Source organism: Pongo pygmaeus, chromosome X (genome assembly GCF_028885625.2).
Source record: "Pongo pygmaeus isolate AG05252 chromosome X, NHGRI_mPonPyg2-v2.0_pri, whole genome shotgun sequence".
In the NCBI taxonomy this organism is placed as follows: Eukaryota; Metazoa; Chordata; class Mammalia; order Primates; family Hominidae; genus Pongo; species Pongo pygmaeus.
The window spans coordinates 123669300-123740932 of NC_072396.2; the positions used below are offsets into that span (position 1 = coordinate 123669300).

General features: G+C 42.3%; 3 protein-coding genes across 6 annotated transcripts in view; 1 reads left to right on the plus strand and 2 right to left on the minus strand.

The window, feature by feature from the left end:
- Positions 1-11238: 11238 nt before the first annotated feature.
- STEEP1 (STING1 ER exit protein 1) lies at positions 11239-37821 on the minus strand. Of its 2 annotated transcripts, none has more exons than XM_054473253.2 (7): positions 37642-37821; positions 32660-32777; positions 17789-17830; positions 16668-16806; positions 14841-14930; positions 13682-13774; positions 11239-12143 (listed from the first exon to the last, which is right to left on the minus strand). In XM_054473253.2, exons 1-7 carry the CDS (start codon positions 37763-37765, stop codon positions 12081-12083), a joined length of 669 nt encoding a protein of 222 aa, XP_054329228.1. In that variant the 5' UTR covers positions 37766-37821; the 3' UTR covers positions 11239-12080. The 2 variants fall into 2 exon arrangements, with proteins under 2 accessions (XP_054329228.1, XP_063516938.1); XM_063660868.1 differs by lacking the exon at positions 37642-37821 and adding an exon at positions 37535-37627.
- A 7764-nt stretch (positions 37822-45585) lies between these two features.
- On the plus strand, positions 45586-57084 carry UBE2A (ubiquitin conjugating enzyme E2 A). Of its 2 annotated transcripts, XM_054473255.2 has the most exons (6): positions 45586-47412; positions 47558-47638; positions 48033-48058; positions 54166-54255; positions 55239-55327; positions 55790-57084. In XM_054473255.2, exons 1-6 carry the CDS (start codon positions 47369-47371, stop codon positions 55916-55918), a joined length of 459 nt encoding a protein of 152 aa, XP_054329230.1. In that variant the 5' UTR covers positions 45586-47368; the 3' UTR covers positions 55919-57084. The 2 variants fall into 2 exon arrangements, with proteins under 2 accessions (XP_054329230.1, XP_054329231.1); XM_054473256.2 differs by lacking the exon at positions 54166-54255.
- Positions 57085-61000: 3916 nt separating this feature from the next.
- NKRF (NFKB repressing factor) overlaps positions 61001-71633 on the minus strand; it is an 18146-nt gene continuing 7513 nt past the window's right edge. For both annotated transcript variants that reach the window (XM_054473252.2, XM_063660066.1), the window contains 2 exons: positions 65043-65173; positions 61001-63971 (listed from right to left, as the gene is read on the minus strand). In XM_054473252.2, coding sequence (XP_054329227.2) covers positions 62014-63971; positions 65043-65173 — 2089 coding nt within the window. In that variant the 3' untranslated portion in view covers positions 61001-62013. The remainder of the gene's footprint in view (positions 63972-65042; positions 65174-71633) is intronic.

A 71633-nucleotide genomic window follows, 5' to 3' on the forward strand; every position in this document is an offset into this window, starting at 1 on the left:
TTTTTTCCAAGTCTTTAAACGTTTTGTTTCCTTTTCTTCTCATTGCACTGGCTAGGATTCCCAGTACCATGGTAATAAAAGGAATCTTTGTCTCATTTCCAACTTCAGGAGGCAAGCTTTTAAGTATACTTGCTGTAGGATTTTTTAATAGATGCCATTAATCATAATTTAAAAGTTTTCTTCTATTCCTAGTTCATTTCCATGTGTATCCTTACAATTAATCCCTCTCATTTTCTAACATTCAAAAGAGCCTAATTAAAACAATGATAAATGTGTCACTTTCTTTTAAATATTAATACCTCATATATTTTTCTTAAAAAAAAAACTTTTTAAAAATAGAGACAGGGCCTCACCATGTTGCCTAGGCTGGTCTCGAACTCCTGGGCTCAAGCGATCCTCCTGCCTTGGCCTCCCAAAGTGCTAGGATTACAGGTATGAACCACACTGCCTGGCTCCAACATTTTTCTTAATTTTTAATTGACACATAATAACTGTACATATTATGGGATACAATGTGATGTTCTGATACATGTATACAATGTGTAATGATCAAATTAGGGTAATTAACATATCCATCACCTCAAATATTTATCATTTGTATGTGATAACACTCAAAATCCTTTCTTCTATTTTGAAATATACATTATTGTTAACAATAATCATCCTACTGTATAACAGAACATCAGAACTTATTCCTCCTAATTGTAACTTTGTACCTATTGACCAATCTCTGCCATCCCTCCTTCCCCCTCCCCAGGCTATAGTAACCACTGTTCTATCCTCTACTTCTATAAAATCAACTTTTTTTACATTCAATATGAGTGAGATTATGGGGTATTTCCCTTCCTGCGTCTGGCTAATTTCACTTAACATAATGTCCTCTAGGTTCATCCATGCTGTTACAAATGATGGGATTCCATTTCTTTTTATGGCTGAATAATATTCCATCGTGTATATGTATATATATGTGCGTGTGTATGTATGTGTATACACACACACACACACACACACACACATATATATATGAACTGGGATTGCTGTATCATATGGTAGTTCTATTTTTAATTTTCTGAGGAACATCCCATACTGTGTTCCATAATGGCTGTAGTAATTTACATTTCCACCAGCAGTATGTAAGGGTTCCCTTTTCTCCACATCCTCACCAACCCTTACCTTTTGTCTTTTTGATAATAGCCATTCTAACTAAAGTGAGGTGATATCTCCCTCACATCACCTCACTTTGATTTGCATTTTCCTGATTAGTGATGTTCAGCATTTTTTCATATACTTGTTGGCCATTATGTATGCCTTCTTTTCAGAAATGTCTATAAAGGTATTTTGCCCATTTAAAAATCAGATTGAGGCCAGGTGCGGTGGCTAACGCCTATAATCCCAGTGTTTTGGGAGGCTGAGGCAGACGGATCATTTGAGGTCAGGAGTTCAAGACCATCCTGGCCAACATACCCCATCTCTACTAAACATACAAAAATTAGCCGGGCAGTGGTGGTACGTGCCTGTAATCCCAGCTACTTGGGAGGCTGAGGCCTGAGAATCACTTGAGCCTGGGCGGTGCAGGTTGTGGTGAGCTGAGATCGCACCACTGCACTCCAGTCTGGGTGACAGAGTGAGACCCTGTCTCAAAAAAAAAAAAAAAAAAAAAAAAATCAGATTAAGGCCGGGCACAGTGGCTCACGCCTGTAATCCCAGGACTTTAGAAGGCCAAGGCAGGTGGATCACCTGAGCTCAGGAGTTCAAGACCAGCCTGGCCAACATGGTGAAACTCCGTCTCTACTAAAAATACAAAAATTAGCTAGGCATGGTGGCGGGCGCCTGTAATCCCAGCTACCTGGGAGGCTGAGGCAGGAGAATCGCTTGAACCTGGGAGGGTGAGGTTGCAGTGAGCCGAGACCATGCCATTGCACTCCAGCCTGGGCGACAAGAGCAAAACTCCATCTCAAAAAAAAAAAAAAAATCAGATTGAGTTTTTGCTATTGAGTTTGAATTCCTTATACAGTCTGGATATTAACCCCTTGTCAGATGTAGAATTTGCAAATATTTTCTCCCATATGTAGGTTATATCTTCACTCTGTGGACTGTTTCCTTTGGTGGATAGCTTTTTAGTTTGATGTAATCCTACTTGTCTATTTTTGCTTTTGAGTTCATATGAAAAAAACAAAAAACAAAAAAAAAACCTTGCCCAGCCCAATGTCATACAGCATTTCCCTTTTCTTCTAGCTGTTTCAGTTTCAGATCCTACATTTAAGCCTTTAATCCACTGGGTTAGTTTTTGTATATGGTGAGAGAGAGGGGTCTGGTTTTATTCTTCTGCATATAGATATGCAGTTTTCCCAGCAACATTTATTGAAGAGACTGTCCTTTCCCTAATGTGTGTTATTGGCGCTTTTGTTGAAAATCTGTTGGCTATAGATGCGTGGATTTATTTCTGGGCTCACTATTCTGTTTCATTGATCGATGCATCCCAGCAACTCGGGAGGCTGAAACATGAGAGTTTCTTCAGCCTGGGAGGCAGAGGTTACAGTGAGCTGAGATTGAGCCAATGCACTCCAGCGTGGGAGACAGAGTGCACTCTAGCGTGGGAGACAGAGTGAAACTGTCTCAAAAAAAAAAAGCACCAATTCCATCTGGTTGTTTTCAAAAGGAAAAATTAATTGTATTTATCTGAAAATGAAAATGACTGTTTTGGGAAACTCTAAGTTTACCATCCCTGGAGACTTTAAAGCAAAGGCTGGACCAATATGTGTCTAGGAGGCTACACAGGAAATTCCTGTACACAAGAGAAGGTTAGAGGGTATGACATTTAAGGTCTTTTCTAAACTTCAGTGATGAAGATCTGAGTTTCTATAAATCCTATCATTGTGCCAGGCGCAGTGGCTCATGCCTGTAATCCCAGCACTTTGGGAGGCCGAGGCAGACAAATCACCCAAGGTCAGGAGTTTGAGACCAGCCAGGCCAACATGGTGAAACCCCATCTCTACTAAAAATACAAAAATTAGCCGGGGGTGGTGGCACGCACCTGTAATCCCAGTTACTCGGGAGGGTGAGGCAGGAAAATCACTTGTACTCAGGAGGCGGAGGTTGCAGTGAGCCGAGATCACGCCACCGCACTCCAGCCTGGGTGACAGAGTGAGACTCCATCTCAAAAAAAAAAATAAATAAATAAATCCTATTATTGTACTGCTTCTGCACCAGATCCCATTCCCTCCTGCCTACTCAAGTATATTGCTTCAGTTATTTTCTCTCTCCTGCATTATCAGTTTTTACTTCTCTCTTGGATTTTTCCTTATCAGCATTCAAATATGCTGTTATTTCTCCCACCTTGAAAATACTGTTAATCTTACTTCCCCTTCCAAATACCACCCCCTTTCTCTTCTTCCCTTTCATAGCAAAACCCCCCAAAAAAGTACCTATATTCACTACCTCCAATTCTTCTTCTTTCATTGTCTCTTGAACTCAGTCCTGCTAGGCTTTCGCTTATGCCACTCCATTCAAACAGCTTGTAAAAGTCACCAGTGACCTCCCCATTGCTAAATGCAGTGGTCATTTCCAAGTCCTCATCTTGTCTGTGGCATTTGGTGGATGATCATTTCCTCCTCCTTTAAACAGGCTGGTCATTTGTCTATTTGCTCTCAGACTCATTCCCCGCTTCTCAGACTCCTGACCTCAAGTGATCCACTTGCCTCAGCCTCCCAAAGTTGCTGGGATTACAGGCGTGAGCCACCGTGCCTGGCCCCATTCCACTCTTCCCCTGCTCTGCTATGTGCAGCAGACAACATTTCCCAGGCTCCTTTCCCTCCTGACTTCCTGAGAGGTTTGGCCTGTGGATGGGAATCTTTGGCAGAAGACTGGAAAGCAAGAGAAGGGAAGAAGCCAGGGTATTTCTTCCCTTTCTCTCTGTTTTGAGCGTCATCTTCAGCACGGACTGTTATCCCTTCTGTGGTTCCCACTGGATAGTCACTCCCTCCATGGACCAAGCTCCTGCTGGGCTGGTGTTCCTGCTTCTGCTGGGTGGTACCTGATCCCGGACTTGGGTAATACCACCTTCTGCTTTTGTCCCTCCAGCCCTAGAGGTGAAGTAGCTTCCTGCTGTTGCTAAATCTCTGGATCAATTCATCATCCCTTCCTGGGATTCTAAGGTCTTCTATCCCCTGAGTACCAGTTCCTCATGTTAAATTCTGTTTACAATTCTGAATATGTTTTGTTTTCTTTTTTTTCTTTTTTAAAACAGTTGTTCGCTCTTGTTGCCCAGGCTGGAGCGCAATGGTGTGATCTCAGCTCACCACAACCTCCGCCTCCCGGGTTCAAGCAATTCTCCTGCCTCATCCTCCCGAATAGCTGGGATCACAAGCATGCGCCACCACGCCCAGCTAATTTTGTATTTTTAGTAGAGACAGGGTTTCTCCATGTTGGTCAGGCTGGTCTTGAACTCCCGACCTCAGGTGATCCACCTGCCTTGGCCTCCCAAAGTGTCTTCTGTTTTCTTAACTGGACCTCGAGTCATATAAAACACTTGCTTCTCTTCACTCTCAGTTTTACTCTGTCTTCATCCAGCCTTAGTAGCCATTCCTTTGCAGTCTTTTTTGCTGATTTCTCCTCCTCTCTTGACCATTAAATGATGCCCCAGGACTCAATCCTTGGACTTATTCCCTTTGCTATCTGTATTTAGATCTTTGGCAATTTCATCCTGTCTCATGGCTTTAAGTAACATCTATATACTGACAACTCCCAAATTTATATTTCTAGCTAGACCTTCCCAGTTGAGCTGACTACATATCCAACTGCCTACCTGACAACTCCACTTAGTCAATAGACATTTCAAACATAACATGTTCAAAATGGTGCTTGGCTTTCCCTTGAAAGCTGTTCTTCCCCATCTCAGTAAATGACACTTCAATTTGCCCAGTTATTCTAGCCACAATGGAGGAGTTACCCTTGATTCCCTTCTTCCCCTCACTTCTCACACCAAATCTATCACCCAGTCCTGATAGGAAAACCTCCAAAACACATCTCAAATCCATTCACTTTCTCCTATTCTTCTTTTACTACCCTGGTGCAACCACTCTCACCTCTCACCTGGACTACTGCCATGGTCTCCTAATTGGTCTCTCTGCTTCCATTCTGCCTCCCAAAAAGCCACTCTCCATGTAGCAGCTAGAATGGCTTTTTTTTTTTTTTTTTTTTTTTTGAGACAGAGCCTTGCTCTGTTGCCCAGGCTGGAGTGCAGTGGCACAATGTCGGCTCACTGCAGCCTCTGCCTCCTGGGTTCAAGCGATTCTCATGCCTCAGCCCCGGAGTGGGTGGGACGACATACAGGTGTGTGCCACCACACCCGGCTAATTTTTTTATTTTTAGTAGAGGTGGGGTTTCACCATGTTGCCCAGGCTGGTCTTGAACTCCTGACCTCAAGTGATCTGCCTGCCTCAACCTCCCAAAGTGCTGGGATTATAAGCGTGAGCCACTGCACCCAGCCTAGAATGACTTTAAAACATAAATTGGCTGGGCACAGTGGCATATGTCTGTAATCCAGCACTTTGAGAGGCCAAGGCAGGAGGATCACTTGAGCCCAGGAGTTCAAGACCAGCCAGGGCAACCCAGTGAGAAAAAAAAGACAGGACAGGACAGGACACGACAGGAAAAAGGGAAGGACAGGAAAAAGAAAAAGGAAAGGAAAGGAGGAATTTCTTTCTACAAAAAAATAGAAAAAATTAGCCAGGCGTGGAAGCACGTGCCTGTAGTCCCAGCTACTACTTGGGAGGCTGAGGTAGGAGGATTGCTTGAGCCCAGGAAGTTGGGGCTACAGTGAGCTATGATGGTGCCACTGCACTCCAGCCTGGGCAACAGAGACCCTGTCTCAAAAAAAAAGAAAAAAAAAACCCATAAATCATATCGTGTTACTCCTCTGCTTAAAAGCCTTCAATCAATAACTTCTCACTGTATTTTTAAGAACCAAAATCCTTATTCAGGCCTGCAAGGCCCTACATGGCCTGGTTTCTGCTTACTCCTCTGACCTCACCTCCTTCGACTTGCTTGCTTTCTCTTACTCACTACAACCTAGTCACACTGGCCTTATTTCTGTTCCTCCAACATGTAAACTTATTCCTTTTGTAGGGCCTTTGTCCTTTCTAATGCCATCATCACCTGGAATGCTTTCCCCTGATCCTTATATGGCTGGCTCATTCAGATCCTTCAGGTCTTATGTGGCTCATGTGTCCCCTCCTCAGAGCCCATCCTTGATTACTCATCACTCGCTATCATATCACACTATTTTCATGAATAATTTTCTTGTTCACTTGTTCATCTGTCACCCCTGCCCTCAGAATGTGAGCTGCTTTGTTCTCTACTATGCCCCCAGCTCCTAGTGCAATATCTGGCATATAATAGGTACTCAATGTATACTAGTTGAATGACTAAAAGTAGATCAGCCTTAAGTAGGAAGAGGGGGATCTCTTCCTCTGAGATTAGAAAGAGAAAAAGATGGAGGCAGACACAACTAAGTGTGCCCTTAAGTTGTTGGTGCTTTGGAGATCCCTCTCTGGTCATCTACCAAGAGAGAGAGCTTGCAGGGAGAGGCTTGAAGAAAGCAGCTGTAAGCTGTTCCTTAGGGAAACAGGAGAGTTGCTGACTCAAAACATACAGAAGGATTGACTAGCTGTGGTAAGAACCCATCTGACATTGGAACCATAAATTCACAGTGCCAAATATCCACTCATTGACAAGATATGAACACTCAACTATTTGGGTAAGAGATCAGACAAAATATATTGTAGGACTGATTCTAAATTGAGAGTTTGTAGGACAGATGTTATAGTTTTAAAAGAAGGTAAGATTTACAATAGCACCGGAAAAATGAAGTACTTAGGTATAAATTTAAACAAAATATCTGCAGGACCTATACATGAAAAAAATAACAAAACACTGATGAAAAAAATCAAAGATCTAAACAAATGGAAAGTGGAAAGATACACTTTGCTCATGAGTTGGAAGATGTAATATTATTAAGATGTCAATTCTCCCCAACGTGATTTTTCGATTTTACACAATCCCAATTAAAATCCCAGAAAGAAAACTGGAGATACCAACAAGCCAATTCTAAAATGTATACTGGAGGCCGGGAGCAGTGGCTCACACCTGTAATCCCAGCACTTTGGGAGGCTGAGGTGGGTGGATCACTTGAGGTCAATTCGAGACCAGCCTGGCCAACATGGTGAAACTCCGTCTCTACTAAAAATACAAAAATTAGCCAGGCATGGTAGCATACACCTGTAGTCCCAGCTACTCAGGAGGCTGAGGCAGGAGAATCTCTTGAACCTGGCAGGTGGAGGTTGCAGTGAGCCGATATCATGCCACTGCACTCCAGCCTGTACAACAGAGCAAGACTCTGTCTCAAAAAAAAAAAAAAAAAAAAATTAACAACCACACAAAAAAAATCAAATAATCCAATTTTAAAATGATCAAAAGAACTTGAATAGACATTTCTCTAAAGATATACAAATGGCCAACAAGCATATGACAAAATGCTCAACAGCGCTCATCATTAGAGAAATGAAAAAAAAAAAAAAAAACCTACAATGAGATATCACCTCACATCCATTAGGATGATTACTATTGAAAAAATAAATATAAAAAAAAACAAGTGTTGGTGAGGATGTGGAGAAATTAGAGCCTTGGTGTATTGTTGATAACACTGTAAAATGTGGCCGGGCGCAGTGACTCACGCCTGTAATCCCAGCATTCTGGGAGGCTGAGGCGGGCAGATCACTTGAGGTCAGGAGTTTGAGATCAGCCTGGCCAACATGGTGAAGCTCCATCTCTACTAAAAATACAAAAATGAGCTGGGCATGGTGGCACACACCTGTAATCCCAGCTACTTGGGAGGCTGAGGTGAGAGAATCACTTGAGCCCAGGAGGCAGAGGTTGCAGTGAGCTGAGATTGCACCACTGCATTCCAGCCTGGGTGACAGAGTGAGACTCTGTCTCAAAAACAAACAAAAAAAGATTGTAAAATGGTACAAGTGCTGTGGAAAACAGTACGTATGGAGGTGCCTCAAAAAATTAAAAATAGAACTACCAGCAATTTCACTTTTGGGTATATATCAGAATTGAAAGCAGGGTCTCAGAGATATTTGCACACTCATGTTCATTGTGCTACTATTCCACAATAGCAAGGGGTGGAAGCAACCCAAATGTCCATTGACGGATGAATGGATAAACAAAATGTGGTATACACATACAAGGGAACATTACTCAGCCTTAGAAAGGAAGGTGTTCTTGTTACATACAACATGATTTAACATTGAGGACATTATGCTAAGTGAAATAAGCCAGTCACAAAAAGTTAAATGTATCATTCCCCTTGTATGAGATATCTAAAGTAGTCAAATTCATAAAAACACAAAGTAGAATGGTGGTTACCAGGGGTTGTGGGGAGAGAGAAAGGGGGAGTTGTTACTTAATAGGTATAGAGTTTCAGATTTACAACATGAAAAAGTTCTGGAAATCTGTATCACAACAATTCAAATATACTTAACACTATTGAACTACACAATTAAAAATGGTTTAGATGGGCCGGGCACGGTGGCTCACGCCTGTAATCCTAGCACTTTGGGAGGCCGAGGAGGGCAAATCACAAGGTCAGGAGTTCGAGACCAGCCTGGCCAACATGGAGAAACCTCATCTCTACTAAAAATACAAAAACTAGCCGGGCATAGTGGCAGGCGCCTGTAATTCCAGCTACTTGAGAGGCTGAGGCAGGAGAATCGCTTGAACCTGGGAGGCAGAGGTTGCAGTGAGCCGAGATCACGCCATTGCACTCCAGCCTGGGCTATGACAGCAAAACTCCGTCTCAAAAAAAAAAAAGAAAAAAAAGAAAGGTTAAGATGGTAAACTTTATGTGTTTTTTAACCACAGTTTAAAAAAAAAAAAAAGGAAAACAATATGTTCCACACCATCTGCCATTAGGGAAACGCAAATTAAAATTACAAGATACCATGAAGAAACTGTTGCAAATTAGAGACCAAGGAGACATGGGCAGAGTGACACGGAACCTAAAATGGCTCACGCAACCTAGTTTTTTAAAAAGCTTTTCAATTTATCTTAAAAAATAAAGTGACATTTCCAAATGTCACTAATTAACAGAGAACATTTTGCAACATTTTAATGTTTTGTCATACTTGATAATTTGCAAAAACAAAAACAAAAATATGATAGGACTCTCCAAAATGTCAACATGGCTCTTCATACCAACAGTAAAACGCTGTATTTCCTGTTAAAATACAAGTTAATAAAGAAAATAGAGAAACTAAATACTAACATATCATGTTATTTTAATAACTATTTAAATATGAAAGAGTAAAACATAATGAAAAGCATATGCTTGCTTGCTGCTAATGACATTTCACAGTCTTATAGATGAAGCAACATGCGTAATTTCAACCAGATGTTGAAATGGTTTAGGATTAGTATCTAAAGACAAGTATTTCAGAAAATATGTAGAAAGGTAACCACACACTTGCTACAGGGGGTCCTCTATGCAACTGTCTTGACTTTGCACTTTATTTTTCAAAATGAAATTATAATCTGTTCTGAATAATGTATATGTTTTAAATTCATAGAGGGAGTTCAGCATAGTTAAGAGCTCAGGTTTTAGAGTCAGATTTTTGGCTTTATTGCTTACTGGCTATGGGATCTTGAGAAACTTAAACTCTCTGAGCCTCCGAGTGCTCATTTCTAAAACAAGGATGTTAACAGTTAATCCTGTCCTGTAGGATGTCGTGTTGTTTAGATTAAGATAATACCTGTAAAGTGCTTTCCATGGCATCCAACACATAGTAAGTACTCAATAAAAGGCAGCTAGTATTATTGTTGCTATTCTTACTACTATTTTTTCATTATTACTGTTAATAAAATAATCACCCTTTAAATCTAAAAACAAAATAAAATAGGTTTAGGGGAAGTGAGCACATGAGATTAGCAAGGATAGGTTGTGGTCAGAGAGCAGAGCACTGGATTTCAGAGGCGGAGTGGATGACATCCAGGCTGTGGCATGGGAGTTTGTGGCTAAAGTGCAGGAAAGGTAAAGGTCACTGTCTGCAGTTGAGGTTAAGGAACTGTAAGGAGGTTATGGTTTGTCATCCACATGACGGTTAATTATCTCTCAGAATGAGGATGGGAAACAAGGTGGAGAGGAAGAATTGGTTGCAAAGACTTCATTGGATACAGGAAAATAACCGGGAAGATGGTAACACAGCCCCATCCTGGGCCTTCCTGGGACCCCCACCCCTCTTTTTCCCAGTTCTTGCTAGCTCACATCAAACCTACTTTGCCTTGCAAATAAGCAGATCAGAAAAAAAGCAAAACAAACAAACCAAACAAAAACAAAAACATACAAACAAAAAAAAAAACCTGCCCTATTATCCTACTATCATCTCCCAGTAGCACCTCACGAACCTGCCTTGGACACCTACTAAGTGCAACTTTTTGTAGATAATACAAGAAGGTTAACTCCTGTCCCAACACCTTTTAATACAGTTGAATGGATAAAAACATGGATACAAACACATGGATATAGGTATCACTGAAGCAGTGTGACATAAAATAACATCTATATATACAACACTCCTCTGCAAATAGCAAATGTAAAGTAAAAGATACCCAACAAATCATTTTATCTTGCTATCATTTCTTAATCTATAACGTCTCCCTCCCATGTATCCATGCAAGGAAGCAGTATTAGCTGCCCGACTAGAGGGTAGCTCCCTCCCTTGGGTTACATTTTTTTTTTTTTGGAGAGACAGAGTCTCACTCTGTCGCCCAGGCTGGAGTGCTGGAGTACAGTGGTGCAATCTCAGCTCACTGCAACCTCCACCTCCCGAGTTCAAGCAATTCTCCTGCCTCAGCCTCCCAAGTAGCCGCGACTACAGGGGTATGCCACCACACCTGGCTAATTTCTTTTGTATTTTAGTAGAGACAGGGTTTCACCATGTTGCCCAGGCTGGTCTCGAACTCCTGAGCTCAAGCAATCTGCCCACCTCTGCCTCCCAAAGTGCTAGGATTACAGGTGTGAGCCACCGCACCCGGCTACCCTTGGGTTACTTGAGACCCTACTTTCATTCGGATCTGAGCTGTCCTACCCGCTCACTGCAATCTGGCTTTTCCTTCTTTGAGTATAAAGTCGATACGGGATGGCTCGCCTACAGCTTCAGTGTTTGAAGTAAAGAAAGCTTTATGCAGATTCTGGCTTTTAATGGGTCTCCTCTGACAGTAGAAAGATTCAAACCACAGCCAATTCCAAGAACCCTTCTAAGAACAGAGACAGAGTCACTTCAAAGGATCTGACTTGCTATACCTAAATATAATTCATGGTGCTTTTTCTATGACACGCCATAATATTTTGTCCAAAAATCTTGCAACATGTTATTAACTTTGAAGAAAGAATAAAAGCAGCCACTTTAGAGACTGGAGACACTCAAGCACTGATCTATTCATAAAGTTTCTACACAGCTGAAGAAGTTTGCATCAAGTGGACAAAAAATAGTACAGAAAACCTAAATACAGAAAACTACATCTCCTAGAAAGCAGGGCAAGGCTGGGCACGGTGGCTCACTCCTGTAATCCCAGCACTTTGGGAGGCCAAGGTGGGTGGATCATTTGAGGTCAGGAGTTCGAGACCAGCCTGGCCAACATGGTGAAACCCGTCTCTACTAAAAATACAAAAATTAGCCAGGCGTGGTGGCACACGCCTGTAATCCCAGCTACTCAGGAGGCTGAGGCAGGAGAACTGCTTGAACCCGGGAGGCGGAGGTTGCAGTGAGCCGAGATCGCGCCATTGCACTCCATCCTGGGCGAAAAGAGCAAGACTCTGTCTCAAAAAAAAAAAAAAAAAAAAAAGAAAGCAAGTTAAATGGGCTCAGTTAAAGACCTCACTGAATGTAGGAGAATCAATGGGAAACAACATAAAGCCTTCTGCTACGGCATAAATAGGAGTCCGTCTATGTAATCAAGAAATTACTTTGCTTCCTGATCTAAATGCTTGCCTCTAGTCTAGGGTTCAGAAAAAGGCCTGTTTATTTGAACTGGTTGTCAATCAAGGTCCCCTTCATTTTCGCTTTCTTGGCTTCCAATTCAGCCTAGAAAGAAAAAAAAAGCATATGTCTTGATACATGACACGAAATTATTTTCCTTCCTTATTCTAACCAACCCAAACACTCTCCCTTAATGTTCATTTAGTGTACAAACTAGAATCATGGTTCCCAAATCATTATATACCTCTAACATCTACTTTCCAACCTTTCTGATGTTATAGCACATACACAAAAAATGCTATTTGTAGGCAAAATGGGCAAAAAGACAAGGCTGTGGCCATAGGAAATCAGCGCAGGGATTCCAGCAGCCCCAGTGCCCCCCAGGGGCTGAGGGAACCAATACTGTGGCATACCAGTATGCTATTCTTGGCAGAACAGGAAGAACATCATTCTAGAACAGTGCTACTTAAAGTTATATGGTCTATGAACTATTTGTTATTGGTCCACACAAAATATGTACAAAAATGGATAGTAAGCATTTAGAAGCTTTTATAGCAATTTGACACAATAGTAATTTTTAAAATCTGATAAAAATTGAGACAATTCATTTTTATTGTATTTTATAAATTATAAATCTGTTCATGGAAATTTGAAAAAAGGAAAGCACTGGTCTTTCTGCCTTTGAAAGGTTGAGAAGCACTGTTCTAAACGACTATGGCAAGGTAAAGCAGCTCCCAGGACCCACCACTTCTGTCACCAAAAACTCACTACAGACACGAAGAGACTGGTATACCTTTGGATGAGACACCAACATAGTGATATCTGATTTTGATGAAATATTTTAAGTAATTGTCAAAAAAAAATATATAGGCACCATCATACACAGATCCATATGCTCTAAGATGAGCCCACGAATAGTGCAAAAAATCACCAGTGCTTTAAGAAGCAATGACCAGCCCCAGTCCTGGTACTACCAAGGTAGCCCTATCATGTGCCATTACATCCTGGGACAACATCCAGAAACCCTGACCTTTAACTCCTGACCTTGGACCACAAGAAGCAGATTAAAATATCATCCTGGCCTGGCGTGGTGGCTCACGCCTGAAATCCTAGCACTTTGGGAGCCCGAGGCGGGCGGATCACCTGAGGTCAGGAGTTCGAGACCAGCCTGGCCAACATGGCGAAACCCCATCTCTACTAAAAATACAAAAATTAGCCAGGCATGGTGGCACGTGCCTGTAGTCCCAGCTACTGGGGAGGCTGAGGCAGGAGAATCCCTTGAACCTGGGAGGCGGAGGTTGCAGCGAGCTGAGACCACGCCACAGCACTCCAACCTAGGCGACAAAGTGAGATTCCATCTCCAAAATAAATAAATAAATAAAATAAAAATAAAATACAGAAAATAAAATATCATCCTAGTTAGGGCTATAACAAGTATCATGATTTAAGGCCTAGATCCTGGGGTCACTACTACAGAGTAGGGTATACTGACAGTCATAGACCAGGGTTATAAAACTGGCAGCCAACTACTCTAAAAACGCCCAACGGATTTCCTAAAAGATTTCCCTGCCTGCTGAAAGGTCTTTCAGACCAAGACATCCAAATGACAGAGCCCCAGCACCTTGCTACCCCTTGCTACTCACCAGCTCTTGCAGTCGCCTCTTACTCATGCCTTTGCGCTCCAGCTGTTTTTCAATCACTTTGGCATTCTGTGCATATGAGTCAGCAACTTCCCTCTGAAGGAAAAAAGGAGCATCCTTAAACCGGAAGTCTCACCAAGGAATAACAACAAAGACGTTAAGTCATAATGTATATTACTCAAATCATGAAATCATGACTAAAATGGCAGGACTCTGTTCCTTTTCCATTCTCCATCTTTTCAGTAATCCAGGAGCATTTAGGGTATTTTGTTTGTTTGTTTGTTTTGAGACAGAGACTGACTCTGCTGCCCAGGCTGGAGTGCAGTAGCACAATCTTGGCTCACTGCAACCTCCACCTCCCGGGTTCAAGTGATTCTTCGGTAGCATTTACGTTTTAACCAAAACATTTGTAAAACAGCAGACGACATCTTGCCATCAATATCATTATACTGAAGAAACATAAAGGTAATTGCTACTACTACTGAGGACAGACTCACAAACCATGAGTTGGGCTGGAAGGAAACTGAAATCTTTCAGTCCAGTAGTTTCTCAAATTAAGAGAGATGAGGACTTTGCCCTCTAAGGCATCTCTAAAAATAGCATGGGGGAAAAAAATCACTGATCTCATCCAACTCCTTCGTTTTCATTTTACAGATGTCCCTGAGATTCAAGGAAACAGGAACTGGCTCACTGTCAGAGTTTCTTTTCTTTTCTTTTCTTTTTTTTTTTTTTTTTTTTTTTTTTGAGACAGAGACCCGCTCTGTCCCCAGGCTGGAGTGCAGTGGCGCAATCTCGGCTCACTGAAGCCTCCACCTCCCGGTTCAAGCGATTCTCATGCCTCAGCCTCCCGAGTAGCTGGGATTACAGGCGCGCACCAACACGCCCGGCTAATTTTTTCTATTTTTAGTAGAAACGGGGTTTTACCATGTTGGCCAGGCTGGTCTTGATCTCCTGACCTTATGATCTGCCCGTCTCGGCCTCCCAAACTGCTGGGATTACAGGCGTGAGCCACCACGCCCGGCCCATAGTTTCTTATCAGCAGAGCAGGGTTTAAAAGTGAAGTCTCTAATATTTCCACTACTCCAAGGCTCCCGCTCTAAAGTCCCCTTTCCTCGTACCCTTCTCCCCAAATTCCAGTTTCCTTAAGACCAGAGACACTTACAGCCTCAATCTCCTCTTCCTCTTCATCAATGGTAGACACAGTGACAGAACTGAACTTGCCCATGTCTTTGGTCCGTTTGGTCATCATCACCTGGAGTGGCAGGCAAGAAGAAGTCAGTCCGGTTCACCAAAACAGGATCCGTGAGCTGTGAGTGTGTGCGCACACGCCTGTGTGAGGGGCTGTGGGTATTGGGGGAAACACTACCTCTTCGGGACAGGATGACCTATTTAAAAGTGCCAATGTTTTTATTTACATATTTTTCTAACATTTGCCATCAAAGGCTCTTATTTTTTTTTTATTTACTTTATTTTTTTGAAATAGGGTCTCACTCTGTTGCCCAGGCTGGAATACAGTGGCACAATCATAGCTCACTGCAACCTCAAACTCCTGGGCTCTAGTGATCTTCCTGCCTCAACCTCCCACGTAGCTAGGATTACAGGCATATGCCACCACGCCTGGCTAATTTACATTTTTGTAGAGACTGGGTCTCGCAAAAAAAAAAAAAAAAAGGACGGAAGGTATAAAAAAGCATCCTTAACGCTTAATGTCTCAGGCTTGTATCCAACTCCTGGCCTCAGGCAATCCTCCTGCCTCGGCCTCCCAAAGTGCTAGGATTACAGGTGAGAGACAATATGCATGGTCCATCACGGGTTCTTAAAATTTATTTTTAATTACTTTTTTTTTTTTTGAGATGGAGTCTCACTCTTGTTGCCCAGCCTGAAGTGCAATGGTGCGATCTCGGCTCCGTAACCTCCGCCTCCTGGGTTCAAGTGATTCTCCTGCCTCAGCCTCCTGAGTAGCTGGGATTACAGGCATGCACCACCATGCCCAGCTAATTTTGTATTTTTAGTAGAGACGGGGTTTCTCCATGTTTGTCTCGAACTCCTGACCTCAGGTGATCCGCCCACCTCGGCCTCCCAAAGTGCTGGGATTACAGGAGTGAGCCACTGTACCCGGCCAATTAATTTTTTTTAAGAGACAGGGTCTTACTGTCACCCAGGCTGGAGTGCAGTGGCACAATCATAACTGACTGTAACCTCAAACTCCTGGGCTAAAGTGATCCTCCCGCCTCAGTCTCCTGAGTAGCTAGAACTATAGGTGAACACCATCACACCCAGCCAATTTACTTTTTTTTGTAGAGATAGGGTCTCGCCATGCTGCCCAGGCTGGTCTCAAACTCCTGGCCTCAAGTGATCCTCCCACTTCTGCCTCCCAAAGTGCTGGGATTACAGGCATGAGCCACCATGCCCAGCTTGGAATATATTTTTTAATTAGCCTAATTCATTGTTTTTAATTGGTCAAAAAAACCATTTGTAAAATAACACATGACATCTCTCCATAAAAAGAGGAAAATTTGAAGGAAATTAATGTGAGTAAAAACCATACAATTTCTAACCTTACTCATGAGGCAACTGTAGGAAAGAGAGAACACATAACAGGTGTTACAATTATGTAGCATCTGTTTATACACAAAAATGGCACCCGATTAATAAAGAACGCATCCATATACATGCTCGAGGGGATGAATACCCCATTTTCCATGATGTGATTACACACTGCATACCTGTATCAAAATATCTCACGTATCCCATAAATACGTGCATCTATATACCCCCAAATTGTTTTTAACTTTTAAAAAATAAAAATAAAGTATAAGAATATATCCATAAAGAAAAAAGAAAAATAAAAATAAGAAAAAGACAAAAAAGAAAAAGAAATAAAAAGAATACATCCATAAACAGCAGTTTCTCATCACTATAATCTTATTTCAAAACATGAGCTAAATCTAGAGCTATATTAAGCAGTCTCTCCTTCAATGGTAATTACCTTCTTAGGAGGCTCTTGTTTCTGAGTATATATGTTCGTTTTCCCAAAGCCCTGGCCAAACTTGACTACTGCTCCATCCACAATGAAGGTAACAGGAGCATTCTTTGGCTGGGATTGGTAGAAGAGCGGCAGTCCACACCTGCAATGACACAGTGAATTTCTGCGAGGTCTCATAATCCAAATTCCCAAAACAGCAATTTGCAAAGTGTGCTTAGACTCTGGGACTATTTCTGTTTGTGGCATAAACTAATGACTGGCTCTTCTCAGTGTTTCCCAAAACTACCTCTACCTGATAAGAATCACTTAGGCCGGGCGTGGTGGCTCACGCCTGTCATCTCAGCACTTTGGGAGGCCAAGGCGGGTGGATCACCTGAGATCAGGAGTTCGAGACCAGCCTGGCCAACATGGCAAGACCCCATCTCTACTCAAAATACAAAAATTAGCCAGGCATGGTGGCAGGTGCCTGTAATCCCAGCTACTCGGGAGGTTGACACAGGAGAATTGCTTGAAGCCGGGAGGTGGAGTTTGCAGTGAGTGGAGATCACGCCACTGCACTCTAGCCTGGGCAACAAGAGCAAGACTCTGTCTCAAAAAAAAAATTCATTTTTCTGGCCAGCTGGTCAAAGATACAACTTTGACTAGCCTCTATGGGGAACATATTGGTATTTGTGCATAGTTGAAGTCTGAAGGCAGTTGAGATTACAAGGATAAAGACATAATGGGGGTCGGGCGAGGTGGCTCAGGCCTGTAATCCCAGCAGTTTTGGAGGCTGAGGTGGGCGGATGAACTCAGGTCAGGAGTTCGAGACCAGCCTAACCAACAAGTCGAAACCCTGTCTCTACTAAAAATACAAAAATTAGCCAGGCATGGTGGCATGTGCCTGTAATCCCAGCTACTAGAGAGACTGAGGCAGGAGAATCGCTTAAACCCAGGAGGCAGAGGTTGCGGTGACCTGAGATTGCACCACTGCACTCCAGCCTGGGCGACAGAGCAAGACTGTCTCAAAAAAAAAAAAAAAAAAAAAAAGACATAATGGAGAGTTGTATCCAAATAATTATTTTCCTAACACATTATGCCTCTACTTGCCTATGCTTGGAGAAACCCACATTGTTAATACTTACTTTGCACATTTCTTCCTGTACTGTCGTTCAATGCCTTCAGGTCTGCACAGAAAATGGAAGTTAAAAAATAAAAAGATATGAACAAATCTCATTATGTATCAACCTTTCTATCCCATTTCTTCAAACGCTAAGAGGCCCTTTCAAAAGTTTTCATTTGGGGGCCGGGTGCGGTGGCTCACGCCTGTAATCCCAGCACTTTGGGAGGCTGAGGCAGGCGGATCACCTGAGGTCAGGATTTCGAGACCAGCCTCAACATGGGAAAACCCCGTCTCTACTAAAAATACAAAATTAGCCGGGCGCAGTGGTGCATGCCTATAATCTCAGCTACTCAGGAGGCTGAGGCAGGAAAATTGCTTGAACCTGGGAGGCGGAGGTTGCGGTGAGCCGAGATCGAGCCACTGCACTCCAACCTGGGCAACAAGAGCGAAACTCCATCTCAAAAAAAAAAAAAAAAAAAAAAAGTTTTCATTTCATAGGTCAACTCATTGGTTCAACATTCCTCCCTTCCTGCAACAAACATTTATGGAGCCCCTGATACAGGTCAGGTATCTCCCTGACAAAGGAAGAGGAAGAGGAGGAGCAGTGTAGTCATAATCATAGGTAGCAATAGTAGTTGTAGTAATAACAACAATAAACAATAATAGCGGCAACCACTTATAAACCCTTTACTATGTGCCAAGAGCTATTCTAAAGTATACATGTATTAACTTGGCTGGGCACGGTGGCTCACGCCTGCAATCCTAGCACTTTGGGAGGCCCAGGTGGGTGGATCATTTGAGGTAAGGAGTTCAAGACTATCCTGGCCAACATGGGGAAACCCCATCTCTACTAAAAATATAAAAATTAGCCGGGCGTGGTGGCGGATGCCTGTAATCCCAGCTACTCAGGAGGCTGAGGCAGGAGAATCACCTGAACCTGGAAGGCAGAGGCTCCAGTGAGCCGAGTTCACACCACTGCACTCCAGCCTGGGTGACGGAATGAGACTCCATCTCAAAAAAAAAAAAAAAAAAAAAAAAAAAAGTATACATGTATTAACTCATTTAATCCTTACAACAACTCTGTGAGGTATGTCATATTATTATTCCCACTTTACAAATGAGGAACCTAGGCCCACAGAGTATTACATGGCTTTGCCCAAAGTCGTGGAGCTACGAAGCAGAGGTTGAATTTAAGCCCAGGCAGTCAAGCTCAAGAGCCCACACAATACCATCTTAGACACCAAATCATATACACAAGGACTCAATTCCACCCACATGGCTGTTTAACAGAAACCTGGGACTCATCCTTGATTCTTCTCTTCCCCTCATCTCCCACACCTACTTCATCAGCAAATTCTATGGATTTTATCTCCAAGAAAAGACCTTGAATCTGTCTGCTTGTCTCCACGTTCCTGCCACTATCTTAGGCTACACCACCATCATCAACTCCCTGGACGACTGTAACAGCTGGTCCTGATTGGTCTCCTCACTTCCCCTCCCCTTGTTTCAACTTTGTAATAGGCAATATATGCATATGGTATACATAACAGTATAAAACAAAAAATATCTTCCCTACTCATCCTCCACCCACCTAGTTCCCTTCCCCAGAGGCAAATACTGTTTCTGGTTTCTTCTGTTCATCCTAGAGATAGCTGATGCATATATAAGCAAAGAACTCTGACTGGTACATAAAGAAAATATTTTTTTTCCTTTTTTAGACAAATGTACGCTGTTCTCTACTTTTGTTCACTTAAAAATATAACTTGGTTAAATATATATATATATATATATATTCCATATCAATAGATAAAGAGTTACTTCGTTCTTTACAAGGACCGCATTGTATTCCTTTGTATAGATGAACCAAAATGTCTTTTACGTGCTGGACAAATTCCTAGAAATGTGTACATTTTAAATTCTGGTAGATGCTGCCAAATTTCTCTCTATAGAAGTTGAACTAATTTAGACTCACACTACCAATATACTGAGAGTTCCTGTTTCCCTACAGTCTCACCAACACTGGATGCCGTTAAATTGCATCACTGCCATTCTCACATGTGAAAAATGGAATCTTTTAATTTGTATTTCTTTTTTTTAGGAGTAAAGTTACACATCTTTTCATATATTTAATAGTCATTTGCATTTTCTGTGTTTTGAACTGTTAGTTCATGTCCTTTGTTTATTCAGTTACCTTTTAATTTTATATTAAGGAAACTTGCAATAATTAAGGGGCCTTGTTTATTCTCCAGTTTGTCATTTGTCTTTGACTTTTTCCACCATGTGGAAATTTTAGGTTTTTCTGTGGTCAAACCAATCTTCTTTTCTCACATAATAATTCATACAATTCAATAGCAAATAAATAAATAACCTGATTTTTTAAATGTGCAATGGACCTGAACAGACATTTCTCCAAGACATACAAATGGCCAACAGGTATATGAAAAGACTAATCATCAGGGAAATGCAAATCAATACCATAATGAGGGCCGGACGTGGTAGCTCACACCTGTAATGCCAGCACTTTGGGAGGCCGAGGCGGGCAGATCACTTGAGGCCAGGAGTTCAAGACCAGCCTGGCCAACATGGTAAAACCCCGTCTCTACTAAAAATACAAAAATTAGCTGGGTGTTGTGGCACACGCCTGTAATCCCAGCTACTTGGGAGGCTGACGCAGGAGAATCACTTGAACCTGGGAGGCAGAGGTTGCAGTGAGCCAAGATTGCGTCACTGCACTCCAGCCTGGGCAACATAGCAAGACCCTGTCTCAAACAAACAAACAAACAAAAAAACCATAATGAGATATCCTCTCATTCCAGTTAGAATGGCTATTATCAAAAAGACAAAGCTGGGTGCAGTGGCTCACGCCTGTAATCCCAGCACTGTAGGAGGCCGAGGCAGGCAGATCACAAGGTTAGGAGATCGAGACCATCCTGGCCAACATGGTGAAACCCCATCTCTACTAAGATACAAAAAATTAGCCAGGCATGGTGGCATGCGCCTGTAGTCCCAGCTACTAGGGAGGACGAGGCAGGGGAATCACTTGAACCTGGGAGGTGGAGGTTGCAGTGAGCTGAGATTGCACCACTGCACTCCAGCCTGGTGACAGAGTAAGACTCTGTCTCAAAAAAAAAAAAAAAAAAAAAGACAAAAATTAAGTGTTAGGGAGGATGTGGAGAAAAGGGAATCCTTATACACTGCTAGTGAAAATGTAAATTAGTACAGCCATTATGGAAAACAGTATGGGAGATTCCTCAGAAAATTATAGAACTACCCTATGATCCAGCAATCCCACTTCTTGGTATATATCCAAAGGAAATGAGTTCAGTATCTCAAAGAGACATGTGCACTCTCATGCTCATTGCAGCATTATTCACAACAGCCAAGATACGGAAGCAACCTAAATGTTTATCAATGGCGAAATGGATAAAGAAAAGGTGGCACACACGCACACATGCACACACAACAGAACATTATTCAGCCTTATGAAATGAAGGAAATCCTGCCATTTGTGATAATATGGATGGACTTGGAGGACATTATGCTAAGTGAAATAAGCCAAACACAGAAAGACAAATACTACATGATCTCACTTGTTTGTGGAATCCAAAATAGTCAAACTCATAGAAGCAGAGAGTAGAATGGTGATTGCCAGGGGCTGAAGGTGGAGGAAATGGGAGGTTGTTGTCCAATGGATATAAAGTTTCTGTTACACAAGATGAGTAAGTTTTGGAGATCTAATGTACAGCATCATAACTATAGTTAACAATACTGTATTGTACATTCTAAATTTCTTAAGTATCCTCACTACCTACACACACAAAGAAAATGGTAACTGTGAGGTGATAGATACATTAATGAGCTTAATTGTGGTGATCATTTCACAGTGTATATGTATATCAAAATATCAAGCTGTATCCCTTAAACATATACAATTTTTGTCAATTATACCTCAATAAAGCTAAAAAAATTAACACATCATATTGATACAATAAAAGAGAAAAACATAATCATTTCAATAGACACATAGAAAAAGCACTTGACAAAATTCAAAACCCCTTCAATATACTAAGAATAGAAGGGAACTTCCTCTACCTAATAAAGGGCAACTCTGAAAAACCCCCATCTGTTTACCCACGTCTTAGTGCATTTTCTGTTACTGTAACACAATACCACAGACTGGATAATTTATAAATAAAAGAGATTGATTTCTCACAGTTCTGAAAGCTGGGAAGCATAAGAGCATGGCTCCGGCATTGGGCAAGGGCCTTCGTGATGCATTATAACATGGCAGAAGGGCAAGTAAGTATGAGAAAGCTCAGTTTTAAAACAAAGCCACTCCTGCAATAACAGACCTACTCACATGACAGCAACGTTAATCCATGCATAAGAGCAGAGCCTCATTAATCCATTCATAGGGCAGACAGATTGTTTCCAACACATGAACTTTTGGGGAACACATTCAAATCACAGCACCACATAAACTAACATCATACTTAATGGTGAAAGACTGAAAGCTTTCCCCCTAAAATCAGGAACAAGATAAAGATGCCACTCTCACTACTTCTATTCAACACCTAGAATAAATTTAACAAAAGAAGTGCAAGCAATGTACACTGAAAACTAAAAAGTATTACCAAAAGAAATTAAAGAAGACCTAAATAAATGTAAACACATTTTGATGTTCATGGATTGGAAGAGTTAATATTGTTAAGGTGGCAATATTCCTCGAATGAATTTCCAGATTCAACACAATCTCTTTCAAAATCCCAGCTGGCTTTTTCACAGAAATTTAAGCTGATCCTAAAATTAATATGCAATTGGAAGAAATCCAGTACAGCCAAAGCAATCTTGAAAAAACAAGAACAAAGTTGGAGAACTCACACTTCCCAATGTCAAAATTGACTAAAAAGCTACAGTAATAAAGACAGGGTGGTACTGGCATAAGGACAGACATACAAGTCAATAGAATAGAACTGAGAGTCTAAAATAAATCCATACATATATGGTTAACTGATTTTCAACAAGGGTGCCAAGACCATTAAGGGGGAAAAACCCAGTCTTTTTAACAAAAGGTCCTGGGAAAACTAGATAGCCACATGCAAAAGGATGAATTTAGCCCCCTACTTCATGCTATATAAAAAAATTAACTCAAAATGAATGAAAGACCTAAATGTAAGAAGTAAAATTATAAAACTCTCGGAACAAAACATAGCTGCAAATCTTCATATGCTTGGATTAGGCAAACATTTCTTCTTTTATTTTTGAAACAGATTCGGGCTGTGTCACCCAGTCTGGAGTACAGTGGCACGATCTTGGCTGGCTCACTACAACCTCCACCTACCAGGTTCAAGCGATTCTCTCCCACCTCAGCCCCGAGCAGCTGAGACTACAGGTGTGCACCACCACATATGGTTAATTTTTGTGTTTTTAGTAGACATGGGGTTTCGCCATGTTGGCCAGGCTAGTTTCAAACTCCTGGCCTCAAATGATTCACCCACCTCAGCCTCCCAAAGTGCTAGGATTACAAGCATGAGCCACCACGCCTGGCCATTTCTTAGATATGATGCCTAAAGCACAAGCAATGGAAGAAAAAAATCAGATATATGGGATGATAAAAATTTAAAACTTGTGTGCTTCAAAGAATATCATCAAAAAAGTGAGAAAACAATTCACAGGATGAAAGAAAATATTTGCAAATCATATATATGCTAAGGGACTAGAATACATAATATAGAATTCTTACAACTCAACAACAGAAAGACAAATACACCAATTTAAAAATGGGGGCCAGGCACGGCGGCTCACACCTGTAATCCCAGCACTTTGGGAGGCCAAGGCGGGTGGATCACCTGAGGTCAGGAGCTCAACACCAGCTTGACCAACATGGTGAAACCCCATCTCTACTAAATACAAAAAATTAGCCGGGCATGGTGGTACGTGCCTGTAATCCCAGCTACTTGGGAGGCTGGAGGCAGGAGAATCGCTTGAACCCAGGAGGTGGAGATTGTAGTGAACTGAGATTGCAACACTGCATTCCAGCCTGGGCAACAAGAGCAAAACTCCGTCTCAAAAAAAAAAAAAAAAAAGAATTTCTACTTCCTCTGTTTCCCCTGTCCTTCCTAAGGTTCCCCTCCAACTTGACTGGCCAGGGCAGAGATGAGGGAGGAACGGGGAAGCAGGCAGGCAGGCAGTACAACTGAGGCAGATGGTCTACTGGTGAATGCCAGCTGTTTGGGAAAAACTCTGTCAACCTGGGTTTTTCCTCTGATCTCACACCACAACAACAACCCTCAACACTGAAGAAGACTTCTGTGGCCAAATGTTTGTGGGGTTTTCCCCACACTCCAATAAATGGATGCCAGCTAGGTGTCCTCCAATTCAGTTCTGACACTGTCTACTCGGACACAGCGTCAGATACCACAGGTTGAGGGCTTGGTCCCCAAGACCGGCCGCCAACGAGATACCAGTCGCAAGTCCAGGCTTCCAAAACTTTTTTTTTTTTTTTTTTTTTTTTAAGACTGAGTCTCACTCTGTGACCCAGGTTGGAGTGCAGTGGCACATCTCAGCTCATTGCAACCCCCGCCTCCCAGGTTCAAGCGATTTTCCTGCCTCAGCCTCCTGAGGACTACAGGTGTGCACCACCACGCCCAGCTAATTTTTTGTATTTTTAGTAGAGATGGGGTTTCACTGTGTTAGTCAGGATGGTCTCGATCTCCAGACCTCATGATCCACCTGCCTCAGGCTCCCAAAGTGCTGGGATTACAGGCATAAGCCACCGCACCCGGCCACCTTGCTAATTTTTGTAACTTTTTTGTAGAGACAGGGTTTCGCCATGTTGGTCAGGCTGGTCTCGAACCCCTAACCTCAAGTGATTTGCCCGCTTCGGCCTCCCAAAGTGCTAGGATTACAGGCGTGAGCCGCCATGCCTAGCCAGGCCTCCAGAACTTCTGACCAACTAGCTTCAAGTTGGGGTTCCCACGACCCCCTCTTTGGGTTCGATTAATTTGCTAGTGCGGCTCACAGAACTCAGGGAAATAGTTAATGTTTACCAGTTAACTACAGAGGATATCACAAAGGATACAGAGAACAAATGCGCAGGGTGAGGTAAGGGGCAAGGGGCATGGAGCTTCCATGCCCTCCCTGGGCACGCCACCCTTCAGGAACCTCCACATATTCAGCCATCCAGAAGCTTCCCAAACCCTGTCCTACTGGGTTTTTATGGAAGCTTTGTTACAGAGGCATGATTGACAATCATGTAGAAATCTGATTGGACAAAAAGCACATGATCTAAACCCAGCAAGGCCTGTCTGTTCAGACTTTTCTTGGCCTCTGTGCAGCATTCCTTTCTCTAGGGCAGAGGTATCCAATCTTTTGCACAATCTTGCAAACATACTAAAACCACTGAATCATACACTTTAAAATGGTGACTTTTATGGTATGTAGACTATAACTCAATTTAAAAGAAACTAAATCTCAGCTGGGTGTGGTGGCTCACGCCTGTAATCCCAGCACTTTGGGAGGCTGAGGTGGGCAGATCACCTGAGGTCAGGAGTTCAAGACCAGCCTGGCCAACATGGTGAAACCCTGTCTCTACAAAAATTACCCAGGTATGATGGCGGGTGCCTGTAATCCCAGCTACTCAGGAGGCTGAGGTGGAAGAATTGCTTGGACCTGGGAGGCGGAGGTTGCAGTGAACGGAGATCGCGCCATTGCACTCCAGCCTATGTAACAGAGTGAGACTCTGTCTCAAAAAAAAAAAAAAAAAAATGGAAAACAGAAACGAAATCTCTGAGGGTAAAGCTGAGGCATTCAAATTAAAACAAAACAAAACAAAAAAAACTCCTCCAGATGATTCCGGCACACAGCAAAGGTTGAGAATCACTTTACTAAGGTGTACATGAAAAGTAGAATTTCCAAGGCATACATTATATGCATCTTTAGCTATACTGGATGTTGCCAAAGTGCTTTCCAAAGTCATTATAACTATTTATGGTCTTTCTGGTACTGTAGGAGATTTCCAGTTGCTCTTTGACAACACATGGGCATTATTTTCCCAACTGAAGGATAAGGAAATTGGGGGCCTAAAAGATTACTTGCCCAAAGTCACAAAGTGGTACTGCTTGGGATATAACTATACAGACTGTGCTGACCATCATCTTTAATGTTCTGCCTCTCCATTTACAAGTATTACTTATGTCAAAGGTGCTCCAATTCATTGACATCACTGGACCAGGGCACTAATAATATTTTTGGTTCTATATACCCTCTTTGGTCTCACTGGGACTAAATTCAACCCCATACTGAAGGGAGAGATTCACCATACAGAGAATGAACTTCCCCTAGAATCCTGAAGTCGGCCAATCCCGTAAGTTCAAGCTTTCAAAACACATAGAAATATCAAATAAATGGCGCTGCATATTTCTCAATGAGTTAATCTTCAAGTACCAATGACAAACTGGATTTTGTCAAGTTTATAAAAATGTATCTATTTCTAACTATGTGCCAAGAAGCAGGCAAGATGTCTGTCCTAAGGGTTTCAGAAAAATAAGGCAGGGTTCCTGCTCTCAAAAAGTTCATCTTATTGAAATAGTGAGACTTTAATGTAAATGAGGTAAGAATTTCAAGTGGTATGACTATAAAGAAGTGATTAATATGAGCTAGATGTTTGGGATAATTGACCTTGATTTTCTTTCCTATCCTGAATCTCAAGGAATATATGAGATAGGGAAGACTCTGTGACCAAAAACAAAACAAAACATTCTCGGCCGGGCACGGTGGCTCACGCCTGTAATCCCAGCACTTTGGGAGGCCAAGGCGGGTGGATAATTTGAGATCAGGAGTTCGAGACCAGCCTGGCCAATACGGTGAAACCTGTCTCTACTAAAAATACAAAAATTAGCCAGGCATGGTGGTGCATGCCTGTAATCCCAGCTACTTGGGAAGCTGAGGCAGGAGAATCACTTGAGCCCAGGAGGTGGAGGTTGCAGTGAGCCGAGATTGCGCCACTGCACTCCAGCCTGGGCAACAGAGTGAGACTTCATCTCAAGAAAAAAAAAAATTCTCCATTCTGGCTGTGGTAGCTAGCCTCTAAGGTGCCCCCCAATGATCCTTGTCCCTGGTACTAACACCCTTGTATAGTCACATCCCACAATGAACAGCGCTGACTTGTGACACCAAAAGGACATCACGGAAACAACTGTGTGTGCCTTCTGAGTCATAGCCATAAAACACATTGCGGCTTTTGCCTTGCTCTCCTGAATTACTTACATTGTGGGAAGCCAGCTGCCATGTCATGAGGATACTCAAGCAGCCTTATGGAAAGATCCCTGTGTTGAGAAACTGAGGCTTCTTGCCAACAGTTAGCACTCAACTGCCTACCATATGAGACACCTTGAAAGATGACTCTCCAGTCCTAATCAAGATTTCAGGCCAGGCATGGTGGCTCACACCTGTAATCCCAGATTTTGGGAGGACTAGGCAGGGGGATTGCTTGAGCCTAGGAGTTCAAGAACAGCCTGGGCAACATAGGAAGACCCTGTCTTTACAAAAAAAAAATTAAAAATTAGCCAGGCATAGTGGCACATGCCTATGGTCCCAGCTACTCAGGAGGCTGAGGTGGGAGGATCACTTGAGCCCAGGAGATCGAGACTGCAGTGAGCTGTGATTGTGCCACTGCACTCTAGCCTGGGTGACAGAGTGAGACCCTGCCTCAAAAAAAAAAAAGACTTCAGATGACTGTTTACATAGTCATCTTCTTAATCGCAGCTTCATGAGAGACCAGAATCACCTAGCTAAGCTTGCTCTTGAATTCCTGACTCACAGAAAATACATAAAATGATAAATGTTTGTTCTTTAAAAAAAAAAAAAAAAAAAAAACAAGAGAGTACCAGAAGATGAAGATGGACAGATCATAGAGCGCATTCAGGCTTATATTTTTATCCAGCCAACTAGGAGTGTTTTCCTTGTACTCCACAATGATCCCTAAATGAAATCAAATGGAGAGGAGGGAGGAGTCCTTAATGGATTGGGCTAGACTCCTCCCCACTCAGAGCAACTTTCTGTTTATCAGTCTTATTTATTTATACTTCTGGGTAAGAATTTAATTAAAGAAAGGATTTTTCATCTAAAAATGTTTGAAAGGCATTGCTATAAGTGATGAAGGGTCACTAACAGATTTGAAGCAGGTGACTGACATAATGTGTATTTCAGATAATTCAAGCAGTAGAGGATAGACTGGAGGACAGCAAAACTAGAGACCAAAAGACCAGGTAAGAGGCCATTTCAGTAGTCTAAGTAAGGCTTGAAGTCACCCATTCAGATTTTGGGTACTGAAATAACGGCAGTGCAGCAGGGCTGAACAGGAGGCGGCAGCCACAAAAGAGATTAGAAGGCAGAATTGACAGTACATGGTGAGTGACTAGATGTATGCAGGGGATGGTGGGATGGTGGGGACAGATGAGACAAAGAGAGACTGACTCCTAGATTTCTGGCTGGGGCCACTGCACGAATCCTGGTGTCATCATAGGAAGAAGGAAAAGAAGGACTAGCATTTGGCTAATAGTAATAGAGACCTGACTGCAATGGCTTCAACAAAAGAGCTTGTTCTCTCATGTAAAAGACATCAGGAGGAAGGCAGTTCTGAGCACTGGTTGAGACCCAAGGATAGCAGGGCAAAGGCTCTGCATTTCTTGTGGCCTCTCCTTCCCAGTTCCAGGCTGGCTGCTAGTGTTCCAATTATCATGTCCATTTCCCAAGAAGCAGGATGGAATAAGGATAAAGGGTAAAAAAGGCTTGAAGTCACCCATCAGCTGACATCTACTTCCATCTCTTCTGCTTGGCCAAAGCTAAGTCATATTCAGAATCTTAGTTGTTGGGGGGAAGGGGACTGGAATATGCACCCTAACTTGACAGACACTTGTGTATAGGAGGGTGTAGCAGAAGAGTGTCAGAGTACGCCTGTAATCCCAGCACTTTGGGAGGCCGAAGTGGGCGGATCATGAGGTCAGGAGATCAAGACCGTCCCGGCTAACACAGTGAAACCCCGTCTCTACTAAAAATACAAAAAATTAGCCAGGCGTGGTTGCAGGCACCTGTAGTACCAGCTAGTCGGGAGGCTGAGGCAGGAGAATGGCCTGAACCGGGGAGGCGGAGCTTGCAGTGAGCTGAGATTGCGCCACTACACTCCAGCCTGGGTGACAGAGCGAGACTCCGTCTCAAAAAAAAAAAAAAAAAAGAAGAGTGTCAGAGTGGTGCTGAGTGAATCAATCTGTGGTATTGTCCACAGTAGAGAAATGATGAGTTTGGCCTTCATCATGTTGGATCTGAAAAGTAGGACATCAGGTGAAGAGGTAGAGTAGGCAACTGGTTATACAGTTCTGGGACACAGGAAGGCGCAGTAGGCAGATTTAGATTTTATTATCAGCATAAAAGTCTAACTAATGCCATGTAAGGTGACAAGAATGCCCAAGGAAGGCATAAAGAGAGTGGGGACAAAAGCAAGGTCAGAACCGCGTGGAATACCAATACTTGAGGGGCAGGCAGAAGAAAAAGAATCCAAAGGATTGAGAAGACCAAAGAAGGAGAAGGAGGCTCACAAGAGCAGCTTCACGTGGTGAAACCCTGTGTCTACTAAAAATACAAAAATTACCCAGGCATAGTGGTGCACAACCATAATCCCAGCTACATGGGAGGCTGAGGCAGGAGGATCACTTGAACCCAGGAGGCACAGGTTGCAGTGAGCTGAGATCGCATCACTGCACTCCAGCTTGGGCGACAGAGCGACACTCTATCTCAAAAAAAAAAAAAAAAAAAAGAAAAGAAAAGAAAGAAAGAAAACATGTAGCTAGATGTCAGCCTATAGCTTTTTCTGGTTCAACACTAAAGTTTCATAAGGGCAGGATTCTTTGCTGTTTACTGGTTGTACTGGGTTAGATAGTGACCCTTAAAAATTCACATTCTGGCTGGGCACAGTGGCTCATGCCTGTGATCCCAGCACTTTGGGAGGCCGAAGTGGGAGGACCACTTGAGTCCAAGAGTTTGAGACCAGCCTGGCCAACATGGTGAAACCCCATCTCTACTAAAAACACAAAAACTAGCCAGGCATGGTAGCACACACCACCTCAAAAAAAAAAAAAAAAAAAGAAAGAAAGAAAAAAGAAAAAAAAAATCCACATCCATCCAGGAACCTCAGAATGTGACCTTATTTGGAAATAGTGATGTTGCAGACATAATTAGTTAAGTTAAAATGATGTCATACTGGAGGAGGATGGGCCCTTAATCCAATATGATTGGTGCCCTTATAAGAAAAGAACAGGCAAAGGGAGAATGCCATGTGATGATACAAGCACTGACTGGAGTGATGCATTTACAATACAAGCCAAGGAATGCCAAGGATTGCTGGTAAACGCCAAAAACCAGGAATGAGGCAAGGAAGGATTCTCCCCTATAATCTTGAGAGAGAGCATGGACTTACCAACACCTTGATTTCAGACTTCTAGCCTCCACAACTATTAAACAATTTCTATTGTTTTAGGCCACCCAGTTTGTAGTACTTTTTTTTTTTTTTTTTTTTTTTTGAGACAGAGTCTCACTCTGTCGCCCAGGCTGGAGTACAGTGGCACAATCTCAGCTCACTGCAACCTCTGCCTCCCCATACAAGCAATTCTCCTATCCCAGCCTCCCGAGTAGCTGGGATTACAGGCACACGCGCCACCATGCCCAACTAATTTTTGTATTTTTAGTAGAGATGGGGTTTCACTACGTTGGCCAGCCTGGTCTCAAACTCCTGGTCTCAAGTGATCCACCCACCTCAGCCTCTCAAAGTGTTGGGATTACAGACGTGAGCCACCACACCCAGACTGTAGTACTTTACTATGGCAGCTCTAGAAAACTAATACACTGGCGGCTGGGTGCGGTGGCTCACGCCTGTAATCCCAGCACTTTGGAAGGCCAAGGCAGGCGGACCACGAGGTCAGGAGATCGAGACCATCCTGGCTAACACGGTGAAACCCCGTCTCTACTAAAAATACAAAAAAAAATTAGCCAGGCATGGTGGCAGGCGCCTGTAGTCCCAGCTACTCAGGAGGCTGAGGCAGGAGAATTGCAGTGAGCCGAGATCGCGCCACTGTACTCCAGCCTGGGTGACACAGCGAGACTCCGTCTCCAAAAAAAAGAAAACTAATACACTGGTATATATTCCAGACTTCTAGGATAGTACCTGGAACATAGTAGGAGCTCGGTAAATGAAATATTTGTTGCATGAATGGATGGATTTTTTAATTCCCTAGGATTGACCTTTCCATGACTTCTAGCACCTGCTGCTGACCGTCCCCTAGCCACATCCCCACACACTTCTTGATACTCTCTCCTCTGTTTTCTGCATCACCAGGTTCTTATGGTTCTGTTCCAATTCTTTTGTCTGCCTTTTAAATATTCAGTCGTATCTGCTTGCTCCACACTCTGTAATTTTATCCCTTCCCAGGTTTCAATTTCCCATATATACCAAACTCCCAAATCTAAAACAGAGCTAACCACATCACACCCCTGCTTAAAAAACAGAGATAGGTCGGGCGCAGTGGCTCACCCCTCTAATCCCAGCACTTTGGGAGGCAGAGGCAGGTGGATCACCTGAGGCCAGAAGTTCGAGACCAGCCTGACCAACATAGTGAAACCCCATCTCTACTAAAAATACAAAAAATTAGCCAGACATGGTGGCAGGTGCCTGAAATCCCAGCTACTCAGGACGCTGAGGCAGGAGAATCAATTGAACCTGGGAGGCGGAGGTTGCAGTGAGCCAAGATCACACCATTGCACTCCAGCCTGGGCAACAAGAGCGAAACTCCGTCAAAAAAAAAACGGAGATGGCTCTTCATTGCCTACAGATTAAGGCCAAACTTGTCCACTTCAGCACTTTACTCTGTCCTCACCCTAGTATGCATGAACCCCCTCCTGTAAAGTAACCTGTGCTCCAGTCACAAACGACAATTCAGGTTTCTAAAGCATACCATGTTTGATGTTTTTAATGCTTCCATATTCCTTCCATCTGGAATGTTCTTCATTCCCTTCATCTACTTGGTGAAATCCTAGTTCAGGCTAAACACAAATGCCATCATCTTTTGAAGCCTTTCCTGGCCACTATTCAGGACAAATGACCCACTCCCACCTGTTTTTCTTTTCGTTCAGAAGACCAGTATTTTTTCCTATCACAATAGGAGTCATTCCCTCAAAGTCATGAGCTCTTTAATGGTAAAAATCATACCTTATTCATCTTCACAGATCCAGTACCTAGCTCAGTGCCTAGCACACGGTATGCTCCACAAGATTACAGGTTGAATGAACTCATTCAAACCTGTAAATTGTAAACAAACTACAGCTATCAAATGGCAATGGAGGGGCCAGGCACAGTGGCTTATGCCTGTAATCCCAGCACTTTGGGAGGCCAAGGAGGGAGGATCACTTGAGGCCAGGAGTTCAAGACCAGCCTGGCCAACATGGTGAAACCGTGTCTCTACTAAAAATACAAAAATTAGCTGGGCGCGGTGGCGCAGGCCTGTCATCCCAGCTACTGCGGAGGCTGAGGCAAGAGAGTTGCTTGAATCTGGGAGGTGGAGGTTGCGGTAAGCCGAGGTCACGCCACTGCACTCCAGCCTGAGCAACAGAGTGAGTGAGACTCCATCTCAATTAAAAAAAAAAAAGCAATGGAATCACATGTGAGCACCATTTCAACAAAGCACAATAAAGATATTACTACATTAACAGAAGTTAGAAAACCACCACAAATGTCAAAGTATTGGGACCAACTGACCTGTTCAACAATAGATGTGATATTTATATTATTTAGAAACAGACTCCAACACAACAGGGAAATGCTAAACAGGGAGCATCAACCTCTTACCTCCGCAGATACATAGTCTCCTCGTCTTCTGTGTTACAAAACTTATGGGCATGTTTGGCAGCATCAATCACACGGGACCGGTCCCGGGGCCTCATGGGCAATTTCTCTAACTGGCAGTCTGAAGGAATGGAGAGATTTGGTCACTAGAGTCATGGCAAAATATAGCAAATGAGTCACTGCAAAATATCCTGAGAAGTTTTGAGTGGGGTCCCTAGCACTAGAATTTTCTACTACAATTACTATGCTTATTGAAACCTATTATTGAATGTTCCAACTAAAAATGACTTGCTATCAGGAGACCTTGGTATTTGGTCCCAGCTCTCTTACTACCCTGGTGATCTTTGGCAAATCACTTCCTCCTTTGGAGACTTTTGCCTCATTTGAAAGATGAGTTAGATGATATTATCTCAAAAGTCCTTCCCAGTACTGCAATTCAGGTTTCTATAAGTATTTCTGTGATCATAGTACACTTGGTTTGTGTTATAATGTATTAGAATCAGGAGACACAATCAAGCATACTGAAATGCCTACAAGGAAGCACTGGGAAAAGTGGGTATGTGCTAAGAAAAGGAGAGAGGCTGGGCGTGGTGGCATGCACCTATAGTCCCAGCTACTCAGAAGAATGAGGCAGGGTGATTGCTTGAGACCAGGAGTGCAATGCTGTAGTGTTCCATGATTGTGCCTGTGAATAGCCACTGTACTCCTGCCTGGGCAACACAGCAAGACCCTGTCTCTGTTTTACAAAAAAAAAAAAAGAGGCCAGGCGAGGTGGCTCATGCCTGTAATCCCAGCACTTTGGGAGGCCAAGACGGGCAGATCACCTGAGGTCAGTAGTTCAAGACCAGCCTGGCCCAGCTACTTGGGAGGCTGAGGCGAGAGAATCGCTTGAACCCAGGAGGCGGAGGTTGCAGTGAGCCAATATTGCGCCATTGCACTCCAGCCTGGGCAACAGAGCGAGACTCCGCCAAAAAAAAAAAAAAGGAAGAGAGAAGGTGATTATATAGTATACAAATGATCCATCCTAGTTGGAGGAATTTTAATCTGAAAATAATGAAAACACAATAAACAAATTAGGTACAGTTGTAAAGCAGATTGAAAATTGATATAATGGGCCGGGTGCAGTGGCTCACGCTTGTAATCCAGCACTTTGGGAGGCTGAGGTGGCAGGTGGATCACCTGAGGTCAGAAGTTCAAGACCAGCCTGGCCAACATATAGTGAAACCGTCTCTACTAAAACATACAAAAATTAGCAGAGCGTGGTGGCACACACCTGTAGTCCCAGCTAGTTGGGAAGCTGAGGCAGGAGAATCGCTTGAACCCAGGAGGCAGAGGGTTGCAGTGAGCTGGGATCACACCACTGCACTCCTGCCTGAGCAACAGAGCAAAACTCCGTCTCTCAAAAGAAAAAAAAAGAAAAAAAAAGAAAATTTATATAATGCAAATTAAGTACCTAAAGGATCACAGATAAAGTCAAGTGGTCAGAGTAATTCAAGATGAATAGAGGAGGTGAAGAGAGGAGTTAGAGAACACTAGGCAGTTTACATGTCAGCTCATTTACTCTTCACAATGAATGGTTAGAGATTTGTTGTTCCTGTTTTAAAGATGAAGCAACTGAGGTTAAAAAGGGTAAGAGATATACCATGCATCTAATAAGAAGCAGAACAAGAATTCACACCCAACTCTAAGTGATTCAAAAGCACATGCTGTTTCCACCACACCTCCTTACCAAAAATTAATTTCTTCAATAAATACGTGAGGGCCCTCTAGGTAGCAGGCACTGTTCTAACACTGTGCTGAAGATTCAGCAAACAACAAAGCAGATAAAGTCTCCGCCCTGGCCGGGCACGGTGGCTCATGCCTGTAATCCCGGCACTTTGGGAAGCCAAGACAGGTGGATCACCTGAGGTCAGGAGTTCGAGACCAGCCTGGCCAACATGGTGAAACCCCGTCTCTACTGAAAATACAAAAATTAGCCAGGTGCGGTTGCTCACGTCTGTAATCCCAGCATTTTGGGAGGCCGAGGCTGGCAGATCACCTGAGGTCGGGAGTTCGAGACCAGCCTGACCAACATGGAGAAACCCTGTCTCCACTAAAAAAATACAAAATTAGCTGGGCATGGTGGTGCACGCCTGTAATCCCAGCTACTTGGGAGGCTGAGGCAGGAGAATCGCTTGAACCCGGGAGACGGAGGTTGCAGTGAGCCGAGATGGTGCCATTGCACTCCAGCCTGGGCAACAAGAGCGAAACTCCGTCTCAAGAAAAAAAAAAAAAAAAATCAGCCGGACATGGTGGCAGGCGTCTGTAATCCCAGCTACTCGGGAGGCTGACGCAGGAGAATCACTTGAACCTGGGAGGCAGAGGTTGCAGTGAGGTGAGATCGCACCATTGCACTCCAGCCTGGGCTACAAGAGCTAGACACTGTTTCAAAAAAAAAAAAAAGTCCCAGCCCTGATGAAGCTTACATTCTAGTGGAAGAGGCAACATATTTTAAAATAATTATAATATGATCTTGGGTAATGATAAGTGCTAAATATTAAGCAGGATAAGAGGACAAAGTGACAGGGATGCTGTTTTAGATAAGGTAATCAGGGAAGGGTTCTCTAAGGAAATGACATTTTAGCAGAGACCTGAATAAAGTAAGGAAGGACTGAGGGAAAAGTTTTTGGGGCAGAAGAAATACCAATTAAAAAGGCACTGGGGGGCAGGAACACTTTCGACATGATGGAGAAAAAGCAAAAAGGCCACTGCGGCTGAAGTGCAATGAGCAAGGGGAAGACTGTTAGGGGATGAAGCCTGAGAGGTAGCCACAGGCCTGATCAAGGGTCTTGGTATGGATGGACTTTGGTTTTATTCTCAGTGTTATATGAAACCATTGGTTTTGAACAGGACTCTGGCTACTATGTGGAAAAGAGTGGAAGCAACGAGGGCAAGAGACTATTGTGCCAATCCAGGTGAAAGATGGTAGTAGCTTGGACTACAGTGTTAGAAGTGGAGGTGGTAGGCCGGCCGCGGTGGCTCATGCCTGTAATCCCCGCACTTTGGGAGGCCTAGGTGGGTGGATCACTTGAGGTCAGGAGTTCAAGACCAGCCTGGCCAACATGGTGAAACCCTGCCTCTACTAAAAATACAAAATCAGCCGGGCGTGGTGGCACATGCCTGTAATCCCAGCTACTAGGGAGGCTGAGGCAGGAGAATCGCTTGAACCTGGGAGGCGGAAGTTGCAGTGAGCCGAGATTGCACCACTGCACTCCAGCCTGGGCAAGAAGAGCGAAACTCCATCTCAAAAAAAAAAAAAAAAAAAAAAAAAAAAAAAAAAAAACTAGCCGGGCCTGGTGGCGCACACTACTTGGGAGGCTGAGGCAGGAGAATCGCTTGAACCTGGGAGGTGGAGGTTGCAGTGAGCTGAGACCGCGCCGCAGCATTCCAGCCTGGGTGACAGAGTGAGACTCCCTCTGTCTCAAAAAGAAAAAGGAATGGAGGTGGTAAGCAGTCAGATCCTGCATACATTTTCACGAAAGCACCTGCAGGATTTCCTGATGGACTGGACAGATATAAGGTACGTGACAGAGAGAAGTCAAGACTGATTCCAGGTTTTGGTCTGAGATACTGGATGAATAGTTGTACTACTGACTGCAATAGGGATGACTATAAGAGGAGCAATTGGAGAGTGGGTGTAGAGGGTCACGAATTCAATTTTCAGCACGACATATTTGAGAGGCCCATTAGACATTCAAGTGGAGATGCTGAATAGGCAATTGGAGTCTCAGGAGAGGTGCAGGTTAAAGATGAACATCTGGGAGTTACCAGCATGTCAGTTGTATTTAAAGCTTGGGAATGAATGGGATCACCTAGGGGGTGGGTACAGAGTGAGACTAGGTGAGAGTACTGAGCTATAGGGCCTTGGAATGCCTAAAAGTCTGAGAGAGAAAAGGGAGCCAGACAAGAAGGGGAAAAATCTAAGGCTGGGCGCGGTGGCTCACGCCTGTAATCCCAGCACCTTGGGAGGCCAAGGCGGGTGGATCACGAGGTCACGAGTTCGAGACCAGCCTGGCCAACGTAGTGAAACCCCCGTCTCTACTAAAAACACAAAAATTAGCCGGGCGTGGTGGCGGGTGCCTGTAATCCCAGCTACTCGGGAGGCTGAGGCAGGAGAATCACTTGAATCCGGGAGGCAGAGCTTGCAGTGAGCCGAGATTGCACCATTGCACTCCAGCCTGGGCAGCAGAGTGAGACTCCATCTCAAAAAAAAAAAAGGGGGGGAAAATCTGAGGTAGGAGGAAAATCAGGTGAGTATGGAGTCTTGCAAGCAAATAAAAAACATGTTGCAAAAGGAATGAAATGATTACCTCTGTCAAATGCCACTGAGCGAAGAATTAAAATGAACATTGATAACTGACCACTAGAACTGTTAACATGGAGCCAAATACGGTTAAGATGATGAGGTGGGAAGGAAAGCCTACCTGCAGTGAGGTCAGGAGAGAATGAGAAGGCAGGATGCAGAGACAGCCAATATAGGCAACTCTTTCGAGAAGCTTTGCTATAAAAGAAGCAACGAAATGGGGTTATAGCTGGAGGGGAATACAGGATCAAGGGAGGGTTTTATTTTCGTTTGCTGTGAGGTAAGAGCAACTGCAGCATCTTGGTAACCAGCAGAAACGTTATAAAGCTTCTAGAGGCAGTAGTTTTTGAAGACAGTGGATTAAGAGGGAAATACAATATGTTTGTGTTTCTATTTTTGTTCTCCTGAAGGAGTTTAGTTTTGAGGAAGGTCTGGATACAGAGTCACAAGGCTAAACAAAAAGCAGGAAAAAAAAAAATGCCCTGGAGTGGGGCGGGGATGCGTAGGGAGGATTTAGCCGGAGAGAGAAAACCCACCAATCTTCGTTGAGAAGTGGCTCCCAGATCACAGCCAGAGGAAATTCGCCTTCAAGAACCCGAAGTCTGGCTCCTTGCAGACGCCCCCGCAGTCCCCGGCTACTCACCCAGCACTAGGACCATCTGGCCGCACAAACAGTAGTAAACATGGAGGGGCTTCTCGCCGTCGTCATATTCCTCCCGGTCCCGAGTGTCAGAGCAGACTACTGACCGAGACACTACTTTCGGCATGGTTCCCAAGAGCAACCTAAAAACTCTACGCCAAGAAGAGGGTCGCGCCGAAATGACGTCACGAGTGCGCCTTGCACCTTTTCCTTGTGGCTATGCTGGTCACGTGTTAGCAGAAGTCTTATAAACTTCCGGGCTGTCCTATCAGGCTAAGATGTAGGGGGGTGCGCCTGTAGACTCCCAGAACCTACTTTGTCTTGGCCAAGTTAGCTGGGACTCCTGTGATCTGGGAGTCACTTCTCAATGAAGATTGGTGGGCTTTCTCACAACACCCTTAATATTATATAAATTCTTTACATTTCTATAACGCATGCATTTATATGTATATATACACATATGTATATATAAGACCAGCTAAATAAAGGACTATGCATTATATAGTTTATATTATATATATATATATATGAGATACTGATTTGGGTGTGTTTCTAATATGATTTTGATTTTAATGACTATTCCAGATGAGTACCTAATTTTTTAGTTGATATAATTCACATAACATAAAATTCACCCTTTTAAAATGTGTAATTGGGTGGTTTTTAGTGTATTCACAAAGTTGTGTAACCATCACCACTAATTCCAGAACATTTCCATCATCTCAAAAAGAAATCTTATACCCATTAGTATTCACCGCCACCCGCACACCCCCCACCTTCCCAGCCCACGGCAACCACTAATCTACTTTTTATCTCTGTGGATTTGCCTATTCTGGACATTTCATATAAATGGAATCCTACAATATGTGGCCATTTGTCTGGCTTCTTTCATTTACCATAATGTTTTCAAGGTTCATCCATGTTACAGTACTTCTTTCCTTTTTATGGCTGAATAATATTTCATCATATGGATATACCACATTTTGTTCATTCATCAATTGGCAGACAACGGGGATGTTTTCACTTTTTGGTTATTATATAGATAATGCTGCTATGAATATTCATGTACAAGAATACTTCCACCGCAAATTTGTGTGGGAATATAAATCTGGATTTTTAACTTTTGACAGCACGAGAAGTGATTAAAGCACCTTGACATTGTTTGTGATTCAAACAATGTAGGATGTCATTGAATGACTTTACTGCGGTACAGGTTTCAGGTATAAACACTGTTTTGCCTTATAATTTTACGTTAAATTCATTAAGGAATATTACTAAGTCTATGGCAAAAGCCATTTTAAAAAACTATTCATGTTCAATAATAGTGGTCAAGAGTGGGGTTCTTCTCATTTAGAAAATTTTCTAAAATTTTGAATTCAAATTCAAATTCAAATTCAAATTTTCTAAGGTCTCGAACTACTGACCTCAGGTGATCCACCCACCTTGGTCTCCCAAAGTGCTAGGATTACAGGCGTGAGCCACCGCGCCCAGCTGAACTTCACTGTTGACACTACTGTCAAGAATAACACAAGATAGATTCAAGTTTGTTTGTTTGTTTTTTGCAAAGTACCTGCTGTTTAATAATACAATTAATAACTACAGGATTTTAAACAACTTACATTTTGACAAGTATTGTACATTTTTCTAAACCTTTTCTGCTCCATACATATTTGTAATACATTTTAGCAGATTCTGCTTTAGACTGAATTGAATTAGTGTTTTCTTGACTTCTTTGAAAATACTCTCATCTGCAGTTGTTCCACACAGACCATACACACAGGCCAATTTTTTTTTTTTTTTTTTTTTTTTTTTTTTTTTTTTTTTGAGACAGAGTCTCGCTCTGTCACCCAGGCTGGAGTGCAGTGACACAATCTTGGCTCACTGCAACCTCCACCTCCCAGGTTCAATCGACTCTCCTGCCTCAGCCTCCTGAGTAACTGGGATTACAGGCACACGCCACCATGCCTGGCTAATTTTTTTTTTTTTGTATTTTTAGTAGAGGCAGGGTTTCACCATGTTGGCCAGGCTGATCTCAAACTCCTGACCTCAAGTGATCTGCCCACGTCGGCCTCCCAAAGTGCTGAGATTACAGGCGTGAGCCACCACGCCCGGTCCAATTCTTCAGTCACTTTAAACTCAACATTGACTCCTTGAGTAAAAAACAACAACTGAGCAATATTGGTAAACATTCAATTCATCAGGAGCCAAGGAAAACCACTTGAAATCATTTGCTTTGTTTTTGTTTTTGTTTTTGTTTTTGAGACAGGGTCTTGCTCTGTCACCCAGGCTGGAGTGCAGTGGCATGATCACAGCTCACTGCAGCCTCAAACTCCTGGGCGCAAGTGATCCTCCCACCTTAGCCTCCCTACTAGCTGGGACCACAGGTGCACACCACCACATCGGCTATTTTTTTTTAAAATTTTTTTGTAGAGACAAGGTCTTGCTATGTTGCCCAGGCTGGTCTTGAACTGTTGGGCTCAAGGAATCCTTCTGCCGCAGGCTTTTAAAGTGTTGAGATTACAGGTGTGAGCCACCGTGACTTGCCCTTTTTTGTTTGTTTGTGTTTTGATGTTGCTTTCAATGTCCTCAACTCTTAGAGCCACTGTTCTTGCTGAAAGGTGAATAGTCTTCAACAAGTTTTATTTTTCTTGAGCCTATTTCTTTGACTTCTGCAACCAAACACAATTTAGCTCAATATCAGTAAATGACTTTCCTTGGTTGGCTAACAAAGGAGCCACTCAGAAACTTACTTTGACTACAGGCTTATTTTTATTTTTTCCTTTTTTTTGGGGGGGGGGATGGAGTCTCACTCTGTCGCCCAGGCTGGAGGGCGATGGCATGATCTCAGCTCACTGCAACCTCCACCTCCACCTCCCAGGCTCAAGCAATTCTCCTGCCTCAGCCTCCTGAGTAGCTGGGATTACAGGCATGCGCCACTACACTTGGCTACTTTTTGTATTTTTAGTAGAGATGGGGTTTTTCCATGTTGGCCAAGCTGGCCTCGAACTCCTGACTTCGTGATTCGCACACCTCAGCCTCCCAAGTGCTGGGATTACAGGCATGAGCCAATGCGCCTGGCCTGTTTTTTAGTTTTATTATGAATTTTGCCATAATAAGATATTCTACTTAAAATTTTAAATTTTACTAGCCATTGCTCTCCTCTGAGTTGGGAATATCGTGATGAATGCTTAGTCTGGTAACAATGAGGTACATTATAATCTTGTAGCAATGTGATGGTGTCATTGTGTAACAAACCCAATGCTCCCACATCTAATTTGGTAACTAAGTAATCCACACTCCATTGTACCTTAAAAGCAAGACCTTCAAAGTCCACTTTCTTTACTTTTGACACAATAGGTATGCACTTATAACTTTTTTTAATGCCATGGTAGATACATGTGGTATTCAATACACTGTGGAGTTATGCTGCATTCCTGCAATTTGTAGTACTTGGAGCAGCAGTATGAGGTGATGAGAGCACCACACACAGTCTCTGTCACTCAACTCTGCCATTGTAGCACAGATGCAGCCACGGCCAATACAGTAGGCCCTCTGCATCTGTGGATGCAGGACCCACAGATACAGAGGGCCGAATGAGGGACTTTAGCATCTGTGGATTTTGGTATCTGAGAGGGACCCTGGAACCAGTCCCCTGTGGATAACAAGGGATGACTATGCATAAATGAAAGAGCATGGCTGTGTCCCAGTGAAACTTTATTTACGGGCATTGAAATTTGAATTTCATGTAATTTTCATGTGTTACAAAATATTATTAAATCTTTTGACTTTTTTCAACCGTTTAAGAATATAGAAAGCCATTCTTAGTTTATAGGCCATAGACAAATAATGGCAGGTTAGATTTGGCTGTAGTTTGCTGAGCCCTGGTCTGATGGATGTGGCTGGTTTGATTGAATTCCCATGTACAACATGGTAGACATGTGTATTAGTTTCATATTACTGCTGTAACAAGTTACCACAAACTTGGTGGCTTAAGACAACACAAATTTATTATCTTAGAGTTTTGGACATCAGAAGTCCAAAACCAACATCAGCAGTCTAAAGTCAAGGTGTCAGCAGGTCTGATTGCTTCTGGGGGCTTCAGGCTTCCATCTTTTGCCTCTTCCAACTCCTACTGCGGACATACTTTGGCTCCTTCCCTGGTGGCCACATCATTCCAATCTCTGCTCCAGTCATCACATGGCCTCCTGTTTAACTCCTACTTCATCCCTCGTATAAGGACTGGTGTGATTGCTTCAGGCCCACCCCTTTAATCCAGGATAATATCCCCGTGTCAAGATTCTTAATTTAATCACATCTGCAAAGTCCCTTTTGCCATGTAAGGTAACATATTCACCAGTTACAGAGATAAGGAAATGGAGATCTGGGTGGGGGGGTGGAGGCGGCAGGGTTGTGCATTATTCAGCATACCACACCATGCCTTTGTTTTCTTTGATTCAGTAATTTAGCAGGTAGTGAAATTCTTTTTTTTTTTTTTTTTTTTTTTTTTTGAGACGGAGTCTGGCTCTGTCACCCAGGCTGGAGTGTAGTGGCGTGATCTCGGCTCACTGCAGCCTCTGCCTCCCAGGTTCCAGCGATTCTCCTGCCTCAGCCTTCCAGGTAGCTGGGATTACAGGCATGCACCACCACGCTTAGCTAATTTTTTTGTATTTTTAGTAGAGACGGGTTTCGCCATGCTGGCCAGGCTGGTCCCAAACTCCTGACCTCAGGTGATCCGCCCGCCTCGGCCTCCCAAAGTGCTCGGATTACAGGCGTGAGCCACTGTGCCCGGCCTGAAATCCCATTTTCAAGGCCTTAATTTCCCCCATTTCCCTCAGCTTTGATATTCCCCTCCCTCCATCCCAACCTCTTTGTCTCTCTCTTTCTTCCCCCCACCACTTATGTCCTAGAGGCTGAAGATGAACAACATACTACAAGTTGTCAAGAGCAAAAGCACACACTTTGCTAACTGTTGCTTCCTAAAAGTGATTCTCTTGAAATATTTTCTGAGATTATTTGAGTCAAGAAAGACCTTTCGATTTTATTTTCTGTTGGTGCTTTGTTGCTGTTTGTACTAAATTTTATCAACAGAGGTGAAAACTGTAGGAAAGTAAAAGTCCTTTGCCTTCACTGGATAACAGAAATACAAACTTACAGCCTGATAAGGCAAGAAATGATCTTTAAATTTGTCTCTTCTCCTAACCCAAAATACTTCAGGAAAATAAAAATCTATTTTTCATGTTGAAATCTTCATGAATGAAATGTCACAATTTTTTTGGTTTTTTTGAGACAAGTCTTGCATTTTTGCCCAGACTGATCTCAAACTCCTCACTTCAAGCGATCCTCCCACCTCCACCTCCCAAAATGCTGGGATTACAGGCATGAGCCACTGTGCCCAGCCCACTTTTCTTTCAATTGAGGAGACTTGTCCTTTCTGGACCCCTGCTCTTGGGTAGGGGTGGTGCTTGGCTGTGAAGAGGGTATTTCTTCAAGATGTCAAGGTGAAAAAAGGGTAGAAAGAATGCTTGGCCAAACTGTGCTATAGTTAGTATGTTCTAGCCTGATAATCATCATGCTGGAAAACAATCTTCTGTATCGCTGCTTGCTATGACAACCCTGCTTCTGCTGAGGAATGTGGGGGCACGGTGTTCCTGCAATGTAGCTTCATTCCTTAGTCAGAGAATGCTACTCCCATGCAGGTGCCAGGGGGCTTCCAACCGTTTGGGTCATGCTCCTGAGTTTTTTTGTTTGTTTGTTTGTGTTTTGTTTTCTGAGACGGAGTTTTGCTCTTGTTGCCCAGGCTGGAGTCCAATGGTGCGATCTCAGCTCCCTGTAACCTCTGCCTCCTGGGTTCAAGCAATTCTCCTGCCTCAGCCTCCGGAATAGCTGGGATTATAGGCACGCACCACCATGCCCGGCTAATTTTGTATTTTTAGTAGAGACGGGGTTTCTCCATGTTGGTCAGGCTGGTCTCAAACTCCTGACCTCAGGTGATCCACTTGGCCTCCCCAAGTGCTGGGATTGCAGGCTTGAGCCACTGAGCCCAGCCCTTAGTTTTCTTGATTATGTAGTCCAAGAAAGGAAGAGAAAGGGGGTTTCAAAAAACAGACAAGCTCACAACAAACTTACATACATCTATATCCTTCAATAAATTTCAGATATGTATATCCAGTAGCAGGAGCTTCTCAGTCCCTTTCATACTTTCCAGTATGGTACATGCTTCTTAATAGGATATTTTCTTTTTCTTTCTCTCCTTTTTTTTTTTTTTGGTCTGGTTGCGTTGCCCAGGCTGGAGTGTAGTGGCATGTTCTCCACTCACTGCAACCTCTGCCTCCTGGGTTCCAGCGATTCTTCTGTCTCAGCCTCCCGAGTAGCTCGGACTACAGGTCCTCACCACCACGCCCAGCTAATTTTTTTGTATTTTTAGTAGAGATGGGGTTACCCCATGTTGGCCAGGTTAGTCTTGAACTCCTGACCTCAGGTGATCTACCTGCCTCGGCCTTCCAAGTGCTGGGATTATAGGCGTGAGCCACCATGCCTGGCCTCAAAAGGATATTTTCTTTTTCTTTCTTTCTTTCTTTTTTTTTTTTTTTTTTGAGACGGAGTCTCGCTCTGTCGCCTAGGCTGGAGTGCAGTGGCGCGATCTCTGCTCACTGCAAGCTCCGCCTCCCGGGCTCACGCCATTCTCCCGCCTCAGCCTCCGGAGTAGCTGGGACTACAGGCGCCCGCCACCACGCCCGGATAATTTTTTGTATTTTTAGTGGAGACTGGGTTTCACCATGTTAGCCAGGATGGTCTCGATCTCCTGACCTCGTGATCCACCTGCCTCAGCCTCCCAAAGGGCTGGGATTACAGGTGTGAGCCACCGTGCCCGGCCAGGATATTTTCAATACATCTCTCTCATGCTCAAACACCTATAAAAGCTGCCTAAATTCCCCATTCTCGCATTTGAGGGCATTTAATCAACATCTGTCACCCTCACTTTTCCTAGCTGAGGTCTCATCATTCCCTAGCCAAGAACCTGTCCATTAGCCAAGCTCATCTACCCACGGGTTTAGCTCCATGCCCTTGTCTGTGCCATTGGCCCCATATAAACTGCTTAAGTTCTTCTCTCTCAAGCTCCGCTTTCAACTCTTTTGAAACAAAATTGAAATACACCCATTTCAGGAAGCTTGTCCTGATCCCACCAGAATGACGATTCCTCTGCTGTGCAATCCCTCAGCATCTGTGGTTTCACATACTTCTACAAGTTGAGGATCTCAAATCTGAAAATCCAAAATCCCAAACCTGAAACTTTTATAATGCAAATAATTCCAAAATCTGAAAAAAAAAAAAAAAGGAAATCTGAAACCGTTCTGGTTCTGCTGTTGCTGTCGTAGGCAGACTTCTAAGATGCTACCCTTCCCTAAGATTCTTGGTCCTTGGTATATACACACACTTTCTCCCAGTTACTAAATGAAATACTAATTTAGGTTCTGCAGTGACAAAATTTAGCAGATGTAATAAAGGTCCCAAATTAGATGTTTTTAACATAGGGAGATTATCCATGGGGTGGGCCTGACATAATCTGATAAGCCTTTAAAGTAGACTGTGCTCTTCCTGAAAACAAGATTCAAAGAGTGAGAGGGATGTGGTGGGAGAGAAATTATCTGTTGATGACTTTGAAGATGGAGTAGGCCACTTGGCAAGGAATGCAGGCAGCCTCTAGGAGATGAGAGTAGTTCCCGGGTGGCAGCTAGTAAGGAAATAGGGACCAAAGTCCTACAACTGCAATGAACTGGGCTTGGCCAACAACTTATAATTTGTTAAGCAGTGATGAAAACGAATATACTTGCTTTTGTAGATCTTGCTTTTGTTGATTTCATATGTGTGTATGTATGTGTGTGTTAGTAGACTGCAAGTTCCTAGATGAGAGGAAAAAAAGTTTTTTTTTTTTTAATTTTTGTACCCCCTTCCTACTACAGCCATAATGTGATGCTATTAGGGAGACTTGCCTTAACTGATATGTTGGAGTTAATGGGAGATAGAAATCCTTGACCATGAAAGTACCTGTTGTTAAGCAGCAGCTAGAATCACTACCATTGTCAAGTGCCTCCTGCTTCTCATGTTAGAAACAAATTCCTGCACATCTGATATCTTCTGGACATCTTCACGGGGATGTCTCACCAGTCCCATGAACTCAGTAAGTCCCACCCAAAATTTCCTTTCCCAAACTTGTCCCTCTCTCTCTATTCTGTAATTCTGTTAATGGCACCTTCAAATCCCCAGTTATCTTGGGGCTCAGAGTTTCAGCCACTGTTGACTCCTTCCTCTCTCTTGCCTCCATATTCAACCTGTTGCCAAGTCCTCCCCATTCATTCATATCCTACTCGCCTTTATTGTCACTGCCTGGTTCAGTATCTCGCACCTAGATACTGCAAGAGTCTCCTGCCTGCTCTCTTGAGACCAATCTCTGATAAGCACAGCTCTAACGATGTCACTTCCCTGCTCAATGGACTTCCAAGGAATCCATTAGCTTGGCATTCAAAACTCTTGATGACTTAACCCAAATCTACATTTCTCCTATTTTCAATAATTTTTAAATGTGTATTATGCCTATCTTCTAAGTTATTTTGGGTTGACCTTTAAAAATTATCCTTTAAAACTGTTATTGCTTTTGCAGGTCCACGGACTGTGACTCTTCCTGCAACCTGCAGCTTTTCCACGTTCCTTTTACTTCAGACCCACTGTCCTTGCAACTCCCTGCAGTCGGATAGTCTCATACCTTGGACTCTTCTGAACATAAATAGCCGCTTGGCTTATTGAACTACCAAGGGGAAATGTGGTTCCAGAGCCAAATTGTGAGTGCCCAAAACAAAACAAAACAAAAACAAAACCAAACCCTACTCTGCCTGCCTTAAGCTCCCATTCCCTCCCACAGGACATACAACACCATTTCATTCTGCCCTGGAGTGATCATTGGCCTAAACGTTGAGCGCCCAATCCTGCATTCAATCCCACAGCCCCGCCCCGCCCCCCCGTCATAGTCAAGGCCGATTTATTCTTTTGATTTTCCGTGATTTTAACCAATCACTCCGCTCCCCATCCCTCCGACCCCAGTCTCCGGTGTCCGCAGGGGTTGCGCACCCTAGAGTTGCCGCTTTTTGAGAACCGGTTTTACCTCCGCCCACTCCTTCGTCCTCTAGTTTGGGACTTCCAAACTTCTCCCCTCTCCTCCCCGGGCATAGTGCGCGCTTTCATGAATAATCTGGTCACAAAACAAACAAAAACGAATAGAAAAAGAAAAAAAGAGAAAAAAAAGCCGAAAACTTCCCAGGGTTTGCCTTAGAATTAGCAGGTGGGGATGTACCCCGTTCCACCACGAGCTCCTCCAGCGCCCGGGGCTCCGGCGTACCCTAACGCCTCTGCGCTCGCGGCCCCGCCCCCGGCCTCCCGCGGGGCTTTAATGACATAAGCAACTTTCCTCGCGCACCCCCCGCCCCGTCTTGGTACGGCCTGTCCGGCGCTCGACGTTCCACCCCCCTCTCTCTGCTCTCAGGTTGGTTCAGCCCCCGTCTACACTGGGGTGGTGCTTAGCCGGCGCCAGACCGACCCTCGACTTCGGAGAGGCAGCGCGGTTCCTCTGGGTGTTTCTGCCTCCCCTTCTCCGGCTTCTCCAGCCTCCTCGGCCTCGTCGCCCGCCGCGGGAACCCGAGACCCCAGTGTATGCCCCACCCCTGACCCCGCTCGCGACATGTCCACCCCGGCTCGGCGGCGCCTCATGCGGGACTTCAAGAGGTAAACCGAGGGGACGGCCGAGGCCGGGGGTTGCGAGCTGGGGCACAGGGCGGGTCCCGAGGCGCGCCGGGCGGGGAGGGCTGGGGAGCGGCCGGGAGCGGGCGCCAGTGCCGGCCTAGGGGGACCCCTGTCTGTCTTCCCGAAGGTTGCAGGAGGATCCTCCAGCCGGAGTCAGCGGGGCTCCGTCCGAGAACAACATAATGGTGTGGAACGCGGTCATTTTCGGGTGAGTCTGCGTTCGTGGCGGTGGCGAGAAAACTGGGGACGCAAGCTGCTTCGGTCTGCGCTCCGGGGCGGGCCCCCCGCGGAGGCCGAGGGGGTAGGGGAAAATGTTTGGGTCTGGCTGGGCCTAGGCGCCTCCCCGGAGCCTGTGCCTCGATTAGCTCAGTTCCCGCTGCCAGGGGGAGCCGCTTGGGGTTCTAGGGGGGCGGGGCGGGGAGTGGTGGCGGTTAGGCGCGGCGGCTTGCCCTGTGTCTCTGAGCCCGGGACATCCATTTGTAGTGGCTTCCGACCCCGGCAGCGGTGCTGGAGATGGCAGAGCTCGGGATAGCCATCTCAGATGAAGCAGGGAGAAGGGGGGCCCCTTAAGTGGGAACTGACCATTTTTCTCTGTGTTGCAGGCCTGAAGGGACCCCGTTTGAGGATGGTAAGAGAGAGTTTCTTTACCCACTTTTCAGGAGCCTGGTCATCTGGGGAAAGGGTTCCCAGTCATCCTGGAAGTGTCTCCTGCTTAGGAACCTGCCTCTGCCTAGCCTCTGTCTGCTAAAGGCTTGAGTGGAATGCAGTGTGTGGCTGGTTGTTCTGGATATTGTGTGCTTGACTAGAACTGCACCTTTCTTCTTGCTTTCTTAAAAAAAAAAAATCTGGGTAAGGCAGTCACTTTTTAAAAGGAGCAATCATAGCACTGGTATTAAGGATTTTTGAGGCTTGGGCTATGATTCTGCTAAATTCAGCCCTCCATCACTGAATTAGTATAAACCCAACCAGTTGCTGATAGTCAGCAGAGACCCCAGAGACCATCTGGTTCAGAATTCTACCCCAAGGGCAGGAATTGTGTTCAGCAGGTGCTTGGTAGATGTGTGTTGGATGTTGAGTGGATGCGAGAATCCCTTGCATACAACTGTCTGGTTTCCACAATCTGACATTGAATGCCTGTCAGCCTCACTGCTCTAAGATGGTCTTAAATGCCTCATTTGAGTACAGTATTCTTTCTTATTTTTAAGTGAATTTGCAGTGTGTGCTTTCATCAAGACGTTATGATGAGTAATTTCAAAGCAGCTTCACAATTGAAGTTAGCCTTAATGTACCCTTTTGATCAGTGTCCTGCCTACCTGAAAGTACTACATGTACCAGTAGGTACATAATTTTTAATTGATTTAGGTTTAACTTTTAAAAACATGTGTAAATTGCTTTTTAAAAACTTTCTGATTTTAGATAATTATAGATTCATATGCAGTTGCAAGAAATAATAGAGACACCTTTTATACCGTTAACCCAGTCCTCTCCCCAAACCCTCCCGTTTGGTAACATCTTGAATGACTAGACCCTATCACAACCAGAAAAATGACATTGATAGTTCTACACTCAGTTGTGTGTGTGTGTGTGGTTGTTTTTTGAAAGTTTAATACATTTAAAGGATGATTAAAGTATTTGAACTCATGAAATTCTTTAATATTTAAGGTTTTAAAAAAAAGGAAAAGGATCTTTCTGTTATTTTTTTCCTCAATGATTTCCTTCGGTCACATAGCATTTATACACACACACACACACACTTCAGTTTGAAGGTGGGAACAAAAACATTTCTGCAAACTACTTAATACATACTTACGTTGCTGAGCCGGATTGCTTTTTGATGCTACCAGTCCACAAAATGTTGTGAGGTAAGTCAATATCAACTAAGTCTGTAATTCATCTCAAGTACTTAGATTTCCCCAGGAAACTGTGGACAGTCACCTAAATATTTTTAGCTTCCTCTTTACCTTTACCCCCTGGGTAAATATCATTACTCTTCAGGGCTGCAAAGAAAAGAAATGACAGCAGGAGACAGTGATTGTAAGGGCATACTACTTTGGCGCGGTTAATCATTTGAACTGATTTGTAGCAAGAAACTATAGCTACACTTAATTTTCCTCTGCCAGATTGGCACTAGTTTTTTTGTTTGTTTTTTGTTTTTGTTTTTTTGAGACGGAGTTGCGCCCTGTCACCCAGGCTGGAGTGCGATGGTGTGATCTCGGCTCACTGCAACCTCTGCCTCCCAGGTTCAAGCGATTCTCTTGCCTCAGCCTCCTGAGTAGCTGGGATTACAGGTGCGCGATACCGCGCCCAGCTATTTTTTGTATCTTTAGTAGAGACGGGGTTTCACCATGTTGGCCAGGCTGGTCTCAAACTCCTCACCTTGGGATCCACCTGCCTTGGCCTCCCAAAGTGCTGGGACTACAGGCTTGAGCCACCGCACCCGGCCAGCACTAGTTCTTTTTACCTGAGCTTTAAATGTACAGATTAACTGCGTATTTGCTTTAGCTGTAGTAGGCTTTGTTTTCATTGGCTTCTTTTTTCCTCGTTTTACTCTGTTTTATGCTGGGCACAGCTTTATTAATAGTACATCACTTTGCTGGGGATTGGCTACCTAAATATTTCAAGGGTGCTTCTCTTAAGTGGTATGAATTGAAAAGGTACTTATGGAGTCCATTATCTACCAGGACTGTCACCTTTGACATTACTGGTTCTATTTGATGATGTGTATCTCCATCCTAGCATTACTGAAAGGAATTACTCAGGCTGATTTGTTCTGTTGAACAGTCTGCTACCGATGGATGCTTCCTCAGGTGTCTGGAACACTGTGGCCTGTGGTTCCCCCACAAAAAAAATTTTAGCTTTTTTTTTTTTTTTTTTTTGAGATGGAGTTTTGCTGTTGTCACCCAGGCTGGAGTGCAGTGGCACGAGCTCAGCTCACTGCAACCTCTGCCTCCCAGGTTCAAGCAATTCTTCTGCCTCAGCCTCCTGAGTAGCTGGGATTGCAGGCACCTACCACCACGCCCAGCTAAGTTTTGTATTTTTAGTAAAGAGGGGGTTTCACTATGTTGGCCAGGCTGGTCTTGAACTCCTGACCTGAGGTGATCCGTCTACCTCAGCCTCCCAAAGTGCTATGATTACAGGCATGAGCAGCCATGCCCAGCCTTAACCATTTTTTGAATACCCTTTATTTATAGTTGGGGAATTTACAGTTAGAGAAAAGACTGATTAGGGAAAAGTGGCATAGTTGATTTTGTTGTTTCCAATATATTATGTTATTAATTAAGAACCCCAAAACTACTTTTGCTTCTTCGTTGTAAACCGTTCGTTATGGAAGTTTCTGGAACAACCAGGTCCTAGTTAGAGTGTTGAAATCTTAAGAAAAGCAACACTTAAGAGTATTTTGGTTTAACTTCACACACTCGAAGTAAGAGGAATATATTCTCGAGCTTACACTACCAAAACATTGGGGAGAAATGCTTCCTCATCAGAATATCTTGGTATACATGCTAAATACAAAGATTATGGAATATAATCTTCATCACATAATCTAAAAATTGTTAATAGACATGGTAAGGTACTGGTATTTGCTTTTCATAATAGATGTGTTCTTTAGAATTGGGGTATAAATCTTTTTTATTTTTTTTTAATTTTTGGAAATGTTTCTGAGTCATAAAATCTTTTTCAAAATGAATCTCTAAAGTCCACTAAGAGTGTTTTAAAGATAAATAAATCCTATGATGAAGAGTTTTGGATATTACTTGAAAAATCAATTTTCAGTCATCAAAAATAATTTTGAAGTTATATGTATTTTGCTTTCTTCTCAGGGGTCACAAACTGGTGGCCACATGGCAGAAAACACCTGCAGGTGTGTTTTCTTTGGCCAACACAGTATTTTCCAAAACTTGACTTTGTGAATGTCTTTAGGCAGAACATATACCCCCTCTAGTTCAACCATATCACTCCTTATTGCCATACACCAGTCACTTAACACGTTTTTGTTATTTTGGTGGTCTCCCTGTATAGATGGATTAATTGATACTTTCCTTACAATGTCTTAGCCTCCTCGGGAAGATGAACAAAATTAGTATACATTATGTACAACAATGGTGAGGCTTAAATTTTCAGTTATTTTAAAGCCTAGCCTTCTAAATATGCAGAGGGTAAGCTGTAGTCTCAGACTGCATAATACTAATTCTGGGATTTTAAATTCCCTTAACATTTGTTTTAGAGCTTAGAAATTACATTGAAGGTTATACTAAACAGGTTCTGATTAATGTGACTAAAAGTGTAAAGTTTTTACCCTCTTTTTAATGTGTACTTTGAATAAGATTTGGGTTAAGTCTTAATTTATATTCAAGTAGACATAAATAGGTTGCTTTACTTCTCAAGATATTAAGTGAACTGTTGTAAAAGACTTGCGATTAACTTCTTTGGTAGCTAGGTAATCACCTAGTTGAACTTCTGGGCAAGTGTATGCAGAAAGCTCAAGTCAAGGAACTTGTGAGCCACCAGTATAGGTACTCAACTTGCTTTGAACTGTGAGTGTTTGATGTAGACCTAAAAGTACTGTTTAATATCTGAATGCCTTAATTGTATATTTCTTACTGATAGTTCTGATTTTTGGGTTTTGCCTCCTTCAGCTGAGTCTAGAGATGTGAAACTTTAGAATTATTGTAGCAAAAATAGTTGCTCATGGTTTTGGAGCACTTAACTTTGTGGCACTATGCATATTTCTCTCATTTAAACCTCACAACAATGCTGCATGGTGGGTACTATTATTAATCTCATTTTACAAATGAGGAACTTAAGGTTTAGTCAAGGAGAACACCTTCCCCAAAGTCTCACAGCTAGTAAGTACCAAAGCAAGGACTTGGGCCCAGACCTGTCTGACTGCAGAACTCATGCTCTTAGCCAGTATGTTTTACTGTTTTTGCTTATGGCTTCCCTATGTCTTGCTTTACTACCTTTAGATACCATATTTAGTGATGGTTTTAAAGTAGCTGGGATCTCCATGTGCTGTTACATCTGCCCAGTTTTAGAGCAGTGTCTCTTACCCATAATTTAGTCAGATTGCAACATTGATCCAAGTGTGTTTACACTTGAGGTCATAATACATAAGGAAACTCAAAGTTTTGAACTCTAACACATTCCCGCTTTTTCTTCCATATTATAATGTCAATAAATACTGAAAAGGAAGAACTGTGCTTTCTTCCTCAGAAAGAGGAAGATTTATGACCAGGTGGTGATAAAGGTGAAGTATGTTCTGATGGACATACTTCCATACTTCTAATGGGCATATGTTTGTCCATTCCATAAGATTTTACTTTCTTTCCTTAGTTATAATACATAGTATCTTCAGGTCTGGCTTTGAAAAGAAAATAGGGAGTAACAATAGTTTGAGGAATATAATGTCCCTATATGTTGCATTTTATATTATTATGAAGCTTTGAGACATTTGCTCATACTAAGGGAAGCTTTGTTAGCAAATTGTTTCCAATGAGCTTGCTAAAAACAAACTTTTTGATACTATTTTGTCACAGATCTAGTCCTAGAATGATTATAGTCTTCTCTCTTTTTCTTAAGCAGTGATAAACCTTTTAATGAGAACAAAAAGGAAATAAATTGCTAACTCTGAAGGAACCAGTAAGAAATACACTGAAGTATGGTCTGTTGTTTTAGAATAATTTGTTAAATGGACCAGAGTAATACAGTGGAACATGCATCACCTTATACCATATAGTAACTGATTCTTTTAAGTTTACTTGAACAGATTTCAGCCAGGATAAAACATTGCTCAATTGTTTTCTTGAATTTATTCAACAAACAATTGAAAATAATATTTTAAAAGATATAATCTCTTCAGATCACATCTTACAATTCTTGAATGAGATCCAGTTTGTCCATGCCTTGTAAGTAAGTTTATAACCTACTATGCTTTAGGGCCTCCTGCTACCTTAGGTTGACATATATTTAAGAAAAATAATTTCATTTCAATAGTAGCATAAACATTAGAAAAATAAATTTGCTGGAAACATGAATGCAATCTAAACCAAATGTGATTTTAAAATTATTTCTGCCATTAATTCCCTCCATATGTGTGAATAATTGAGTTGATTTTATAGTGAAATACCTTATGAGCCATACTTAAGGGTTTCTGAGAGGGACTATGAAGTTTTTCCTGGCTTAAATTCAATTAAGTTTTCATTATAGGGTCACTATGACATGAAAAGGAACCAGTATGAACACTTTTATACTTACTCCCTTCTATTTTAAAAATAACTTGATTATGGATTTGTATTCTGGCATTGGTTTTTGAACCTTTGTGCTTTCATTCTTTCTAGTCTGTTTAAAAATCACTGGAGAGTTTAAGATGGCAGCTGACTAAAATAGGCCTTTGAGGTCTTTTGGTCTTCTAAAGGAAGAAGGCCAAATTTTGGGCCCAGTTTCTTATTTTAAGGATGTTTTCAAAATGTACAGTGGCTAAAGTCTTGTAAGCAGTAATTTTGTGTTTATGATGGCTGTCTTCAAGTTTGGGGGGAAATAATGGCAAAACAAAAAATCACATTTGAGTAGTTCTTAGAGCAATTCCTAGAGATGTATTTCTTACCTGGCCTCTCTTCTCTACCCTGTATCTTTGCATTATTTAATACTTGGAAAAACCCACATAGCATTAAAAACAAAGTACTACTGAACAAAGTGATAAATACATTTTCTTAAATCTTTCTTTTCTAACCACAGGAACATTTAAACTTACAATAGAATTCACTGAAGAATATCCAAATAAACCACCTACAGTTAGATTTGTCTCTAAGATGTTCCATCCAAATGGCAAGTATCACTTTTAGTACAGTGTTTTAAACTACTATAGTGTTTATTATGGAGTATTCCACATTTCCTGTGTATTTTGTGGTGCCTGAGTATTTGTTTAGGCAGCTTGCTGCTTCCTGAAAGCTGAACTTGTTCTTGGTTGTCTGTGGCTGTCTTGTCCTAGAACTGAAGCAGTGGAGGTATTTTCTCTTTGCTTGGAGTCTGGGAGCCTCCTGATTTTGATGATCTTTGCCATTTACTTATTAAACAAAACGAAGGATGCTCTTGAGGTTTCCTTTTAATGCTAGGCCAGATTGGGATAGTCTTGTGTTGTAATTATTTTCACTAGTGTTTAGAAAAGTAGTTTTCATTGGATGCATATCAGAATTACTGTGGAACATTTTAAAAATACAGATGCCTTCGCCCCACTCCAAACCTACTGAATAGGATTCTGTTGTTGAGGGCCAGGCATACGGTATGTCATAAAAGCACCACAGGTGATTCTAACTTACCACTTTGCACTTTTTAAAATAGTAGTAAGCCTAGAACAGCTTGCCTTTTATTTAGGTTAATGAAGTATTTTTCAGGGTATCAGATATTTTTATCTTTATGCCAAAATGAAATCTTGTGAACTCTGAGTGATCTTTTGTTATTTCAGATAGGGGATACAGCCTACAAATTTGGTGGAATGAATTTCCCACATGTCTGTGGATAGCTAGGGACCCTGTTCAAAAATGTTTCTGATTTCCTGGATAATAGGGCAGCCTTTTCCAAAGGATGAACACTAAGTATCTTCCAGTTTTATACTGATCACATCTGACATTCTCTGATCATCCTGATTATTTCACTAGTGGTGGTTATGACTCATCTTTTTAGGCAGTTAGCAACATAGGAATCTTTTTAAACTTCAAAAGCAAAGTATTCTTGACTAGTTTTGTTTTGTCTATAATGTTAAAACCTTAGTGGTCTTGTTACGTTTAATGTACCTACTTCTTTGTTCTTAGTCTACGCAGATGGTAGTATATGTCTGGATATACTTCAGAACCGTTGGAGTCCAACCTATGATGTGTCTTCCATTCTAACATCCATACAGGTGAATTTTTCCTTAATGTGACGAACTATAACTTTTAATATGTTTATATTAGCAATTGAATTGTTTTTGAAAGTCATAATGTAATAGATCTTTTTATTTTTGGTCAAAGCTTGTTTGTTTTATAGATGAAAAGTAGACCATTAAGACCCAAGTCAGCTGGGTACAGTCGCTCACACCTGTAACCTCAGCACTTTGGCAGGCCAAGGTGGGAGGATTGCTTGAGTTCAGGAGTTTGAGACCAGCCTGGGCAACATAGTGAGACTCTATCTCCCTTAAAAAAAAAAAAAAAAAAAAAAAGCCACATATATCTTCCTAGCTACTAGCAGATTCATATAACTCTGGGTTTGTATGCTAAAGACAAGAAATGTAGCTGTACTTAGGACAATTTCAACTGGGTGTCACTACCTTATAAAATAGTTGTTTTGCATTAAGGAACTGACATGTAAAAAATTGTCTCTTTAGTCTCTATTGGATGAACCCAATCCCAATAGTCCAGCAAACAGCCAGGCTGCTCAGCTGTACCAGGAGAACAAACGGGAATATGAAAAGCGTGTTTCTGCAATAGTAGAACAAAGCTGGCGCGATTGTTGACCCCGGGTACAGTTTAAAGAAGCTGGCCATAAGAAAAATATATATTGATGTGTTTGTCACCACCCTACTCATGTCATTACATTTACTTTATTAAAAGCAAAATAGCTGTTGTGCTGTTTCCATCTTCCTTGCCAAGTTTTCCTACCCCTTCTACCCTCTCCTTAAACATCAGAAAACACCCTCTATGAAATCAAATGTACTGTACCTGGGTTACTTGCAAAAATTACTAATGCTTCAGTTTTTCTGTTGTATTTCATTTCCAGTTTTCAGGCAGTTATTTTTATTATTGTACTTTTAAGCTTTTAAGATGAATTGTTATACAAGAGGTGCTTATGCTTAGCTTGATGACTAGGATGTTGTTTTTTAACAAAATGATTGCTGAAGTGTTTCATCCTGGCTGGTCCTTCACTTGTGTTGGATTTAGAAGTGAATGTGTTTGGAATATGGCCTACAGAGAATAGAAACAAATCCATGTAAACAATTTTGAAGGAGGGATGGGAGCTAAAAATCCTGTGATACTAAGATCTCAGTCATATGAATTACAAGATAGTATTTACTGGCAAGGAGAAAGTTGAAGGACTCAGCTAAAGGAGTACAGCAATTGTAGTAACTGACACATCCTCTCTTTGCAAGCTGCTGACTGGGCACACTCATGCTAAGTTTCAGAATTATTGGTCTTCTGGGTTTTTGCTTTTTAAAAGAGGCGTGGGAGCAGAGGAATGGAAACAATCATGAGTTTTTGAGCTAGGGAAAGTTGGAGATCCTTTAATCTTTTTAAAGGATCAGTGCTGCCCTAGGTGAATAAACTCAATTGTCTATCTTTATTTTAGAGTTTTAATGAATTCAAGGAAGGGAGCATAGCATATCTGTGGCAAACTGTTTTCCACTCAAATCCTGAGTTATTGCTGCATGCTTTAATTTCTTCCCTTTCAGCATCTGAGAACCTTAAAGCCAATGTCTGCAATCTTTTTTTGGATATTTATACTTTTAGATATATAGTACCTTTAAGTAGCAGTATGGGACAAGGCTTGTAAATGTTTTATCTAATGTTCTATTGTCACCTTTTATGCATTTATCACTTCCAAATCTAACTTTGCACAAGTAACCCATGTAAAAAAAATGTACATTTTTCAAAAGTTGTAAATAAAAATAACCTTACAATTTCATAGTCAAGGTATCTTTTTTTTTTTTTTTTAGCTCAGTATAAACTTTTTATATTGGTTTCTTATTGGGATCTCATATCTACTCATTTCCCCCCTCAAACATTAAGGTAAAAGCAAAAATACTCATTCTGGGAGTAGAAAAGACAAGATAGATACTTCTGGAGAGAACCTTTTTTTTCTTTCCAGTCATAAGTGGTAATGCTTTTTAAACATATTAACAGAATATGTTGCCAGGCACAGTGGTTCACGCCTGTAATCCCAGCACTTTGGGAGGCCGAGGTGGGCAGATCACGAGGTCAGAAGATCGACCAACCTGGCTAACATGGTGAAACCCTGTCTCAACCAAAAATACAAAGAAATTAGCCAGGCGTGGTGGCATGCCCCTGTAGTCCCATCTGCTTGGGAGGCTGAGGCAGGAGAATCGTTTGAACTCAGGAGGCAGAGGTTGCAGTGAGCCAAGATCGTGCTACTGCACTCCAGCCTGGTGACAGAGTGAGACTTCCTCTCAAAAAAAAAAAAAATTTTAACAGAATGTAAAATTATTAAAGTTACCTCAGTATACATTATAATCAATCAAGGGAATGAAGTTATGGGGGGTGGGGGGGCAGGGATAAACCAACCTAGGTATTTATCAGCACCCTCAGAGACCAAGATCTAACTTGTTGACCCTGATATACCACCTCTTTAAAAGCCCTAGCTCAAAAACAAACAGTACCAAATTATTAGATTTTTTTTTTTTTTTTTTTTTTTTTTGAGACGGAGTCTAGCTCTGTCGCCCAGACTGGAGTGCAGTGGTGCAATTTTGGCTCACTGCCACCTCCGCCTCCTGGGTTCAAACGATTCTCCTGCCTCAGCTTCCCAAGTAGCTGGGATTACAGGTGCTCGCCACCACGCCCAGCTAATTTTTGTATTTTTAGTAGAGACGGGGTTTCACTGTGTTGGCCAGGCTGGTCTTAAACTCCTGACCTCATGATCCACCCGCCTCGGCCTCCCAAAGTTCTGGGATTACAAGCCTGAGCCACCGCGCCCGGCCTAGATGGTATTTTAAATCCTATGTAAAGTTTGGGAGTACAGGTATCCTCAATGACTTTGATTAAACAAAACTACTTTCTTCTGAGGAGCAACCCATCTCATTTGAAGAGGCAAGGACAATGACTTTGTAAAAACTACCGCCTCTTGGCACTTGTTTGGTTGGGTGGATGGGGCTAAATGAAGTTAAGTCCTTATGACACATGTATCTCATCTTTTAAGACATGGTACTTGAAGCCTCAGTATGGAGGAGTACATTCTGCACTAATTACCACATTACTTGGATTGTTTCACCTAGGAGCAATGTCCTTCAATTTGCTTAATATTTTCCCTCAAGTCCATTTCTGCTTCAAAGTAGAACCACATTAAATTTTTCTATTTGGTGGATTAGTTTTACATTAACTTTTTCATCCTGCTATGTGGCTGAGTGCTTTAAATATTGACACTGTTAATCATACCTGAAAAAATGTAAGGCGAGACTCAGAATGGTCAGGTTTAATAACTTTTTTCTTTTGTACACCTCCTGAGAAACACTATACCCAATCTCTTCCATAGGATAATCCGTTTAAAACCTTACAACAGAGCCAACAAGCTGACCTCCCAAAACAACATATGCATGGTCAAAGGCACCACAAACCATTCATTTGAACATTTCATGCTAATTGCCTCTTTCTCCCTTTAAAATTTTTAACACCACAGGCTACATGTATTGATAACAAAGTTAACGAAAACAAATTTGCAATGTCCCTTTTTCAAATGGCAGTCAGGTTTGAACTTTTCAATTCTGCACGTGCTGATGTGGGGAAGGAGGTATGATGAAGAACCAAAGCTGCAATTAGAATCCTTTATTTAGGACCCATCTCCAACTTCAGGGGTTACTCATAGCAAAGAGAATGCATTGTATACTACTAAAAAAGAATCCCAACAAAGTGCATGATATTGCCATTCATTTTGCATCAAAGGGGAGGAAAAAATCCAAAAAGTAGATCTGTGAGACTAAAAGCTAGATATAAAATGGAAAGAACAGTTCCTCAGTATAAAAAGCACTTAATCCAAATAAAATTTGAAATTGCTCATGTACCTGTACAGATTTTATAGGAAGGTTACTGGGTTAAGAATGACTACATTTCAAAGAAAGGGAAAATACAGTAACCAACTGAAAGGGGACAAAATGGAACAACAGCAAGCTTGTCAGCAGCTCATTCATGCCAACGCCATTCTCAACATTATTTTATCCTCAAGCAAGTTAGGTGATTTTGCTCTAATTCTGTATCAGTATCACAGATCCTAAGAAGTTAGGCAATCTGGCCCCTCAAATCCGGTAACGAAATTTGTATCTACTTGGCGCAATTATTTGGGAGCCTTCCTAACTGTAACTACCTTAATATTCTGTTCTGTTGGACTCACCTAGACAAACCAGATTATATTTAACAATCCCCTACCTTTCCCCACCTCAAAATCATTTGGGGGAAGAAAGAAATGTAAAGAGAGTAATCAGTGAAGTTTTCATATCCCTTAATCCCAAAGCCACTCTTACTCAGAGAATTGAAGACAGGTTTTTTCTAACTCACAAATTCAACCATAGCTTCTGAAGGTTGGCATGAACCTTGTAAATTAAAAACAAAACAAACTTGCAGCCTGGGTGTAGTGGCTCATGCCTGTAATCCTAGCACTTTGGGAGGCTGAGAAGGGTGGACTGCGTAACTCCAGGAGCTTGAGACCAAGCTGGTCTCTGGCAGAGACCAGAATCCCACCTCTACTAAAAATACAAAAAATTAGCCAGGCCAGGCAGTGCGCACCTGTAGTCCCAGCTACTCGGGAGGTGGAGGTTGCAGTGAGCCAAGACTGTGCCATTGCACTCCAGACTAGGTAACCGGAGTGGGACCCTGTCTCAAAAAAAAAAATTGAAATCCTATAAAATCTATAAATATTTTGCTTAGTTCTTTCTGCCAATGTTAATATGAAGTGCCAAAATAAAATGTACACCTCATTTCTCTTCCTACCAACATTAAGAAAGGCTATGCACTGTAGGAAGACAGTTAATGGAAAACAATTATCACAGTTTAGTTACCATAGATGATTACCAGTTACAGAAATCCAGGTGTAAAGGCTAATCCCTTTATATTTTTTAAGCATTAATTTAACTACAGTGGGCAGCTGCTTAATGTAAAATATAAAAAACAGGGCCAGGCGCGGTGGCTCAAGCCTGTAATCCCAGCAATTTGGGAGGCTAAGGTGGGGAGATCACCTGAGGTCAGAACTTCAAGACCAGCCTGGCCAACATGGTGAAATCTCGTCTCTACTAAAAATACAAAAATCAGCCGGGCGTGGTGGCGGGTGCCTGTAATCCCAGCTACTTGGGAGGATGACACAGGAGAATCGTTTGAACCCAGGAGGTGGAGGTTGCAGTGAGTCGAGACTGCGCCACTGCACTCCAGCCTGGGCAAGAAGAGCGAAACTCCATCTCAAAAACAAACAAACAAACAAAAAACAGGGGAAAGGAAATTACGATTTCTTGTTGGCCAATTACATGTCAAGCACGGTGCTAAATGTTTTCAAGCACTGTAAACCACCTAATTGTCCTGAACATCATTTCATTAGAGGTGTCTAATGATCAATGATAAATTCACCTGTGCTGTTATGAGGTTATACTTGATTTATCTGAGATACAAAAATAAAATCACATAAAAGGGGGCAGCCTAAGATTTGGTTGAAGCCAGCATGTTGGTCCATAGGAAAAAAGTGATAGTTGACTGATTCCTATCTGTTAAATCTGGACATTCATCCGCATGTGCTCTGGGTGCTGAACTATTCTGTGCAAACACCACTTCCCTTCTCCAAAGACCCAGTGTTGCTACAAGGCTGCTGCCCGGAAATGAGCACGCCACCATTCTGATCAACTTTGGCTCCTTTTTATTCAGGAAGCATACACTAATTCTTTTTATACATTTTTTTTTTACATTCCAGAAATAAGCGAAAATAGCAGTTTTAAATATGTTACAAAGTTGGCTTTTCAGGCTTAATAAGCTTTTTGAGAGAGGGACCAGCCAACTGACCTTTTCATCAAAGCACCAATGTATCTTCAGTCTTTTACCAAGCTCTACCACAGCTGTGGTTGCCTTGGATGTGCTGCACATCCAAACCGTGTAAAAGCTATAATGGAGAGTTGCTGTGAGTCTCTCTGCAAGGCACCAAGAACAAACAGTTCAAGCTTCCTTTCTTCAGATTGAACCAAAGTTTTTGAAACTTTCAACTGCTCTCTCAAGTAGTGCTCTCTCAGCGTGAAGACTAGAATTTGTTAAAACCCATATATCACAAGATACAGTAAATCACTTCCAATATTCTGGAAATCACATGGTAGAAGTTATAAATAAATGAACACTAAAATTACTTTAAGAAAGTTTTACATCATTTAGTTGGTAAGGACATTTACGTGTACAGCACAATTTATTGTCAAACATTCTATAACTGGCTTCACACAAAGATGAAAATAGATTAATACAAAATGATCTGACATTTTCAGTAAATCTGGAATTAAGACTGGATTTTTATTGTAGTCAATATCAACTTTACATATTGTTGCAGATTGCTGTGCTATGCCCTTTAAAATGATAATTTCTCAGGGTAAAATTCCATTTGGATATGTGTTCTTGCTTGTCAAACTACTAAAATCTGAGGGACACAGCAATATCAAAGACACAAACAGTAACTGCACAATATCATCTGCTGGATTAAGCTAATACAAGTGGACAGAATTCTTTAGGTTCCAATATCTAATAAACCACCATGTGAAATGAACAAGGTGAGACATCTTATGAATATACTCTGCAACCGGAACATGTAGCATTTCTTTAATTCAAAAATCTGCCTCATTAGGCATTTACAAAATAAATTAGTAAGATCTCAATTTGCTTGAGGCATAACAAGCTCGTAATGGCCCACCTGGCCTTCCTGTTTGAGCTGATCTAGTAGGTCTTCCTTCCGTCTTTTTCTACCTACCACTAGGTACCTATCATGGCCCACCCCATGAGACTTACTCTTAAGACCATACTTCTGGGCAATCTGATGTATTTGCTTCCGTTCGTCATTAGTCAGCTCTCTAGAGAAAGTCAAATCTGTGTGGCTCTCGGAGCGAGCGTAGTTTCTGATGATCTGTTCAATATCTCTCTTGGCAATTTTATTCACCCTCTCTACATCCAGACCAAGCCCTTCCCGCTTATGCTGCTCTTTGACTGAGATAGGCTCCCGTATGCCCTCACCAGATTTACCTAAACCACCACCAGTCCAACCCATCTTTCTCAGCAGCTGATTTCCAATATTATCTTCTTTGATTTGCTGTTTGTAAGCCTCCTCTGCTGAGCGGCCCTGAATTTCATTTCTTGAAATCACATCTTCAACAGCTCCTTTCTTCAAGTTGTTAATGACAGTTGGCTGGGTCTTTTTGAGGGTTTTCACAGCTTCCCCAGCAGCTTCATATTTGACAGTTTTCTTCACCCCAACTGCTTCTGCAATTACTTCACTCTCTAGAATCACTTTGCATTTCCAGCGGAGGCCTGTCATCCTTTCATAGACATACTCAACTGTCATTCGGTTAAACTGAGCTGTGTCATTCAGCGTGCACACGGGATTTGAAGAATTCTCATAAACTACAAGATCCTTTATATCTTTCTTCTTTCCAGATCCCCTGGGTGAAGAGCCTGTATGGCATTGTGAACTTTTGACAGATGGATAAGTGGGCTGTGTTTTCTGAAGAATTTTCAAAGCCTCGTCAGCAGCTGCATGTTTACTTGTTTTCTTGGTTCCATAACCTTCAGCTAAGCAGTGATCTTGTAAAAACACTCGACAACGCCATGTGCGATTTGGCATCATCTCATATTTGTATTCAATTGACATCTTGTTGAATGAGGCAGAATTGTTAAGGATACCAATTGCATCATTTGCATTTTCTGTGATGACAAAATTGGTCCAGTGTTTGGCAGAAGCATTAAAAATTGGCTGCCCGGCAGCATCTTTACCCAGCACCACCAGATCTTCTGGTGGTTTCAGAGCTGGAGGAAATTCATAGGAGGACATGCCAATCTGACACACCACGAGGTCCTCTCCAAATGTATGCTTGAATTTCCGCCGGACAACTCTAACTTCAATACGTTTCTGCAAGAGTTTTACAGCTAGCTCTGTAGCTCGATCCCTGGACCCATTCTTGCTGCCAGCATAACCTGTAGTTAAGTAGATATTTTGGCATCTAACTTCACAAGCATAGCCATCAGTTAGAAGTTTTTTATTTTTGGGGATGTCGGCAGGAGGAATTTCCTTTAAAGGAGCATATATATACTCAGGATTTGTCTTACACGCCTGAATACAACGAGTTAACATATATGTATAATTAATTTTATCAGATCCAGAAGTCATCTCTGGATTAGAAAGGTTCTTCCAGATTGTCGCCGTTAATTTTTCAATAAAATACTGCTTCTCGGCTACCACAGACTCGGGAAATGTCTGTGATGGTGAAGGCTCAGGAGTTGACTGAGAGTTTGCCTGCTGTGATGTGGTGCTTGGGGCAGGGTTCCCACTGTCAAAATACATGTTGGCTGTTACAGGCTGGTCTTTTGTGAGAATGAATCCTGATGAATCACAATACTGAGAATTCCCATCTTGTATACTGAAAGAGTCTTGAGTGTAATCTTGGTAGATGTCTCTTGGCATGCTGGCAAAATGTGTTTGTTCATTTACCTCTTTTGTTTGAGGGCCATAAGGATCTTCCTGTCTTTCATCTTTTGAACTACTAGCTACAAAATGTACAGGCTCAAAACGAGGTCTCGCATGGAATTTGGAACCGGCTTGCTTTTTAGGAGGATTTTGACCTATAGAATGAGTGAAATTTACAATTCATTAAAATGGGAATATTTCAAAAGAACCAAGCAGGAAAATAGTACCAACCATATTATTTGCAAGCTGCATTGTTGGTACGAGATACTTCCATCACAAAAACTTCACGCCATTTGGGTGAAGGGACTCAATTATCAATGTAAGATTCCAGCATAAGGAGGGATGCTCCCTGTCTTTCCACATGTAAGGGAAGACCCTTGATAGAAAATACACAATTGAGTCAAGTATGCAGGTCACCACCACACGACTGGTAGCTGCTTTTGCATCAAATGAGCTAAAGCACAGGTGAAGTATTCTCTTCACTTGTGCTGGAAGGTGAAGTGGACTGGAAGATTGTTCCAGTACAATCTCATACCACCCATGCTGAAAAGCTCACTTAAGGATTGAAAATGGAACAGATGGCTCTAATGCAAGACAGATGATGAGCAGAGGCAGTTACAAAGCCTTTCTCTTTTGTATCAGAGGTGAGTGACTCTGTGATGGTGCTTTACATAGTTGTGACTAAAAATCAAAGAAAAAGAATTATCAAAAGATTCCAAAAGTTTTCAGCTTCAAAACCTCAGCTCTGACCCATTCATCACAAAAGGGTGTTTGCTCTATTTTCTTTCTAGAACAAACAACAGCTGGAAACTAATGATTTATGTGAGATGCCAAATTTAAAGCTATGGAAGAACTCTGATGAAGCTATACTAGACACTAGAGCTTCCTCCCTGTAACACTGCTCAGTAGAAAGCTCGTCCATCCTGGACCCATCCAAGAGGATTTAGTGACTTAGATGCTCAAGTGATCACAGTATAAGATTTTATTTAGAGGGCGGTTCCATGGCATAAATTTCAAGGACTGCATAATAACATGATTTCAATATTCTTAATTTTCAATTCTATTTAGCATCCTCAAAAAATTGTATATAATTAAAAGCTAAAACTCTTTTACCCATAAGAACTAATGTTACCAATGTTATTTGAAATCATATACCACACTCATATCATTTTTTTAAAGCCATGTTGTTTCTTCAGATCCCACCTTTCAGAAACAAGTATACTCACCATCACATGTAGAGAGGTGGCGTTTTTGACCTTTGGAAGGCTTGGACAGCACCAGATCATATGAAGGCATCTCCCCAATATCAATACCTTCAGCCATTTGGAGAATTTTTTCCATCAAGCGTGGGCTGTACCTATTTAAGTTAATATAATCTACAGTTAAAACAGGTAAGGATGTCTTTTTTAAAAAGCTTCAAAATAAGCCAGTCTTATAATTGCTCCCACAAGACTTTATCAACAGGGCATCTTGGCTATAAAACCAAAGAATCGGCCCTAAAATATTTATCCATCAAATGAATAATTATGTTACTAATTAGGAATCAAGATTTTTCAGCATAAGACATACAAATATAAACTCAAAAAATTTTAGCAAAAACCTTATCTTTAATTTGAATTGAAAATATCAGTATAAATTCACGATCTGTTTTGACTGTGGTCTCTATTATTTCTCATGAAATGGAATCAGGGTCCTTAGAGAAATGGCTGATTCTAAGTCTGTGGCAGGAAATGTCTAAGGTGAGCCTGAGAAATCTTCTAGCACCTAAAACCAAGGAAACTGTCAAAGATCAAAGGCGTTGTGTCAAATGGACTCAGAAGCCAATTTGAATAGACTCTTACTGGCAAAGTGAGCCAACTCAAATATTGATAAGAACAATGATGGCAATGGATTGAAATATATCAAATATGTTGAAAATCCATTAGTTCATAATGATACTTACAAACTATTATTAGTCACCTTTGGAGGATGGAAGGAACCATGTCATTATTCTGCAAACAGGCAAATATGAAAGGAAGAAAGCAAACATTTATCCTGTGTTTTCCTGTATAAATTGTACTTAGAGCAACCAAAGAGATGATGAGGAAAATGTCTTTTAGAGAAGCATTCCAGCTAATAAATGAAGGAATGGACTACTACCATTTTGTAACCTATAATAAAATAAAAAATGATCATGAGGCAGGCATGGTGGCTCACACCTGTAATCTCAGCACTTTGGAAGGCCTAAGCGGGTGGATCACTTGAGGTCAGGAGTTCGAGAACAGCCTGGCCAACATGGTGAAACTCCATCTCTACTAAAAACACAAAAATTACCCGGGTATGGTGGTGGACACCTGTAATACCAGCTACTCAGGAGGCTGAGGCAGGAAAACTGCTTGAACCTGGGAGGCAGAGGCTGCAGCGAGCCGAGATCATGCCACTGCACTCCAGCCTGGGCGACAGAGCTAGACTCCATCTCAAAAAAAAAAAAAAAAAAAAAAAAGAAAAGAAATTATCAATGGCTGCTAAACCTATTAGGTGAAAAGCTAATGGGGGAAGAACTCAGTCAGACCCAAGCAAATATTCTCTACTGATTATTGACAAAGGTGCCAAGACAATTCAATGGAGGAAGGATAGCCTTCTCAAAAAATGGCGCCGGAACAAGTGGGCATCCATAGGCAAAAAAAAAAAAAAAAAAAAAACAACTCTACAACCTAAACCTCACACCTTACACAAAACTAACTCAAAATACATCATAAACCTAAATGTAAAACTATGAAACTTTTATTGAAAAAAACACAGGAGAAAATCTGTGGGATCTAGGGCTAGGCAAACAGTTCTTAGGCTTGATACCAAGCATGATCCATAAAGAAACTGGTGATAAAATGGACCTCATTGAAATTAAAAAGTTTTGGCTGGGTGTGGTGGCTCACTCCTGTAATCCCAGCACTTTGGGAGGCCGAGGTGGGTGGATCACTTGAGGTCAGGAGTTCAAGACCAGCCTGGCCAACATGGCAAACCCCCATCTCTACAAAAATAGAAAAAAAAAAAATAGCTGGGCATGGTGGTACACACCTGTAGTCCAAGCTTCTTGTAAGACTGAGGCAGGAGAATCACTCAAACCAGGGAGGTGGAGGTTGCAGTGAGCCGAGATCGCGCCACTACACTCCAGTCTAGGTCTGGGTGACAGAGCGAGACTCCGTCTCAAAAAAAAAAAAAAAAAAAAGAGTAAAAAGTTTTGCCGTTGAAAGACTGTGAAGAGGACGAAAAGTCAAGCTGCAGACTGGGAGAAAATATCTGTAAACCACACACTTGACAGAAGACTAGTAGTACCTAAAACTCAATAGAAAAAAAAATCAAATTAAAAAATGAAGAAAAGACATAAACAAAATATTTCACCAAAGAGGACAGATTGCAAATAAGCACATGAAAAGATGTTCATCACTAGCCACTAGGGAAATGCAATTTAAAATCACAATGAGGTATCACTATACACTTATTAGAATGGCCAAAATAAAAAAGTGACAATGGCTGGGCACAGTAGCTCACGCCTGTAATCCCAGCACTTTGGGAGGCTGAGGCGGGTAGATCACGAGGTCAGGAGTTCGAGATCAGCCTGACCAACATGGTGAAACCCCGTCTCTACTAAAAATACAAAAATTAGCCTGGCGTGGTGGCATGCGCCTGTAATCCTAGCTTCTCAGGAGGCTGAGGCAGGAGAATCGCTTGAATCTGGGAGGCAGAGGTTGCAGTGAGCCGAGATTGTGCCACTGCACTCCAGCCTGAGTGACAGAGCAAAACTCCATCTCAAAACAAAAAAAAAAAAAAAAAAAAGTGACAATACCAAATGCTGGCAAAAATCAGGAGAAACTGGATCACTCAGACATTGCTGCTGGGAATATAAAATGATACAGTCACTCTGGAAAACAGTTTGGTAGTTTCTTATAAAACCAAACATCAGGCCGGGTGCAGTGGCTCACGCTTGTAATCCCAGCACTTTGGGAGGCCAAGGTGGGCAGATCACCTGAGGTCGGGAGTTCGAGACCAGCCTGACCAACATGGAGAAACACCGTCTCTACTAAAAAGACAAAATTAGCTGGGCGTGGTGATGCATGCTTCTAATCCCAGCTACTCTGGAGGCTGAGGCAGGAGAATCACTTGAACCCAGGAGGCGGACGTTGCAGTGAGCCAAGATCGCACCATTGCACTCCAGCCTGGGCAACAAGAATGAAATGCCGCCTCCAAAAAAAAAAAAAAAAAAAATCAGTGACCACTTGATCCAGCGATTGCAATTATACTCTTGGACATTTATTCCAGAGAAATGAGAACTTATGTTCACACAAAAACCTGTACTTGAATGTTCATAGCAGCTTTATTTGTAACAGCCCAAAACTACAATCAGCCCATATGTCCTTCAACAGGTGAATAGTTAGATTCTGGTACACACACACTATGGAACACTACTTGGGACAAAAAGGAACTTTTTATTTTTTTTGAAACAGAGTCTCACTCTGTCACCCATGCTGGAATGCAATGGCGCGACCTTGGCTCACCGCAACCTCCGCCTCCTGGATTCAAGTGATTCTCCTGCCTCAGTCTCCCAAGTAGCTGGGACTATAAGCATGCACCACCATGCGGGGCTAATTTTTGTATTTTTAGTAGGACAAGGGTCTCATCATATTGACCAGGCTGGTGTCAAACTCCTGACCTCTCCGCCAGCCTCAACCTTCCAAAGTGCTGGGATTACAGGCATAAGCCACCGCACCCGGCCATCTCTTTCTATTATTTCTTACAGTTGCATGTCAATCTATAATTATCTCAAGAAAAATTTCAGTTTAAAAAGCTGATTGGGGACTTTATCATCTTAATATCACTAAAAGTGGGACAACCAAACATGTACCCCACGATGTGATACAATAGGATATCACGGCACTATCTAGAAAGCATTATGGCTCTCCAGAGAATTGAACCTGAACCTAATCAAGTTCCTGACTCCCAGAAACATGTGAAACACAAGAATGGAACTATCCAACTCCAGAATGAGGGAACAGTATGTGACAGCCCAGTTTCCTCATCAAATAAATACTGTAGAATGAAAATAAAAGGAAGAGGGAGTGGTTATAGGTTAAAGGAGATGGATCAATCAAATACATTGTATAGACTTTGTATCATGAATGAATCAAACGAGCTGTAAAAAGACATTTGAGAGAAATGAAGAAAACTGAACATGCAATAGGCATTGGGTGATTTTTAAGAAATTACTATTAATTTTGTTGAATATGAATAATGGTATGGTGACTATTTTTAAAAATTCTTATCTGATACAGATGTGTACTGAAGAATGTACAGGTGAAATGATGTCAGGATTTTAAAAAATATACTCCAGACTATTGCCCACAAAAACCTACAGCAGAATAGATGAAGAAGGGTAGCGTGGCAGACTGCTGATGATTGCTGAGTGATGGGTACATGGGATTCATTAAACTCTTTTCTACTTTTGTGTGTTTGAAATTTTAAGACAAAGCTTTAAAATACACAATTTAAAAAATGGCTCCTGGCTGAGCACAGTGGTTCATGCCTGTAATCCCAGCACATTGAGAGGTGGAGGTGGGCAGATCACTTGAAGCCAGGAATTCAAGACCAGCCTGGGCAACATGGCGAAACACCATCATTACAAAAAATAAAAATAACAAACAAACAAAAAACGCAGCCAGGCATGGTGACCCATGCCTGTAGTCCCAGCTACTTGGGAGGCTGAGGTGGGAGGATCACTTGAGCTGGGAAGGTCAAGGCTGCAGTGAGCTGTGATCGCACCACTGCACTCCAGCCTGGGTGACAGAGTAAGACTCTGTCTCTTTTTTTTTTTTTTTTTTTAGAGGGAGTCTTGCTCTGTCTCCCAGGCTGGAGTGCAGTGGCACAATATCAGCTCACTGCAACCTCCACCTCCTGGGTTCAAGCACTTCTCCTGCCTCAGCCTCCCAAGTAGCTGGGATTACAGGCATGCGCCACCACGCCTGGCTAATTTTTGTATTTTTCAGTAGAGACGGGGTTTTGCCATGTTGACCAGGCTGACCTTGAACTCCTGATCTCAGGTAATCCACCTGCCTCAGCCTCCCAAAGTGCTAGGATTACAGCTGTGAGCAACTGCACCCGGCTGAGATGGTCTCTTTAAAAAAAAAAAAAAAAAAAAAAGGTTCCTTATGAAGATTGGCTGCTTGATAGAATAACATTTTACTACAGAGAAACAGAAACAGGAGCTCAAGTAAAGTGTTTGTTATCACGGTTACCTGCTCTCCCTTCCTACCTTCAGAGCCTTCCCCAGCCTAGGACCGAAAAAGAGATTCCTGGTAGCATTTGGGAAGAAAGTTCTGAAAATGAGTAACTATCATACCTTTACATGAATCGGTTCTGAACCAGAAGGAGGGTAACATTTTCCATTTTCAGTAGAACAGCTTGCACACCCATCACGTATCATTCCACGCAAAGCAGAAGTCAAGGCATGGTGGCCTCCCCGACAGATTGCTGGAAGCTAGCTCAGTTGTAACCTGTACTTCCCACTGACAACTGTTGCTGCTAAAGCTAGCACGAGTATTTAAATACCAAGAGTAATTTTATTTTCATTGACTCTTATCTGAACATCAGAAAGCACAGTCTAAAACACAATATGGCTGGGCGGGGTGGCTCACACCTGTAATCCCAACACTTTGGGAGGCTGAGGTGGGCAGATCACCTAAGGTCAGGAGTTCAAGACCAGCTTGCCCAACATGGTAAAACCCCGTCTCTACTAAAAATACAAAAATTAGCCGGGTGTGGTAGCAGGCGCCTGTAATCCCAGCTACTCAGGAGGCTGAGGCAGGAGAATCGCTTGAACCTGGGAGGCGGAGGTTGCAGTGAGCTGAGATTGCACCACTGCACTCCAGCCTGGACGACAAGAACGAGACTCTGTCTCAAAAATAATAATAAAATAAAATAAAATAAAACACAATACATTCTACATATCACTTCCATTCAAATTTGGGAGTACAATTTCCAAAGTATGAGATAAAAACAAAAGCCGGGCGCATGTGGCTCACGCCTGTAATCCCAACACTTTGGGAGGCCAAGGCAGGCAGATCACCTGAGGTCGGGAATTCGAGACCAGCCTGACCAACATAGAGAGACCCTGTCTCTACTAAAAATACAAAAATTAGCCGGGTGTGATGGTGCATGCCTGTAGTCCCAGCTACTTGGGAGGCTGAGACAGGAGAATCACTTGAACCTGGGAGGCAGAGGTTGCAGTGAGCCGAGATCACGCCATCGCACTCCAGCCTGGGCAACAAGAGTGAAACTCCATCTCAAAAAAAAAAAAAAAAAAAAAAGGTCTATGAAAATGAGATGAGTCTATAAATCTTAAACTACTAATCCCACGCCTGTTATCAAAAGTGGCCCTACAACCAGGCAACTTACCTTGAATTCCAGTCAATATTCTCCAGACCTTCAGTTAGAGCCTGATTTCAAATACAGTATACAATTGCAAATGGCATATATGTCTTATGGTGTGATGCACTTAGGGCTCACTCATTCATGCTCACTTTTCTCAGGTTTCTTCCAGCATTAGTGATTATTCTACCTACTTACTATACCCTATTCATTACATCTGCCACAAAATTCAACTTCACCCATAGGCCATAAAAATAAGTCTTTACATAGGTTGCTGATACAGTTCTCTGTCCTTTGCTATGAAGTCATAATACTGAAGAAGCCCAGCCAGCTTGAACAATAATGAAAAAGACCGTATAGTACCTAATAAACACTTCACTATTCAAAGAACAATGTAAATATGAATCTAGAGTGTTTAG

Bases quoted from the DNA above. Each gene is read 5' to 3' on its own strand.
- STEEP1 (XM_054473253.2), bottom strand. From the start codon at position 37,765: ATGCCGAAAGTAGTGTCTCGGTCAGTAGTCTGCTCTGACACTCGGGAC. The intron at 32,778-37,641 runs GTGAGTAGCCGG...CCATTCCTTCAG, and splicing joins CCAGATGGTCCTAGTGCTGG to ACTGCCAGTTAGAGAAATTG. The intron at 14,931-16,667 runs GTAATTACCATT...CTGCCACTCCAG, and splicing joins AACAAGAGCCTCCTAAGAAG to GTGATGATGACCAAACGGAC.
- UBE2A (XM_054473255.2), top strand. From the start codon at position 47,369: ATGTCCACCCCGGCTCGGCGGCGCCTCATGCGGGACTTCAAGAG. The intron at 47,413-47,557 runs GTAAACCGAGGG...GTCTTCCCGAAG, and splicing joins CTCATGCGGGACTTCAAGAG to GTTGCAGGAGGATCCTCCAG. The intron at 54,256-55,238 runs GCAAGTATCACT...CTTTGTTCTTAG, and splicing joins TAAGATGTTCCATCCAAATG to TCTACGCAGATGGTAGTATA.